At 43.6% G+C, this 72,089-nt stretch overlaps 3 protein-coding genes and 1 long non-coding RNA gene across 4 annotated transcripts; all 4 read right to left on the reverse strand.

Moving 5' to 3' along the window:
- Window positions 12,425-13,773, reverse strand: LOC8059047 (sarcoplasmic reticulum histidine-rich calcium-binding protein). Its single transcript, XM_002453585.2, has one exon. The coding sequence runs from the start codon at window positions 13,713-13,715 to the stop codon at window positions 12,729-12,731; it is 987 nt and encodes a 328-aa protein (XP_002453630.1). The 5' UTR covers window positions 13,716-13,773; the 3' UTR covers window positions 12,425-12,728.
- On the reverse strand, window positions 30,272-36,786 carry LOC8059048. The gene is made up of 2 exons (XM_002453586.2): window positions 35,898-36,786; window positions 30,272-31,193 (listed from the first exon to the last, which is right to left on the reverse strand). Exons 1-2 carry the CDS (start codon window positions 36,675-36,677, stop codon window positions 30,531-30,533), a joined length of 1,443 nt encoding a protein of 480 aa, XP_002453631.2. The 5' UTR covers window positions 36,678-36,786; the 3' UTR covers window positions 30,272-30,530.
- LOC8059049 lies at window positions 45,881-47,360 on the reverse strand. Its single transcript, XM_002453587.2, has 3 exons — window positions 46,821-47,360; window positions 46,466-46,711; window positions 45,881-46,356 (listed from the first exon to the last, which is right to left on the reverse strand). The coding sequence occupies exons 1-3, from the start codon at window positions 47,214-47,216 to the stop codon at window positions 46,060-46,062; spliced, it is 939 nt and encodes a 312-aa protein (XP_002453632.1). The 5' UTR covers window positions 47,217-47,360; the 3' UTR covers window positions 45,881-46,059.
- LOC110434424 lies at window positions 53,326-53,810 on the reverse strand. Its single transcript, XR_002451921.1, has 2 exons — window positions 53,715-53,810; window positions 53,326-53,626 (listed from the first exon to the last, which is right to left on the reverse strand). It is a non-coding gene; the product is annotated as an uncharacterized LOC110434424 (long non-coding RNA).

The following is a 72,089-nucleotide window of genomic DNA, read 5'->3' on the forward strand; positions in this document are numbered from 1 at the left end:
CTTGTCACTAACCTTTCCAGGATTGGAGCAAGAAGATCGGATGAACGACAAGCAAGTACAAGGTATGTCCAACCAATCATCATGCAACACTGAATTAAATTCATCCAAACTTGAATTTTACAAAATTCAAGCTTGGGGGAGTACCTTACATAAAAACATCCTTTGCCATATTGCTATGTTGGTTGTCCCTACTTTTGAGACATGCTCAATTTATTAAACGCTAATCATTCTATTTTCATCTCCACTTGAGTAGATCTCTATAATGTTGTCATGCTACCTTTGTCTATTCACAAGTAAGTGTTGGTTTGGAAGTACTCGACATACTTCCATTGGCATTTAAATTAAGCGTGGTGCTTAGGTTAAATAGCCTTCCTTAATCTGATTAGACATGGAGTCTAGTTTGGTTACTGAACTAAAAACTGCTTGTGTAGACATTGGTATATTTTGTTGGACTAACCCCTGCAGGAAAACTTTCAATATCAACCTGGGAAGTCCTGAGATAAACTCACATTGGAGACAAAGAGAGAGACACATGAAGTTTAACAATTTACACAAGGAAGACATAGCTCATAAGAGATGACCCATGGAGGGTGCCACAAACACGATGCACAACCGCTAAGAAAGGAAAGCTTCCATAAGGTGATACTGTACCATCACTCTTCAAGTAAGGTAACATCTTAAGGTACGTGACTATCACTTTTATAAGCTTCTTCTTGGTTCTGGCGTTCACATAAAGAGACAAACATGTATGATTTATAACTCCAAATTAACCAACCCAACTGATTCAACCTCCATGATCCCACACTCCTCATCATATGAGCTAAAATGTCGCACATTCAATCTTTGGGAAGATATAAAGAAAAAGACATATATATATAGATAGATTATCTTTCCATAAGGTTGAGCAATCTGATCTGACAAATGTTTTAAATGCTACACTCATGAAATTATCACCCATCAACTTTGTCTTGCTCCCTATACTTAAGGTTAGAGAAGAATAAATACACTTTTGGTTCTGTTGGTGTTTTCCACCAACAGGGCCCATGCACTTGATCTCTGCCTTGTCTCTATGAGCAGGTACACTTCGAGCAAAACATGGAGGAGTTTTACAACTTCCGGACTCCACCAAGTGAAGGACCTGGATCTACGAGCATAAACACACTGAGCAGGATGCTGCCAATGCCGCACTTCAAACTGCTGGGCAAATGAAGAACATGGGTGACACCGTATCAAGAGGTGCAGACGTCAAGGTCCACACCTGAACCAAATGACGCACCTGAAGAATGAACACGGTGAGAAGTCTTATTCATAAGACTTAAAACATTGAACCCTTGCCGAAAGGTAAAATCGGTAGTTATCCATATTTATCCTTTATGCATTTTCTTTTCCCTTAAATTATTTACTTTCCTTAAATGGCTTGTTAGTTAATCATGCTATCTTGAAAAGAAATTAAAAATGTTAAAAACAGTAAGCCCCATGTGAGTATGCTCATAGCATAAAACCCATAAGTGCATTCACTATGGTGGCGTAAAAATAAAATAAATATATTCCTGTCCTATAAAGATGAAAATATAAAAATAAATTTATGATCCTACCAAAGAGAGTAATATTTATTGAGGAGGCTCAACATGATAAAGGCTAGATATTTATGCTAACACTTAACTAGTTCCACAAAGCTTTGTTGTCTATTTGAGCTCCACATAATTCAAGGATTAAAGAAGACTAGCAGACGGAGGACATTCTAATCGCTGTCAGGGTGCTGCCGACATTCAAAGACACCTCCGCCACCTGCTAGCTACATCAGAAGAAATTACATCAAAATCCAGCTTGGGGGAGAGCACCCTCATTTATCCAGCTAAGTGTTTCTACTCGCGTTTATACTTTACTCAAATAATAAAAAGATGCATAATCATAAAAACCCAAATAAAGATTTTGTGCTTATATATATATCTTTGCTTAGTTTTCTAAATAAATAAATAAATAAATAAATAAATAAATAAAGTTTGCTATGAACCCTCATGATAAGCTCTCACATGGAAATGATGAATAGTTGCTCTGCCATGACTAGTTCTCAAAATTGAAATCTCTCTCAAGTTTAGGCATGACTGTTATGAATTAAGATTTGCTCTAAACCTGAACTTGTGGGAAGAGTACTTGATCTAAAGTCTAAGTCGTTAACGGATATGATATGGGAAGGTTGAGCTGCTGTTTATCTGTTCCTAGAGATGCTAGAATTCTGGAGAATTTTATCTTTGATAATCTTTAAAATAACACATGATGAGTTCCTGTATGATGAGAGTTTAAATTCCTACCACAGCCATATATACATGCTTGCTAGACTTTGAGCCACACATTTACTTTTTACTGCTTATGAGCATTGAGTGTGGTCAAGCTGTGTAGACCCTTAGGAGCTTGTCATGTGGTTAAATCAAGATTCACTTGCACGTTCACTCATACATGCTACTTCTACTCCAGAAGTACGCATCCACATACATCCACTCATTTCCATCTCCAGATTCACCCAAAATTATTCTACTCCTAATCCGGGAGAGAATAGCCAAAAACATTTTCCTGTCCCTGTTATTCCCTGTAAAATAAATGCTCCAGTTATTTTGATTACTACCACTTGCTACATTATTCCAGGAGGGTGAGTGCTCTAAAAAAAGAGAAGAAAAAGGAAAAATACGAGGAAATAAAAAGGGGCAAATGCCCAGAACCTCGAAGAAAAGAAAAAGGGAGACGAGAGATAAAAATAGACAAGTGTCCGACAATAGAATTAGGGGTACAAGATACCCACCTAAGAAAAAAGAAAAAATATATAGAGAGAGCATCTCATTCTCCTCAAAAAGCTTCAAAGTGCAAGCAAGGTATGGATCCCCTAAAAAGAGCAAAAGTAGAATTAGACATTCACCATTGTTATCACCATCATCACCATACACCATTCACTCGCCACACATGCACATCTTGATTTGACTTATTGACTTGTTTCTCTGGATCCATGGTTTAACTATGCAATAAATGTCTTGTAAGTATGTATACTCTATCTCCCACCTATGACCTCCAGATATCAAAACCATATTAGAATAGGGTGAGAAAGAAGGCAATGTCACTATGCCTCATACCAAAAATACCACATACTTTGAGAGAAGGCATATACCATCACTGCCTTGATAAGGATCCAGAAATACCACAAAAGAGAGATCTGAGAGAGTCATACAAAGGAATCTCTGAGTTTTATTTGAAAATCTGCAAAAACTCCAGAGCTATAGCTGATCAAGAATAAGAGACATGGCACTTGACTAGACTGTTCGATCTTTTAACTCCTCAAGACACAAGTGACGGTTACAAGCCCCATGGTGAAAGGTAAAATGAGTAAGTTTTAAGTTTTTAACAGTTTACTCTAACTCAGAGATGAGACCTCATTTGAAAGCATATGTACCGTCAACTTTGAAAGGCATTACAACAGCTTCTAATCCATCACTAAGTCTATCCTTGCTCAGGGACGAGCAAAAAGTAAGCTTGGGGGAGTTTGTTGATGGTCCTCAAGTATCAAATTTAATCATCAAATAAATAAAGAAAAGGATCCAAATGCAACCAACACCCAGACTTAGGGTTTTATGTGACAGAATTCCACGAGTTTTGGTGTTTGTCTATTTCTGTAGGGGATTATCAGGAAATATGGAGGAAAGGCCCACACGTCGGGTTTACATAGAGATATTAACGTGTGCGCCAATTTTCTATCATCTAGAAGAGTCCAGAAGCCACGGGAACGAACGGAAGGCCGAGCGGGCCCGGGGACAGGGCGCCCGCCCTCCCCCCTAGGGCGCCCGCCCTACTCTGGTAGCGAATCAGGCTCTGCCTCGCGGATTATGCTCCACCGGCCTAAAGGATTAAGGAAAACCGTGCGATTAAGGTCGATTTGATCCGACAGCCCACGTTCATTTGGAAGGGCTATATAAGTAGGCCCCCTGGCCCCTAGAGAAGACACCTCTGCATCCCCTATTCATTATTCATAGACAGAGCAAAAGCTAGCATTTGGAGATGAGAGCTCTCTTCTCTTCTCTAAACTAGAGTAGATCTAGATAGTAGCGAGATGGAGAGCGAGGGAGGATTGGAGGAGAGGCTGGCCTATCGGTTCTTTCTCTAGTTGTACTTCGCCATGATCAAGCTCTAATCAAGCTTGCTCATGGGATGACTCTGGTAATCTACTTCTTATTTCATTATGCAGTTACTATCTATGTATGTTCTAGTTCACAACTCTTTTGAGTACTCTTGACGGTCCTTAAGTATCAAATTTAATTAACAAATAAACAAAGAAAAGGATTCAAATGAAATAAACATCTAGACTTAGGGTTTTATCTGACAGAATTCCACGAGTTTTGGTGTTTGTCTATTTCTGCAGGGGGTTATCAGGAAATACGGAAGAAAGGCCCACACGTCGGGATTACATAGAGATATTAACGTGCCACGCAATTATCTTACATCTAGAAGACTCCAGAAGCCACGGGAAGGAAGCGGAGGCCGAACGGGGCCAGGCACTGGGCGCCCGCCTAGTTGACCTGGGCGCCCGCCCCCTGTTGGACTCCAATCAGGACACTCTTTCGGGAAAGATCTCCACCGACCTAAAGGATCAAGGATAACCGTTCAATCAATATCGGTTTGATCCAACGGCCCATATTCACTTTAAGGGACTATAAAACCAGATCCCCTGGCCCTTGGAGGAGAGAGCCTCTCAACCCTAATTCATTATTCTCAAGGGAGAAGAAGCCTCTGATCAAGCCTAGAGCCACCACATCAATTAGACATCTAGATTAGCATAGCTACATAGGATTAGAACTAGAAGGAGTCAATCTTCGATTGGTTTCTGGATCTGTCAAGAGGATTCTTGGTAATTCTCTAATTGTGCTTCTAATTGTTCTTCTAATCATCTTTGTTCTTCAATATTATGAATATGACTTTGTTCTACTTCAATATATTGCTTATGACTTTGCTCTACTTGCTTATATTCAAGATTATATTGTTCTTAGTTTATCATAGTTATATACTTGGCTTAGTTAGATTGGATCTATATACATGTTTAGGATCGTATAGCGTTTATCCATCGCATCCATGGGTAAATGATAGATATTGTGTAGGCGTGGTGCTTATACCGTATTTATCTGCGATTGTACCCAATATGCCAGATCGCGGGGTAGTTCGTGATAGTGACAACTTCATTGATTCTTATATAGTCTCCCTCTCGTGTATTGGGTTGGCAGAGCAACATTATTACAGGGGAATGATTGCTATGTTTCTCATTTACTTTGCTAATATCACTATGCATGGGCGTAGTCTTGTCTCACAATGATTGCTAAGTATGCTTGCACTAACTATGATAATGCTAGACTATATAGTTGAGAATAACTTAGGAAATATTCTTGTAGTTCATTCTAATTCCATGCTAATGACTTTCTAGAGTATCTAATTGAGGTGCTTATCATATTTATTATGTGGCTAAGTTATGCTGATCAGATTAATTATCTTTGTCACTATTCATTACTTCATATATCTTTGATGTGACACTTACCCCTGTATGAAAGAATTAGATACAATGTTCTCAATTATACATGCAATGATAGATACTCAATCTCATATTCTATTCCATAATCAATATTGATGACCGCTAATTCCTTCCCAGTGGTAAAAATATAAATAACGATACCTGGAATACTTCCCGGTTAAAATGCTACATCGGTATTAATCTGTGCACTTGCAGATCCCATTCATTATTTATTTAGAAGAGCAATTGCATATTTCAATACCGCGTCTCTCATGTCATGCTGGGGATGACAACTTGGCTTAAGTGGTATGAGGGATAGGTTTGGCATTTTTGGCACCGTTACTAGAATTAGAAAACTAAGTCTACTTTTGGTATTGATGTTAAGCATACCCAATAAGTGCTTTAATCTATAGGACGCTATAGGTGAGAGTTGTAGTATAGGTGTAAGTGTGGTGCTTAGACCTAGATTACTTGTGGATATCCCCTGTTAGTCGGATCGTGTGGTAGGCCGCGTAGGTGACAGCTACGTGGTCCTTCGTAGTCCACTTCTCGTTAGCAAGACTGGTAGGAGTCCTCGACCTTAGGTATAAGCATCCTCTATGTCACACCCATATTTTAAGAACAAAATAGGATGCATAAAAGACTCATATGTGCCCCAGAAACAGTCGCACACATAAGTAGACAAATCTCAAATGTACCATTGCAGTGTTTATTACATAGCTCAATATAATATATCACATAGTCTCATACAAAAATGATAGCATAAAGTAAACAACGCTATCGACGGAAGCTCCACACAGGGACACTGTTGACTGGTTGACTCCAAACCTAATACTCATAGCGATAGTCCTCATTCCAATCATCATCATTAGGATAACCTGGGGTGTTGGGAAATTGCAAGAGTGAGCACATATCGTACTCAACAAGTATAACCAGGGGTTCATGAGATTCAAATAGCTAACACAGGTTTGACTGCATTTAGCTTTTAATTGTGTATAGCATATTCATAATTAAATAGCAAATGTCAAGGTAGCATAAATAATCCATTAATCACATGATCAAGTGTAAGCATAATTAATTCTTAGCACAAACGATAATCAAATGAACATAACAACTTAATAAACTCATTGTCGTCGCAGCAAGAACCCCCAAGGCCGCTCATAACCGTGAGCACGGCTAGTATACCAGTTTTACACTCTGTAGAGGTTGTACATCTTTACCCATGAGTCATGATTTACCCTTTCGCCCGAGGTAGCTAATCTCTTAACCCCCTTCCTAGGGAGGTCGGCAGGGATCACTATGAAGCATTTCAAAAGTTCGTCTAACATGTTAGGGCCGCAAGGTTTCCTTTGCGCGCAGATATAGATACCCCCTTCCGAATGGCACAATGACGCGCAGCCTATACACATAGGGACAGGGGCTCACACAATACCCAAAACGGTTCAGCCCCTCCGCCCTTTCGGGTAACCTCTAACAAGCTAGAAAAGGGATTCATACTGAGCTAAAGCCAGAGCCATTATAGCCCTCATGGTTGCACTGTTGTCCCGATGATCACTTACACACAAGATCTCATATAGTTATTTGTCAACTTTTAATCGTTCATTGCATAGCTATTAATCATCTTACAATATCATGGATTGTATCAAGCACTAGCACAACTATACCAAATGCATATCAAGTAGGTAGCAAGGAATCCAGGTAACAATCATCTACGATTTTGCTAAGGTCGACAAGGTGATAGCATGCATATGATATATATGTGTAGTTATAAGTGAATAGGTAACAAGGATGATCCCAAGTTATACTTGTCTTGGTCAAAGCTCTCCTGAGCCTGCTGGTCTTCAAAAGCTTGGTCTTGATCACCAACGTACGGCTTACCGTCTATTCCCAAACATCAATCAACAACACGCAATCCAATAGAGACATTCATACACAAAGCAAACAAGATATAATTAGAACATTACACCAAACAGAGGTAAAACAAATATAAAAGTTTATCAAAATATTCTACGCAACGCTACGATCACACAAACGTAAAGTTCACGAAAATCGGAATTAAAACGTAGAAGATATGAATTTTCTAAGATTTCCTGTAGAGAAATAATTAATTAAATGCTACTGCAGAATTAAAAGGTTTCAAAACAGTAAACTAATACTTCTAACATGTAGAGCTCGTGAATACGAATCTAACAAAATTTGAATGGACAAAAACGGAGTTAAAATAAATATTTTATAAGCAATTTAAGTTCAGTGGCAATTCTGTAATTATTGGAAAGCGCATTTTAGATTCAGCCGACCATAAATACGTTTACTGGAATGGAAAACATAAACTTAAAAATGCGTAAAGGATGGCGGGTTGAATAGCTAAATCTCCAGAGTCTCTTTAACAATTTTCCCTGGCGAAGAGGTATGTTTTAATCTCGGCCGTAGATGATCAATCGGACGGCTCCCGATCCACCAGGGAGGGCCAGCCGGCGTCCTCTGCCCCGACGCGGTGGCGCGCCATGGGCGCCACCCAGAGCTCACCGGAGCTCTTCGGTTTCCCGTTTCCGACCACCGAAAGCGAAGCCAAGGCCATGGGCGCGTGGAGAAGGAGAAGGCGAGCTCACCCAAGGCGTTCTTGTGGCCAGAGATGGCTCAGAGAGGAGCGGCTGTGCGCAGCGACGGATATCTTCCTCGACGAGACTCAAACCGTGCGTCGGCTGGCGTCTAGGGCTTGGTTTCCGCGGCGAGGGGGGGAAAACAACACGCGGGGCGATGCTGGGGGTTAAATAGGGGTCGGTTTTTCACGTTTGGCAAGGAATCGCGAATCCCGGCATCGAATCCGTTTCAGCGTGGGGTTTCCGGCTGAGTCCCGTTCGAAGACGACCGGAGGTAGAAGGAAGGCGCGTGCTGACAAGTGGGGCCCGATTGTCGGTCAAAGAAGGAGAGGGAGAGAAAGGCGCGCCTGCTGCTGCTGGGCCGATCCGCGCTCTGGGCCGCAGTGGGGAGGAGGGGATGCTGGGCTGCGGGGGCTGGTTTCCAGGGGCTCCTCCCCTTTTCTTTTTAATTTTTTTCTTTTTCAAATCTTTTTCCAAAAGAGCTTTTGAGCAAGAACAATTAAAACAAAAACAGAACAACAGCACAAAAACAATTATTCTCCAGCATGAATGCACAATCAAGTTTACTAAACTTATGATAAATTTTATTTTCTACAAAAATTATTTATTCACTAAATTAAATGCTCATAAAAATACTTAAATAAATCAAATTAAATCCTATTATTTGAAAATCAAATTTTGGGTGTTACACTCTGTGTTGTTTTATACTTATGGTACGCCACAGACAGACATACCTCTTTGAAGTAGAGAAACCCTAGTTATCCTCTCTATTCTCCTATTATCGCCCATATATTAGATTGTTCTACTCTATATTCCCCCATTATCATTTTACCTTTAATATTGTTCTTATTCAATTCTATCACATTTCCTATTTACACCCACCTGTCTGTCTTGGTTAAGTTAGAGCGTAGTTGGTTCTCCCGTTTCCCTGTGGATACGATAAAACCTTTAACCGGGTAAAAGCTACAACGGTATCCGTGTGCTTGCGGATTTATCTGTGTGCATATAAATACCATAGTACACTCTAGCGCCATGCTGGGGATGACAACCTAGTATTCAAGTGGTGTTAGCAAGTGTCAACATCCATCGCATGCAGTCCCTGCCGAAGATCCAAAACATCCCGGCCAAGCAGTTTAGCAGCTTCCTAGCCTTGTGCTGCTGGCAACTATGGAAGCGGCGAAATGCTCTCATCTTCGGCAATGAAAACCTTCCACTTCGCCAAGTGCTACACGCCTGTGCCTTGGAAGCAGCTGCTTGGCGCCCTCGATTCAGGTCTTGTTTAGTTTGAGAAAAATTTTGGATTTTGCTACTGTAGCACTTTCGTTTGTTTGTGGCAAATATTATCCAATTATAGACTAACTAGGATCAAAAGATTCGTCTCGCGATTTACAGATAAACTGCGTAATTAGTTTTTGTTTTCGTCTATATTTAATGCTTCATGCATGTGACGCAAGATTCGATATGACGGGAAATCTTGAAAAATTTTGGGAACTAAACAATGCCTCAAGAAAAAAGAAAAGGAGATCAACACTGCCTGGTGTGCCTACCTCCAATCAATACTAAACCAGATTCCCTAGTCCAGTCTGTAAATACTTTGTAAAGTTTTTCTTTCTTTTTTATAACGTAATTCCACTCTCTGTAATACTTGTGACCATGGGTCACCTTTCAATAAAGGAAGGTGGGACCCCCAGTTGAATGCTCAAAAAAAAACATTTCAAAAGACTAAAACCCTGGTGGAAACCATCTGAGCTTGGTGTTGTATTATGTTTCTTCTGAAAATAGCCTCCTTGACCTCTTATTTAGAGAGACTGAGTTTTAGCAATTCATTTTCTTGTTCTGAACACTAGTACAGAAGTGCTCAAAGCCAGTGGTGGAACATAATTTTTACAGGCGGTTTTAATTAAAGAACGCCTGTAGAAAGAAATGGGCTTACCCGACTACAAAACCGCCTGTGAAAATAAATTTTTACAGGCGGTTTTCCTAACAAAACCACCTGTAGAAATCATGTATTTCTACAGGCGGATTTCTTAAGAAACCGCATGTAGAAATAATTTGAACTTGTATTTTTTGAGCTTTTCAAATGATCTGGTTTGAGAAAACTGTCAAAATGAAAGTTGTAGATCTTGAAAAGTTATAAAACTTTGTAGTTGATAATTTTTTCATTTGAAACCATCTTGTCATCGAAAACTATGTTCAAATTTTGTAAATGACCTCGGATGAAGGAACTATCAATATAACAGTTGTAGATCTTAAAAAGTTGTAAAACTTTGTAGTTGACGACTTTTTCATTTGAATCTATTTAGGGCCTCAAATAATCAATTTATGATTGGTTTATGATAGTATGTGGGGAACTAAACTCTAATACAAACACAATTGAGTGATAGGTGGAGTGGTAGAGGAGTGTACGCACGAGGGTGAGGTCTCAGGTTTGAATCCCACCGATCGCGTAGCACGCGATTTTACACGAAAAAAAATGCGCGACTTGCGACTTTTCAAGATTTCATATTTTTTAGAAAAAGATTTCATATTAAAATGCGCGACTTACGTAGCACGGAGACGGGCGGGCGAATAGCCGGTGGGCCTTCCCTGTATTAAAATCTTTTTTCCTATTTTTAAAAATTGATTTCATATTTTTTAGAAAAAGATTTCTACAGGCAATTGGCATAACTGAACCGCCTATAGAAATGCATTTCCACAAGCGGTTCTCAGGTACCCGCCTGTGGAAAAATTTATTTCCACAGACCACCAAACACAGGCGATTCGCTAAACCGCCTGTCAAAAGGATTACGAACCACCTGGTACCTTTGTGTACTAGTGGAAACCCGAGGAATATCTCTACCATGGTTTCATCCATGAAACCGAGGAGGCATCTAGAGAACTTTTTTTTTTGGAATATCTAGTGATATACTTTTTAAGCTCTGTATCACCACAAATTACTCTTTCCTCTTGTTCCAGCTCGACAATTTGAGTCTTTCTATGTTTTGTCACTAGCTACTAACTGAAAGTACCTTGTATTGTATCACCTTCTAGTATAGATTTCTAACATTTTTTGCCCGATGACCATCTTTTTCAAATACTCAACGAGAAAGTTTACTCGGCGTACGTCACAGAATCATAGACTAATCAGATAGGTTAATTTGCATAAGCTGCCAAGCTACGGTGGAGGGTTAGTTGTTTTGTCGAGCTCAAATTGCGCATGCAGTGACGTACGGGGATGCACTGATGATCGATCTTGCATGGGGCGTCAAACCACCACGCATGTGAAGATGGAGTGCCTGGTGATACGTTCCATATATACTAGTCAACAATGATGTGGCAAAATATATGTAAATAAATAAACGGAAAACAGAAGTCCTCGATCAGCGGCACATGTCGTGATCGGTGGAGCTGTTGCACGGCACCGACTTGTTGGCCATCGATGACAAGCTATCCCGAATCACGCGCACGATCTTAATTAATACTCCACTTCGGAAACACTCTTTGAAAACGCATCCAAGAAAAGCTTGCTCCGAATTGAAAAGGAAAAGGATTGGAGGAAGAAGGCGCGGGCATTCACTCACAAAAAAATTATATGAATTATCTTGTATATCAGTTATTATCCTTTTAATTGTTTGTCAAAGATTATTGCCTGAAATTAAGACACCTGAAATATAACTCTCTTGGTTCATTAGGGCACTCACAATGCAAGACTCTATCACAGAGTCCAAGACAAGTAATTACATATTATTTATGGTATTTTGCTGATGTGGCAGCATATTTATTGAAGAAAGATGTAGAAAAAATAAGACTCCAAGTCTTATTTAGACTCTAAGTCCACATTGTTCGAGGTAATAAATAACTTTAGACTCTACGATAGAGTCTGCATTGTGAGTGCCCTTATCTGGTCTGCTGGTGGTATGCTAGGGCTAGGCAATTTAGGCAGGAAAAAAATTCTATGCGACACCGTCTACTTGTTTTTCAGCCCCATCGTCTCTGCTTACTTTTCGGCGGTTGGTTTTCATAGAGAACTGCAGATTGAGGGAACAGGAGGGACTTATTACATGGTGTCTTATGCGCGATGGTGTCGCATAGAATTTTATTTCTAAATTATATACGACACCATGGCACGGTGCTCGCATAAGACGTTGTCTACTTGGTTGACACGTGTTTCTAATCCCATCAGTCAAGACGATTATCGGTCCATCTGCTTGCTTTTCGGAAGTTGGTTTTCATGGAGAATGGAGCTCGAGCGAACAGGAGTGCCATGAATGTCTAAGCATCAGAGTTGACAGGAGATGGGTTTTCAAACTCGCAGCAATAAATAACTAAAATCACTGCGTATTATTGAATATCACGATCTCCGAAAAAAAAACAGAAAGGTATATGCGTGCATAGAATCACATGAAACACACCGTACCATGTCGAGCACACAATCATGTACTACGTACTGTCGTACAAGTGCATGCGTAAGACGATCGACCACACCGTGGATAGAAGAAACACACTATAACACACAGCAAGATGCGGGATGGTAATCAGAAGCGAGCAGCAGCCATATGACCGTGAGTGGACTACGGATCGGATCGCTCGAACGATCGAGACGTACAGCTCTAGAACCGATTCATGAGGGCCTTGATCCAAGCCAGCACACCACTCTCCTCTTCTCCATCTGCCTGCTTCTCGGCGTCCTCGGCATGGCGGTGGCTGTGGTCGCGGTGGCCGTGGCCGTGGCCGTGGCCGTGACCGTGGCCGAACCTCCTTCTCCTCATGATCGCCTTCCTGAACCGCCGGACCATCTCTTCCACCTGTTCATCTTCATCCTCGTCGTCGTTGTCCCCGCCGTGCTCAGCGTGACGGAGCCGCTTCCTCACCATATTCTTCTCCTCGTCGTCCTCTTCGTCGTGGTGGTGGAAGTGGAACCGCTTCATGCTCATGCCCTCTGGGGCAGCCTCGTCCGGGCCCTCCTCCTCGTCGTGGTGGTGGTGGTGGAGACGGTGGCGGCGCATGCCGTGGTGGAAGTGGAAGTGGAACCACCTCCGCAGCATCTCCTTCTTCCACGCCCTGACCGCCGCTGCGTGCTCGCCGTCCTCCTCGTGCCCGTCGGCGTCGGCGAACGACGGCTCCTTGCTGGCCACCAGCTCCCCGTCTCCGTCACTGTCTGGGAGAGAACGATCCGGGTCCGGCTCGGCCACGGGCTTCACCTCCTCCGCCTCCCTGACCTCCTCTGCCATGGGGAACCTGAGCGGCGCGTCACGGTAGACGCCGTGGTGGCGCTTCCACCAGAGGTGGTGGTGGAGGCTGCAGGGGCGGTGGCGGTGGTGCCGGTGGGACGGCAGGCGGAGGAATTCTAACCCATGCTGCTGCTGCTCCGCCGGGAGGACCTCCTCCTCGGTGGCGCTGGCGCCCGCCTCGGCGGGGAGGGTGGGGTTGGATAGCCCATTCTCGTCGCTGACGGCCACGGCGCCGGCGGCGGTTGATTCGGGCTCGGCGGCGTGGTCTGCTGCGACGACTGCGACGGTCCGGCAGTGCGCGACGGCAAGGAGGGAGAGGACGAGGAGGAGGAGGAGCGCGGCGGTGGCTGACGCTGGGCGCGCCATGGTTGCGTGCTCGGGAGGGGAACGCGGTGACTGCGACGCAATTGCCAGGGCGGGGGTCAGCTTCTGCATTTGTAGGCAAGTTGCGGGACCCACTGTGCATGTGGTGGTGGTGAGAGGCGACCAAGCCGCTTAGCTGAAAGTCAAACGGGTTATTGGAGGCTACAGTAAATTATGAATAATGGCCGCTTGGATTATTATTTTATCTACTCCAACGAATATTGGGTTCGTCTACAAAGAGGAAACACAAATTTCAAATAGTGTTATACAGGGAAAACAAATAATTTTGATGGCAATCAAGGAACCATAATATTTTCTAGTGGCATGGAGGGAAGTTTCTCATGTTAAAGTTGTGAAAAATATTTGTAATCACATAAACATAAAAAAATTAAGGATATATTTTTAGAAAAAAATGATGGTCTAAGACATGCATTAAAAACTGTGCAGAGTCAAATATAACATGTATTTTTTATTAATCCAAAGTGCTTGAGGTTTTTTGAAAATATGTTATTATGTTAAGGTTCTAGCTATTTGGTACTTCTTTTAGCAGCTTCAACTCTAACTCTAAGGACCTATTTGTTAGGACTTCTCTCTGGCTCTGGCTCCGGCTCTAGCTCTAGCTCTTCCAAAGAAGCCCTGGCAAACGTTTTTCTAAAGAATTTATTTTTAAGTAAAAAAATATAGGAGTCAGAGCTGTTTTAGCAAAGCCACAAATTATAGTTTTTTTAAAACGGCTCTGACTCTTTTAAAGGAGCCTATGGTGAGGAGTCATGCTAAATACCCCTAAATAATACTAATGCAAGAAATGATTTCGCAATAGCTTTTGTCTCCAAGAAATTAGGCTTTGTTTACTTCCATCCCAAAACCCAAAATTTTTCAAGATTCCCCATCACATCAAATTTTTAGACGTATATATGGAGTATTAAATATAGACGAAAATAAAAACTAATTGCACAGTTTGGTCGAAATTTACGAAACGAATCTTTTGAGCCTAGTTAGTCAATAGTTGGACAATAATTTTCACAAACAAACGAAAATGCTACAGTGTCACGAAATTTTTTTATCAAGAACTAAACACGGCCTTAATGACCCCGCAGTCAACGAGAACCGGTTGTACCCACGGACCACCGTAGAAAATGAGCGGCCCTCCATTTACCCATCGACAACGGGTGTTAACCGTAATCAGAAACAAACACGGCATACATCAAGCAACATGGTTGGCAGAGACGTCATTTTCACCCGTCTTCATGCACGAATTGCTAGCCAGCGTCTAATTTCCAGTTTGATCTACCGACAGAAGCCGCTTTATTTATTTATTTATTTATTTATTTATTTATTTATTTATTTATTTATTGTTTATACTACCCCGTCTAAATTTACATGTCCGGTAGTTCAATTTGCGTATGCAGTGACGTCACCATGGATTGATCTTTGTACCCCAAGCCAATGAACTGGTAGCCGAGCAATATTCAAATGCGAACATCGAGTTTCGTGATTCGTGTGAGTTGGCAACAGATTTGAATAGGCTGATGAGAGCGAACAGCAAAGCTAATAGTGCAGGTTCAATTTACATTTACAGCCTATTTATAAGCCTACCCGTATGACTCATTTGTTTCGCTTAAAAAATGTTTTAGTCCTTGTGCATAAGAGCAAAGTTAATACAACTTTCTGTTTATACATTTACAGCTCATTCATAGAATTGTTCTCTCACAAAGTTTCCTGTTCTTTTGCATCAGTTGAATGTAAAAATCCACCTCTCATCTTCTCCTCTATCTTCAACTTAGCATTCAACTCACTAACAACCTTTTGTTATACTTGTTTTAAGAGCTTGCTTTTCTTTTTCTTTTCTCTCCTCACTCCGCCTCTACATAAAGACCACCTACATTCATTTACTATACTTGTTCTCATACATGTTTGGATATCAAAAACAAACATCTAAATTTTAGTCCCTAATATGAAGAGTAAAATTTAGTTCAACTCTAACTAATTGTTAATTTACTACTTATCAAATATGCTAAATTAGCATAAAGCTGACGCAAAACAACAAAAGAGGTAAATACACTCCCGCCTATCACTTATATCTTCTCTCTTCCATGTGCAAAGAGTAGTGTAGTCTATTTGAGTATGGCTCACCCAAAATTTAGTTGGTATCTAAGGGTTTGTTTGGATTGATGACTACAGCTAATTGTTAACTATAGATAAAAACTAGTCCAATTAAAATTAGCTAACCAGAAATTACATGGTGTTGTTTGCCTCCATAGCTAATTGTGCCCTTTCTTTTTATCACTTCTCATCTCTCACCCACACCTCTCGGTCTCTCTCCCTAAATCCAACCACTTGGCTTCTCCTAGATCTCCCCTCTTAGTCAGCCTACATGCCCCACAATGGACGACATGCAGCGCCAATCCCACGTCGCTCGGCAATTACCTTCCTAGCTAGAGTGTCACACCCGGATATAAAAGAGCATTCGGGTGCCAAATCACATGTGCGCCAGGATCTCTAATTCACACACATGGATCAACATCATCAATGGTACAAAACACAGTGTTCAAACGTATTACATAAATGGGAATAAAAGTATCATTATTACAAGCCAAATGTATATCAAAGTGCGAATGGGAAGCCTAAGCTAAATTGTTCCAAAAAGAAAGGGGAAACTAGACGCCGACGTAGCAGGACCACCTTGCCACAGGAAGGTCGACGACAGAACCACACGAGCCTAACAACCAGGCGACTCAAGGTAATCCTCAGAGAAAACACAATTATACTCCTGATCGTCCGAGCAACCTTTAATGATTATAGCAAGGGTGAGCTCATGTCGAACTCAGCAAGCACAGACGGAAAGTAATGACATGCAAGGCTTAAAACAAGGTAAAGCTGACTTGGTTTGACTGCGGTAGCATTTTAGTTGATCACTTTTGATTAGCACCATTATTAGAACAACCTACTACTAATTAATTATGAGTAGCATAAACCCAACCCTTCATTAGTGTAAGTAATACTTAACATCTTTTAAAAGACTATCCTAATAGTTACAGTAGTCTAGGGATTAACCCCAAAAAAACTAACACAGGATAGCAATCCTACCAACACGGAATAGCCATTCCGCCAAAACACGAGGTAGCAACCTCACCAAGTTCCATCTCCAACAAACCAGTGAATCCAATTTGCTCATCATGTGAGAGTCTGGGCCGCTCGTGACCGTGAGCACGGCTGATATATCAGTTTTACACTCTGCAGAGGTGTGCACGTTCACTCCAAGTCGTGATTCCCATTTGCCCGTGGTCATGACTCCCCAAAACACAACCAAGGTGAGCAGGCAGGGTCTCACTACGAGACCTTTCACAGGGTCCAACTAATAGGATGCCACTCGCAAGTTTTTGTCGAGGCGCTCGACAGTCGATACCCATAGCCATGGCGTACCGAGCAGCCGACAACTTAATATTCATTACCCAAGTTACTTCCTCACGCCTACCCGGAAAGTAACACCCTACTAGTGGAGGTCCTGCTAATTAGTCAAGCTAGAGCCATATGGCTTGGAGCTGCACTGTATGTCCCAGGGGGCCGCTCCATGACTAAGTCCTTACGGAGAGCAGAGACGGGTACGCCCGGCAACCGGATCACCAACAGTACCCACTCCCCCTGTCACCACCATCATCACGATGCTCGTAAGCATCCAACATCGCCATCACCGCAGTGACCAAAGGTTCAGCACAGATTAAGCATCAAGTTGAGTAGAGAGTATTACTTGTTTAGGCATGTGTATAAGATGAGTAGAGCAGCTAAGCAAACCTAGCACAACCTAGTCTACCCATATACGTAACCCCAGGTGAACAAGGAATAGTAAGTAAAGCTAGTCAGGTCCTTAGGGTTTGCATTCATTGAACACATGCATATAAAGTAAATGACATTAATGAGTAGGTTCAAAATGATCAAACGGTGTCTGCACTTGCCTTGATCGTAGTCGGGTTGCTCGAACTCAGTGGGATCCTGATCCTCTTCCTTCACGAGCGTCTCGTTGGCTATACGCGACAATCATCACACAAACAAAGCAATACATGCAAGCAAACAAGCTTAATCAGAAACAGTACACCAAAGCATTAAAAAGCACAAATCAACTGCGCTACTGTATTCTACTCGTCGATACGAAACTATAGCGACCGGAATCACCTAAATCGGAGCTAAGACGCAAAAGTTATGGCTAAAACAAGTTGGATGGCAAAACTGTAGATAAACTGAACTATTTTTGTAATTAAACTAATTAAAACTGAATTTAAAACGAGATTTGGATTAAAACTATAAATACTAACGGCTGTAGGGGTTAAACTGTAAAACCAGGGGCATGAATCTAATTATTTTTAAACTGTATAGGACTGCGGGTTGGTTTTAAATAAAGGCAGGGGCCTTTTTACAAAAAGGTCAGGGGCGCGCGGGTGGCTGAGCTGGGCTGGCCACGTGGCGCAGCGCGGTTGGCCGGTCCACCGTGGGGCTGTGGACCGGGCGGGGTGCGGCTGGTCCGCCGGTCCACCGTGGACCGGGGCCGGGGGCGAAGGGCGTGGCCGCGGCGGCGCTCCATGGCCGCGGCCGGGAGCTCATCAGGGCGGCGATACGCTGCGCGAGAAAGCGTGCCGTGGGCACGGATGGGCTGCGCGCGTTGCAGCGGGGCCGGTGCGTGCGACTGCAGCGGCTGGGCGTGGCCGGAGTGCGCGGGCCACGCGGCGGCGCGATGCGGCGGCGGCGGCGGCTAACTCCGGCAAGCGCGGACACAGAGAAAGAGAAGCGGAGAGGACACACCGAGGACGCCTACGCGTTCGCAGCGACCGTGCGAACTCAAAAGGGGTCTCACCTTGACACGAACGGCGGCGGAGCAAGGCGGTTCGCGGCGGCAGCGGGTCTCAGCGACTCGGCGGCGGCGCTGCGTGCTTCGGATTGGGTTTTGGCGGCTCGGGACTATGCTAGGGTTTTGGGGGGTCGCGGACGGGTGCGGCGGCCTTTAAAAAGGCAGGGACTGACCGGGGATCCTCGATCCGCGCGCGGCACGGAAGTCGGAGCCGGCCCACGCGGAGAGAGGGGAGGCGCGGGGCGCTGGGCCGAGGGGAAAGGGAGGCCGGCCCAAAGAGAGAGAAAAAGCTTTTCTTTTTATTTAAAAAAACATATCTTCCTATTTTTTTCTTGGCTCCAAAACTAGAACAAGCACAAGCAAATAAATATAATCAAGCAAAAATTATGCAGCAGCATGAATGCATACAAACATGTTTCTATCTTATATTTCATTTTATTTATTTTTGTAAATTATTTAATAATTTCCAAAAATTCAAACTAAGACAAAATTAAATCAAATTCAAACTAAATTTGAAATTCAAATTTTGGAGTGTTATAAACCTACCCCCCTTAAAAGAATCTCGTCCTCGAGATTAGGATGAACCAGAGAATAACTGAGGGTATTTTGATATCAGATCATCTTCTCTTTCTCAGGTTGCCTCTTCCTCAGAATGATGTTTCCATTGTACTTTACACATCCTGATAGTTTTACTCCTCGTAATTCTCTCTGCTGTTTCCAGAACTTTGATAGGACTCTCTTCATAGGTTAGATCATCCTGTAAATCCAGTTCTTCTAGTGGCAACTGTTCCTCAGGCACTCTCAAGCATTTCTTGAATTGGGAGACATGGAAAACATTGTGCACATTGGACAGACTAGCAGGCAACTCAAGTTGATAAGCCACTTCTCCTCTCCTTTCCAAAATCTTGAAAGGACCAACATATCTAGGAGCTAGCTTTCCCTTGACATTGAACCTCTTTAGACCTCTCATCGAAGATACTTTCACGTATACATAATCACCTACCTAAAACACAAGTTCCCTTCGTCTCACATCTGCATAGCTTTTCTGTCTACACTGAGCTGCTTTCAGAGTCTGTCGGATGAACTGAACTTTCTCTTCGGCTATTCTCAATGAATCAGGGCTGAACACTTGTCTTTCACCAGTCTGATTCCAGAACAACAGAGTCCTACACTTTCTTCCATATAAGGCCTCGAAAGGAGTCATCTTAAGACTGGTCTGATAACTGTTGTTATAGGAGAACTCAGCATATGGCAAACTAGTATCCCAACTATCTCCATACTGCAAAGCACAAGACCTAAGCATATCCTCCACTATTTGGTTGACCCTCTCTGTCTGACCATCAGACTGAGGGTGATAAGCTGTACTGAATCTGAGTTCTGTTCCCATAGCATCATGTAGCTTCTCCCAAAACTTCGAAGTAAACTGTGTACCTCTATCAGACACAATCCCCTTAGGAACCCCATGCAGACATACAATCTGTTCCATATACTTTTCTGCTAACTGCCCTCCATGGTAGGTAGTCTTGACCGGTATGAAATGAGCTACCTTGGTCAACCGACCAACTACAACCCATATAGAGTCATAACCTCGTTGGGACTTAGGCAATCCCACTATGAGGTCCATGCTGATCTCATCCCACTTCCACTCAGGTATCTTCAATGGTTGTAACAATCCTGCTGGCCTTTGATGTTCCGCTTTCACTCTCTGACAAGTGTCACACAATGCCACATATTCACCAATATCCTTCTTCATACCAGGCCACCAATAGTTTTGCTTCAAGTCCTGGTACATCTTAGTACCTCCTAGATGAATAGAGTAAGCAGACTCATGGCACTCCTTCAGTATCACATCCTTGATTCTCTGAATATCAGGCACACACAATCGGTCCTTGTGCCAAACAATTCCTTCCTGATCAACTCTGAATCTAGGTGCTCTACCTTCCTCTAGCAGCTTAAGAATCTTTTTTATCTCTTCATCCTCTTTCTGACCCTTTCTGATCTCTTGCTCAAGAGTTGGCTCTATATCCATAGAAGTACCCTGGGTGTTGGCAACAAATCCCAAGTTGAGATATTCAAATTCTATCAATAGTTCCATTGGTAACTCCATGGCTTCCAACATATTCACTTGACTCTTTCTACTCAGAGCATCAGCAATTACATTAGCTTTGCCAGGGTGGTAATGGATCTCCAGTTCATAATCCCTGATCAATTCTAACCATCTTCTCTGCCTCAAGTTCAAGTCATTCTGAGAGAAGATGTATTTCAAACTCTTGTGATCCGTGTAGATGTCACACTTATGACCCATAATGTAGTGTCTCCAGATCTTCAGTGAATGGACCACAGCTGCTAACTCAAGATCATGGGTCGGATAATTCACCTCATGTTTCTTCACCTGTCTAGATGCATAGGCAATCACCTTTCCCTCTTGCATCAATACACATCCCAAACCTTTCTTGGAAGCATCACAATAGATAGAAAAACTTTTAGTCACATCGAGCAAAGTCAGAATTGGTGCAGTAGTCAACCTCTTCTTCAACTTCTCAAAACTAGCCTGACACTGTTCATTCCACTTGAATGGCTTACCCTTTTCTAACAGAGCAGTCATTGGCTTAGCAATACTAGAGAATCCTTCGATGAATCTCCGGTAATAACCAGCCATTCCAAGAAAACTTCTGATTTCTCCAACAGTCTGAGGTGGACTCCACTTAAGAACGTCTGCCACATTCTTCGGACTAACAGCAACTCCACCATTTGAAATGACATGACCTAGAAAAGACACTTCCTTCAACCAGAAGTCACACTTACTCAACCTGGCATAGAGCTGATGTTCCCTCAACTTCTGCAAAATAAGTCTCAGGTGTTCCTCGTGTTCTTCCTCAGTCTTGGAGTAGATCAAGATATCATCAATAAAGACTACCATAAACTTATCCAAATACTCCATAAAAACTTTATTCATTAGATACATAAAGTAAGCTGGAGCATTAGTTAACCCAAAAGACATAACTGTATACTCATAAAGTCCATATCTGGTGGTGAAGGCAGTCTTTGGAATATCACTAGGTTTAATCCTCAACTAGTGATAGCCTGATCTCAGATCTATCTCGGAAAACACACAAGCTCCTTTCAACTGATCAAACAAGTCCTCTATTCTAGGCAAAGGGTATTTGTTCTTAATTGTGACCTCATTCAAAGATCTATAGTCAACACACATCCTCTGTGTCCCATCCTTCTTTTCTACAAAGATAACTGGAGCTCCCCAAGGTGAGGAACTAGGACGGATGTACCCCTTAGACTGTAACTCCCTTAGTTGTTTCTTAAGTTTTTCTAACTCATTAACAGCCATTCTAAAAGGTCTCTTAGATATGGGTGCAGTACGAGGCAATAAATCAATAACAAATTCAATCTCACGGTCACGTGGCATACCTGGCAAATCCTCTGGAAACACATCAGGAAACTCTTTCACAACTCGGATATCCTCTACTGACCCACTGCTCACATGGTAAACTGTTCCTTCACTGCTAGGTGACATAGAAACTCTGACCTCAATTATGTCCCCACTAGGTGCTGTTAGAGCAACTGACTTCTCAGCACACTGAATAGTACCCTTAAACTTGGCCAACCATCTCATTCCCAAAATCATATCTAAACCTTCTGAACCCAACACGATAGGATTGACAGGAAAATCTACCCCCCTTATTTTAATGCTCATTCCCGGACACAAAGTATTAGTATGCATCTTAACCCTGGTGATTTAACTATCACGGTGTTTTGCATGGTACAGGTGGCTATATTATGTTTCTCAACAAACTGTACACTTATGAAAGTATGTGATGCTCCAGTATCAAACAAAACAGTAGCTGGGCAAGAGTTGACAAGGAACGTACCAACTACCACATCTGGAGCCTCCTCAGCAGTTTCCAGCTTCACATGATTCACCCTTCCATTGTTGTTGTTCTTCTGCCTCTGGGGGCAAGCATTCGCGTAGTGTCCTAGTTGACCACACTTGAAGCAGGTATTTTCAGTGGGGGTGGGGTTGGCATTGGGCTTCACTGGGACAGTGTTGGAGTTCTAGCGAGAGCCTGACGGTGCTAGGGCATTCTGACGAGGCGCCTGACTAGCAGGGCGATGCACCTGATTGTTGTTGTAGCGCTGACTCGTCTGCTGACTCTGGTTGTTGTACCTGACATTCTGCTACTGTCCTTGGTTACCAGACTGATATGCAGGGCGAGACTGAGGGCCCTGCTAGTTGTTGTAGCGGGGACAGCTAGCACCAGTCTGCTGCTGAGAGGAATTATACTTCCTCTTCTTGTCTTCCATCTTGTGGCGCTTGCTCTCAAGCACCAATGCACTGTCCACCATCTCCTAGAAGCTAGCATACTTGACATTTGACATCATGTAGGACAGGCCATCATTCAGACCTTCCAGGAAGTGTTCTTGCTTGTCTTCATCGTTCTCCACCTCATTCGGGCAATACCGCGACAACTGAGTGAACTTGTCGCGATACTCGCAAACAGTCACGGAGCCCTGTTTCAGAGACAGAAACTCCTTCTTCTTCAGCTTCACCAATCCGGCAGGGACATGATGAGTCTTGAAGGCGACCTTGAACTAATCCCAAGTGATAGTATCTGGGTCCTGATGCGCGAAGCAGTACAAATCCCACCAGTCCTGTGCGGCTCCTTGAAGCTGTCCAGAGCCATACAGAACCTGCTCCCTGTCGTTGCACTGAGAAATGACTAGCTGTTTCTCCACAGCTTTAAGCCAGTCCTCAGCTTGCATAGGGTCAGCTGAGTGAGAGAAGAACGGTGGGCGTCCCTTCATGAACTCCCCACGCTTGTCCCTAGGTGGGGCAAACGCGTTGTTACCTCCTTCGTGCTGGTTCTAATTTTGGTGCTAATTTTGATTCTGGTTCTGCTGCATGTTGTTCATAATATGGGTCATTCCTTGCATCAGCTGAGTTTGCATAGTCAGCAACTGCTCTATGGTCATGGGCTGATTCATAGGAGGAGGGTTGGCACTAGTCCCGCTGTGACCATTGTTGTTGTGGTTGTTGGATTGACCATTGTTTCCTCCATTGGTATTGCTCCTAGTGTTGACAGGCATCTGATGTATGGAAATAATATAATAAAAATCAGGTGTAGATCATATGTGTAAATCTGATCTGTGATGTAAACAGCAAAGTTACACTCTTTTCCTCAGAGTGTGAACCAGCTGATAGTAACTTCCCTTTTTCAAGTGATATAGCACAGTACTCATAACAAATGGAATATATAGATAATGAACTGATCATGATAAAGTAAGACTCACAAGATAAAGCGATATGAAATATGATAAAGTACAAATAAAGGAGATCGAAGATAACCCAAACTAACTATCTCTTATTAACTTAAACTAAATCTTGTTCTTGATGCGTTGTGGACATAACCCACAACTCATCGCACTCATTACAAAGAACCAAATCACACCATTAACACAATAATAAATCAAGTTCTCACACAAACCAAGCAAAGCACTCTAAGCAAACCACTAAACACTAGACTCGCATAACTAAGATCGTGCTAACGTTCTAAGCGTGGCACTATTTATTACTAAGCTGGGGATAACTCCTATTCTAAGGTAGTACGAGCGCTGGCATCTCCATAGGCTAGGTCTTCACGGGGCGGAGAGAAAGCAGGCCACTGAGGTGAAGACGGTGTCACTCCAGTGATCTGAGCTTCCAGCTGTGCTATCCTCTTCCTGGCATCATCCAACTCCTTCCGCACTTGCTTCAGCTCCACTAGAGAACTGTTGAGCTCGGTGTTGGTGACCGCCATCAGCTTGACAGTCCTATGCATGCGGGAGTTCTACTCATCAGTGGTAGAAGCAATAGTCATCACCAACTCTCCACGGCGACGGCGAGGGTAGTAGCGACGTGCGTCCTGGCTGATGTCCTCGAAAAAGTGATCACGGTATGCGTAGAAAGCCTGACGAGCAGCATCATTGATGCCCGCCATCTGAGTAGACCTCTCTGCCATAGCTTCATGTATAGACATGATCCTCAGTGCTCTCAGCGTCAGGTTAGGCCTGCCGACGTGTGCCCAGACCTTCCAGAACGCCGGGTACTCCGGATGACTCCAGTGCTCGCTACGGTACTCCACTGCGGACATGCCATGTCCTAGCTGCTGATCGGGGAGGCGCTTCAACTCACTGTGGAAGAAACATTCTCCACCATCCCGGGTGCAGACTGTCATGATCCACCCATCATCAGCAACGAAGAGTCCATCTTGACCTCCAGGTCCTCCAGGTCCACCAGGTCCTCCAGGGGCATCCTCATCATTATCATCGTCATCGTCATCACCGAAGGGGTCGTCTCCTCCAGCGACCCAGCAAGGCGCCCTTCCATGCACCACCAGAGCTTGGGGTGGTTGTTGTCCTTCATAAGGTTCCGCGTCTTGGAGGTTAGCACCGTCATCAAGATGCTAGTTAGGCTGGAACTCGATGTTATCAATGCGACCAGTCAATGGGAATTCCATCATCAATGGTACAAAACACAGTGTTCAAACGTATTACATAAATGGGAATAAAAGTATCATTATTACAAGCCAAATGTATATCAAAGTGCGAATGGGAAGCCTAAGCTAAATTGTTCCAAAAAGAAAGGGGAAACTAGACGTCGATGTAACAGGACCACCTTGCAACAGGAAGGTCGACATCAGAACCACACAAGCCTAACAACCAGGCGACTCAGGGTAATCCTCAGGGAAAACACAATTGTACTCCTGATCGTCCGAGCAACTTTAATGATTATAGCGAGGGTGAGCTCATGTCGAACTCAGTAAGCACAGACGGAAAGTAATGACATGCAAGGCTTAAAACAAGGTAAAGCTGACTTGGTTTGACTGCGGTAGAATTTTAGTTGATCACTTTTGATTAGGACCATTATTAGAACAACCTACTACTAATCATGAGTAGCATAAACCCAACCCTTAATTAGTGTAAGTAATACTTAACATCTTTTAAAAGACTATCCTAATAGTTACAGTAGTCTAGGGATTAACCCCAAAAAAACTAACACAGGAAAGCAATCCTGCCAACACGGAATAGCTATTCCGCCAAAACACGAGGTAGCAACCTCGCCAAGTTCCATCTCCAAGAAACCAGTGAATCCAATTTGCTCATCATGTGAGAGTCTGGGCCACTCGTGACCGTGAGCACGGCTGATATATCAGTTTTACACTCTGCAGAGGTGTGCATGTTCACTCCAAGTCGTGATTCCCATTTGCCCGGGGTCATGACTCCCCAAAACACAACCAAGGTGAGCAGGCAGGGTCTCACTACGAGACCTTTCATAGGGTCCAACTAATAGGATGCCACTCGCAAGTTTTTGCTGGGGCGCTCGACAGTCGATACCCATAGCCATGGCGTACCGAGCAGCCGACAACTTAATATTCATTACCCAAGTTACTTCCTCACGCCTACCCGGAAAGTAACACCCTACTAGTGGAGGTCCTGCTAATTAGTCAAGCCAGAGCCATATGACTTGGAGCTGCACTGTATGTCCCAGGGGGCCGCTCCATGACTAAGTCCTTACGGAGAGCAGAGACGGGTACGCCCGGCAACCGGACCACCAACAGTACCCACTCCCCCTGTCACCACCATCATCACGATGCTCGTAAGCATCCAACATCGCCATCACCGCAGTGACCAAAGGTTCAGCACAGATTAAGCATCAAGTTGAGTAGAGAGTATTACTTGTTTAGGCATGTGTATAAGATGAGTAGAGCAGCTAAGCAAACCTAGCACAACCTAGTCTACCCATATACATAACCCCAGGTGAACAAGGAATAGTAAGTAAAGCTAGTCAGGTCCTTAGGGTTTGCATTCATTGAACACATGCATATAAAGTAAATGACATTAATGAGTAGGTTCAAAATGATCAAACGGTGTCTGCACTTGCCTTGATCGTAGTCGGGTTGCTCGAACTCAGTGGGATCCTGATCCTCTTCCTTCACGAGCGTCTCGTTGGCTATACGCGACAATCATCACACAAACAAAGCAATACATGCAAGCAAACAAGCTTAATCAGAAACAGTACACCAAAGCATTCAAAAGCAGAAAGCAACTGCGCTACTGTATTCTACTCGTCGATACGAAACTATAGCGACCAGAATCACCTAAATCGGAGCTAAGACGCAAAAGTTATGGCTAAAACAAGTTGGATGGCAAAACTGTAGATAAACTGAACTATTTTTCGTAATTAAACTAATTAAAACTGAATTTAAAATAAGATTTGGATTAAAACTATAAATACTAACTGCTACAGGGATTAAACTGTAAAACCAGGGGCATAAATCTAATTATTTTTAAACTGTATAGGACTGCGGGTTGGTTTTAAATAAAGGCAGGGGCCTTTTTGCAAAAAGGCCAGGGGCGCGCGGGTAGCCGAGCTGGGCTGGCCACGTGGCGCAGCGCGGTTGGCCGGTCCACCGCGGGGCTGTGGACCGGGCGGGGTGCGGCTGGTCCGCCGGTCCACCGTGGACCGGGGCCGGGGGCGGAGGGCGTGGCCGCGGCGGCGCTCCATGGCCGCGGCCGGGGGCTCGTCGGGGCGGCGATACGCGGCGCGGGAAAGCGTGCCGAGGGCACGGGTGGGCTGCGCGTGGTGCAGCGGGGCCGGTGCGCGCGACGGCAGCGGCTGGGCGTGGCCGGAGTGCGCGGGCCACGCGGCGGCGCGATGCGGCGGCAGCAACTAACTCCGGCGAGCGCGGACACGGAGAAAGAGAAGGGGAGAGGACGCGCCGAGGACGCCTACGCGTTCGCAGCGACCGTGCGAACTCAAAAGGGGTCTCACCTTGACACGAACGGCGGCGGAGCGAGGCGGTTCGCGGCGGCAGCGGGTCTCGGCGACTCGGCGGCGGCGCTGCGTGCTTCGGATGGGGTTTTGGCGACTCGGGACTGTGCTAGGGTTTTGGGGGGGTCGCGGACGGGTGCGACGGCCTTTAAAAACGCGGGGACGGACCGGGGATCCTCGATCCACGCGCGGCGCGGAAGTCGGAGCCGGCCGTTGCGCCGAATCTGTTTCGGCCGGAGGTAGGGGCGACCCTGACGGGTGTGGCCCACCCGTCAGCGGGTGGCGGCGGGAAGAGGCAGGGGGCGCGCGCTGGGGCGCTGCTGCACTGCGGCTGCTGGGCTGGCGCGCGGGATGGGCCGCAAAGCTGCGGCTCGGGCTAGGGTCGCGAGGTGGGCCGCGGTGGCTGGCCCACGCAGGGAGAAGGGAGGCGCGGGGCGCTAGGCCAAGGGGAAGGGGAGGCCGGCCCAGAGAGAGAGAAAAAGCTTTCCTTTTTATTTAAAAAAACAGATCTTCCTATTTCTTTCTTGGCTCCAAAACTAGAACAAGCACAAGCAAATAAATATAATCAAGCAAAAATTATGCAGCAGCACGAATGCATACAAACATGTTTCTATCTTATATTTCATTTTATTTATTTTTGTAAATTATTTAATAATTTCCAAAAATTCAAACTAAGACAAAATTAAATTAAATTCAAACTAAATTTGAAATTCAAATTTTGGAGTGTTATATACTCCCTCTGTCCCTGAAAGAATCAATTCCTAGGATCCGTGCCAGTCAAACTTTTTAAAGTTTGACTAACTTTATAGAAAAGAGTAACAACATCTATAATATAAAATACACATTATATGAAAATATATTTTATGATGAATCTAATAATACTAATTTGATACTATAAATCTTAGCATTTTTTTCTAGAAATTTAGTCAAAGTTTAAAAGTTTGACTTAGCACAACTCTAGAAATTGATTCTTTCAGGACGGAGGGATTAGAGCGAGGTTGCTCCTTCCATCCTCTCAGACGTCTCGTCCGACACTTGTAACTCCACCTCACGCTCGCAAGATGCAGCAAAGGCCAATGATGGCACGTAACTCGAGCCAGTAGATGTCACGAGTGGCGCAAAGCCTAGGGTAGTGGATCCGATGATAAAATGTATGGCTTGGGAGGACCTCACGACGAGGTACCTACTATGGCAGTCATCCAAGCCAAAGCTCATCCTAGGGCAGTGGAATTTGAATTGAGGAGGGTGAGGATCCGACGATGGGTCCCCTCTCAAACATAGTGAAGAAGGCATCATTTGGTGTTTCGCTGAGAAGAGTGGCACAATTGTTATTTTTTTGACATAATATTAGTTTTAATCTTACTAATGATGTATCTATTTAAACTACTTAAAATTCATCTCTATATCAATGATAAATCTAATTATATTTGATTTAAAATTTATATACAAATATAAATTTAATTTTATTGTTGTTTTGATTTAGTTTGAGTGTTATTTATTTATTGTTACAAATTATATTAAAATATGAGCATAAATTATGTTATATGTACTTTAATCTATTTATCTATTGATAAATACTTTTATGTATTATCGAAACAGTTTTTCAGTCATAGATTTTAAATTTCATATATTTAATAATTAAACTTTTTTGATAAATTTGTTATTTTCAATGAGATATCTTTGATAAATGTTTATATGCTCATATTTTGATCCCTATTTTTATAACCATATATTGCTCTTCCAAAACTTTCAATGAAAAATATAGATATCCGATATCAATTAAATCTAATCAAGTATGGAATCGGAGCTATCATATTCGTAGAATGTATATTCAAATTCCGCAACAAAAGTATCGATATCCAATTAACAAGTATTCGAATACTATCCGTATTCGATCCGTTTCCAACTCTATATGTGCATTGGCCTGTTTTTCCTGGCCAAATTCCTGAACACGGTGCTGCTAAAGCGCGCCAGCAGATGGCTCCTTTACCTTCACCCGCCGTGGTTTTTTTAGAAGATTGACCGGCCCTGGTTGGCGACAGCCCACGCGCTCACTGTCCCACTGGTCGGAATCTGAACTTCCAACCACCCTTGCAGGCTCGATTTCTGTGGTTGTTTGGGCCATCTTTGGGCTTAATTGAACTGTTATCTGCGTGCTCTCATAGTTGGGCTTAATTGAAGCTTTGCTCTAAAAAACAACTGTTTCTCTCTGGCTGAACAGTTTTGCGGTATATTGTACAACACTTCTTTTGGGTGATTACCACAAGAAGCATATGTCTTATTATAAATTTGTGCATAATTAATCGCTACATTGAAACCATGCTTTTTATTAATTTGTGCATAACTAATGGTATAGAACACCATATACTGCTACTATGTATATGACAATGACTTTGCTCGGAATTCTTTGGTGAACTATGAAAATGAGCATTATACTTCATGCATCAATTACCACATCTTAGTTATGGAGTACAAACAAAATTTATCCTTTTAGGGCACTAATTTTTTTTCCAAAGACTTCAATATTCATTGAGGAATTTTGTCAAACATATACTCATTAGGAATATATTCACCTTAGACTTCTTAATACTTTATACATGTTCTAATTTCCATATGTTGTGATTTCTATTCTTAAGAACAATATGGATTTCATAATCCACTTATTAAATGTATATTCACATTAATATAATCTATTATATTTGTCCAAGATGTAGCAAAGAAATGTTCTTTAAAAAAAGATGTAGGAAAACAATTGATTATTTTCATTGGGAGATTTAACCTCAATTGCTTTCAGCAATAGATCAAGCTATTTTTTGCCCAAAAGAGATCATGTTGTGTGTTTTCAGCAATTAATAGGTCAAGCTAGTAATGGGGAAAGGATTAGACAATCCTGCATGACAGCAACGATGAGCTTTTCTTTGTTTTCACTCTTTCCGGTCCTCTGTACACTTTTCTTTATCTTTACAAAAAGAGAATTCAAAAGAAAAAAAATTTGCACACGCAGCTATCTGCACATGAATGAATGAATGTATTTGAGGTTCCTCACAAAACAATCACGTTCCCATCCCATCCTTAAAAAATTGTAGGCCTCGGTTCAATTTCAATGCCAGCCGCCCCCTCCCGTTGTCGATCGTCGTCGTCGATGGTCGCTGGTTTAGCCAAAACCCATGACCTTGGGCGCGAATCTCAAGAACCTGGTGAGCGAGTTGGGCAGGAACTTCCTGGCGAAAAGGAAGCAGAGGGTGGTGGTCCTGCCGTTGTACGTGCACGTGCTGCCGGCGCCGCCCCTGAGCCACCGGAGGAAGTCGACGGTGACCTCCATCCTCGTGAACCTCGCCGGGTGCGGGCCGCCGTGGGACCAGTCGACCCACGTCAGGCTCCGGTTGGCCCCCGCCGCCGACGACGACGTGCGCCGGATGATGTTGAGGAGCGTCGGCAGGTAATGCTCGTCGGCGTAGCAGCTGCGGCGGCAGAAGCGGCGGAAGAGCGGGAAGTAGACGCGGTCGGCGACGACGTCGGCGGCGAGCGGGCGGTCGAGGTCGAACCACTGGGAGCCCTTGCGCCACTGCCAGGGGGACACGACGGGGCTCATCCGGCGGCTGTAGCGGCCGCGGCCCGTGGCGCCCGGCTGGTCGTACGACTCGAGGTACACCTTGGTGGAGTTGACGAGGTACGAGTGCACCGTCGGGAGGTCGAACAGCGGCACGTGCGACTCCGATAGGAGCACGAAGCGCGCGTTGGAGTGGTCGTCCAGGAGGGCGTGCGCTAGAAGACGACGCTCCGCCTCCACCATGCTGACCTCGCCCCATTTCACCTCCTGCATTGTTATACAAGAAAGCAAGCATAATGAACGTGTGCTAATTAGGACAACTAGCTAATAATATTCCCTCCATGTGTTCATGCGATGTGCATTTTGTTTCGTAGTAGTACTAACTAGGACAAGAGTCTTGTGACAAAAAAGATACTATACTGTTGCCTATAATGGCATTTTATAATGGAGAGACTTAGGAGATGTTTGGTTGCTAGCCATAATCTAGCATAACTAACTTTGGGTAAGTGTGGCAAGCCACAAAAAGTGTGGCTAGCAAATTGGTTGCCACACTTTGCCATGCCTAAAAGAATCTTGCCACACTTTTTAACTCTATGACATGTGGAGCCTAAAAGAATCATGCCTAAACTTATTTGTCAACCAAACACTTGCCAACTTAGTCAAACTTGCCTAAGGTAAAGTGTGGCAAACTAGTGCCACATACAAACTCAACGAGTTCAGCCTAGAAATTGACATTGTATCCGAAGCACAATTTTTATAAACTAGTCTCCCTCGCTCCTAAGATGAATGCAATTTTCATTTCTCGATGAATTACTAAGGTTCGATCAAAAAAACACACGGAAGGACATATATCTAGTACCTATAAAGTCACGGCGAAAATATAATATTTCAACTAAATTCCCAAACAAACTTACTCATATCATTTCCAAATAGCCAGCTTAACCTAAATTTAATATAACTCGGAGAAGCAAGCTAAGCAAAAGCATAATATCTTATTATGGAGCCGGTAATTTGTCGTATTAGGATATATATAGGCACCATCGTCATCGATCATGCATGGATGAGTACATTTTAACCAACGAGGCATGTGTGATGTTGACATGGGTGGTTCATTATTCATGTGCCACGTGCCCATATGTAGTATTACGTACAGCGTAGGAGCATGGAAGTCTCACAACCTGCGACTCATGTAAAATTACGTACACCCTCCACACAGATAATTAAGATATCAATGCCGGGTCACACAATTCATAATACGAGCCGACAGCAACAAACCTTTCCAGACATTCAGTCAGTATATATACTAGAAAAAAAAAAGGCGCACATGGCATGGCACATCCTAATCGATCATCCATGCCAATATGCCAGCCATAAATCAAATCATCCATGGCGGACGGCGGTCCGTATTATGAGCCAGCAGCGACAAATTAAAGTGCCCACATTGCCTATTTGGGCTTTTCAGCCAAATGTCAGTTATTTAGTAGTATTTTTTTACAATAAATCAGTCAACAATACTTTTTGTCATGTCTTTATCAGCCAACGGCATGGATACGCCGGAACTGACTGTCCATGCCAGCTGCTAGCTTTTAATATCAAATTGCCAATGAGCAGAGGTGCATGTCTCCATCCATGCATGAGTATCATGCATTGCCGGCCACATATTATGAACTACTCCATCTATCAGTGAATAAATAAATTTCTTAAAATTTTAAAATTTTAACCAAAATTTTAGAAAAAAAGTTAAGATTTATAATATCAAATTAGTACCATTAGATTGATTATAGAATATATTTTCATAAGATGCTTATTTTATGTTATAGATGTTATTATTATTTTTTATAAAGTTAGTCAAACTTAAAAAGTTTGACTACCACAGATTCTAGGAATTGATTTATTTAGGGATGTAATGGGTATGTCTTACTCGCCGACGTGCACGCCAAAGGCTCATTTGCCAGAACATTATGGGATTTTTTGGCTCCCTCTCACAGTAGTTGAAGAAGGGTACCAGTGAAGAGAACAATGCGTCACTAGTTGATTTGAGGAGCAAGAGGGGAAACAAATAGGCTTATTTGAGTGTTGCCGTGAACAATGACCTCCTAAATAGGTCCAAATATTTTTTGTGGTAGCTTTTATTATTAACCAACGTTGATGATAACCTACTGAACATCGATTCTGGGAAATATTGGCTTTATTGCACCTACGTCGTCTTGCAAGAGTGGGGATCAATTTAGCTAAGAGCATTTCCACAAAATATCTTATCACTTCTCTCATAAAACCAGCTGTGAGAGATCTTTCAATTGCAACTTTTGCATATTGAGGTACCATGGCCAAGGTTTTTAATTTCGTTATCGCAAAAATTTCGGCCACCACCGAAATTACCGAATTTCGCGAAATTCGGCCGAAATTTCGCCGAAATTTTTTTAGAGACTAGCACATGAAGTATGCTTTTATTTTTAAAAAAATTAGATCTAAACAAGTATCAATATGATTTATGATTACACATCTATTGAATAGAAGAATATGCAATATAAACAATAAAAAATATGAGTCTAAAGTTATATAGCACATGTATTAGTATATAATAAAATTTCGGATTTTTCTTTCGGCCACCACCGAAATTACCGAAATTCGCGAAATTTCGGAGAAATTTCGCCGAAATTTTGAACCCTGACCATGGCTCCATAGGTTGCCAAAAACATCTTCTTTATTTCTGCCCTAACAAGTAGGGCCGTATCATGTAATTTTCTTCTCCAACCATTGTCTCGGCCTTTCATCTCATTGGTGCCCCTCCATCTATCCTCTCTCATATGCACACGGACGGTTGACAGGTGGCAAGCAAGAGGTGTAGGGCTAGACAAAAACCTTGTTGAAGTGGTTTCGTGGTTCGTTTAAAAATGCTCCAACTTAACTCATTTTTCTTTAGAATGAATGAGTTGATTTTGAGTAGCTTTTGACTTTGATTTGTCTCGTTAGGCTTAGCTTAAAGCTCAGTTTGAAGTGGAGTCTCAAAAATTTAGAGGAGCTAATCCTCGTTACCTCTCTCTCTCTCTCTCTCTCTCACACACACACACACACACACAAGAGAAAAGGCAGGTGGTGTAGCGCGTCAGTGTCAAGCGACACGGTGAGCAGCCGATGGTCGGCACGGCTCGTGGCAACTAGATGACATGACTGTTGTGACCGTAGTGGAGTGGGACCCAGCAGATAGGAGACCTCTCTATCTCTCATATCTTTAGGGGAGAGTAGATAGAATTTGAGATATCTCTAAAAATGTTATTGGAAAATGAGATCATATAGGAGATCTGCTGCAGATATTCCATCTCCTATTCAAGGGATATTGAAGAGTATAGGAGATCTGGTGAAGATATGCTTTAAGATACAATTATTTATTGGTTAGATATAGAGCTAGCTATAATATCCCTAGTATTTAATATCAGTATAATAAGAAATAACCACCTCTATTAATCTCTCCTTGATATTTATAGGAGTGAAATCATGCCTAGAACGTCAGGATTTTAAAGACGGTTCGAGGTCCACCTTGCAAAACTCATAGTACGAATTTCTAAGCAGTAGGGATGAATTAGCTACTAATAGTTCATAGCTAATATTAGCTAGCTAACTAACAATTGGTTTTGTCTAACTAGTAAGATACTCCATCAACTCTAAATTATAAGACATTTTAGCTTTTCTAGCTTACAAGCACTTAGATATATGCTATATCTGAACACATAGTAAAAATAATATAGGTAGAACGACTTATAATTTAGAACGGGATGAGTAGTTGTTATTTGGCATTAAGCAAATAATAATTAGTTAGCTAAACTATTAGCTAGAGCCATTTAGATCAAATAATTAAGCTAATTATTAGCAGCTAACTATTAGCTCAATACATACAAACAGGCCCTATTAACTGCTATGTGGCTTGTAGAACACATTTGTGTACGCTAGCTATTTTTCTGCTGCCATGCATATCATGCATTATTTCGATGCCGCCACTAGGTGGTATATCACCGTGACCACGCAAATGCACCTCCCCAAGCAAGCTGCATCGATGTCAAGTGCATGCACAAGGCACCCACAGCCGCGTCACAAGCAAAGGTGATTCTAGAGAAGCTTCGACTTTTGTTTGCTTCAGAGGTTCAGAGAGGACCAATATTATACAAGTAACAAGAAAATTCTACCATCTCGAGTTCTAGACGATGAAAACAAAGGCATCCGTCTCGATGTCATCGCCCCCGCGCCCTGTGGAATTCCGTGCTTTTGCATGTGGAAACAAAAATTCCTCCTCGTCGATCGCGCCAGGAGCTAATAGAGCCGCCATGCATTTGACAATTGGCTGGAGCTCAGGACCCTATATGCCTTTGCTGTCATGGCGTCATGTGTCAATTTTCTAAATAAATCATGACGTACACCTAATCTCCAGTGAGGATGCATGCTACTTTCCGTATGGATGCGGATTCCGGATTGCTCCGTCTATCAACAATGGTGTGGGGCCTGGCCTGGCGAGTTGAATTCCAACGGTTTAAGCATTCATCATCATTTGCAATGCAAATAAATACTAACGCCTTCTTTAGTTACACCCAAAAACCAATTTTTTTCGAAATTTCTCGTCACATCAAATTTTGCGGCGCATTGTATTTAAATAAAATAAATAAGAAAATCATTTATAATTTATGAAATTAATCTTTTAAACCTAGTTAGTCCATGGTTAAACAATAATTATAAGATACAAACAAAAATGCTACAATACCTAAAAACTTTTCGCCCATGAAACTTATCAAGGCCTATAATTGAACGTGGATGAATGCTTTCCGTGTGAGATGAAATGGTATTTCGAAATTCATTAATACAGTACTAACAAGAATCAAGACAGGGAAATTTCTGCGAATTGCGGGGAGTAGTGAATGGATTCTATACTGAATTGTACTGTAGTAAAGACAGTAGTGTAGTGTAACAGGAAATGCAGCGCACCTTGCTTGGGATTCTCCGGCGGTAGAAGGCGGAGGTCTCCGGCGGCTCGGACCCGTTGAACGCCGGGTCGGAGTGCACGTAGACGTTGTAGAGTCCCCGGTGCCCCTCAAAGAATTTCTCCCACAGCGGCGCCATGGGCAGGTCCCAGCGCGTGAGGAACAGGAACGCCACCCTGGGGACCGTCCCGGCCGGCACCTCCCTCGGCGCCGCCGCCGCCCGGGCCATCAGCTCCTCATCGTCGTCGTCGTCGTCACCGAAGATGCTGCCACTACCATTGCCGCCGGAGGCAGTAGTAGTAGTAGTAAGCCGAGGCGGTGCCTGTCCGTTCTCGCCGCGAATACCAGGCGGCGGCGGCGGGGGGGCAGTAGCGCTAGTAATGCCCGCCGGCGCCGGAGGAACCGGCGGTGGTGGCATGCCCGCGGCCGGCAGCGGCGGGGCGTCGGACGTCCGAGACCGGCGGATCATCGCTGGCGGGACCACCGCGCCTGCTTGTTTGGGCTGCGAACGCGCTGCCGCCGGCGGCGGCCGTCGATCCTGCTGGACGGCGTTCCGGGTGGCGGGGGACGGTGGTAAGAAGAGGCCGGCGAGCGCTCCTCCTCGTCCCCGGAGCGCGGCGGAGGCGGCGGACGAGGAAGAGGTCATGAGGAACGCGGTGGCGACGACGCCGAGCGTGAAGCCGAGCGCGGCGCAGAGCAGGAGCTTGGTCCTGAGAGGGGCCGCCATGGGCAACACATGCTGCTGCTGCTGCTGATGCTGCTTAAGGTTCTTGGTCGTCGTCATCACAACTAGCAGTAGTCACTAGTTTCGCCGCGGTTCCTGTGCTGCCTGGGAGGAAGGGACTGGAGAGCCGAGAAGGGCAACCGGTGCCGGCGGCAACTGGGGGGTTCGGCGACCACGGGGGTATATGTATCCAGTACCACTAGTAGTACACGCGCATGTAACGAACGTAATACCACCACACCCGTCAAATAGTAATCAATTTTAGAGTATTAATTATTCGTAATAACAATAAAGAAATGATGGGAATATCATGAGGGGGAACACGCAGTAGGCAGAGGCGGAGGCAGGCAGGGCAGGGCACCTTGCCTTGGCCCTTGTTTACTTTTTCCTAAAAAATTTCAAGATTTCTCGTCATATCTTACAACACATACATGAAGTATTAAATATAGACAAAAAAACAAAAACTAATAACACAGTTTACCTATAATATGCGAGTCGAATTTTTTGAGCGTAGTTAGTCCATAATTAGACAATAATTACTAAATACAAACAAAAGTGCTACAGTATTCAAAATCTAAAAATTGTGCCAACTGAACAAGGCCGACACCATGAAATCTAAAAACATTTCAAGATTCCACGTCACATTGAAGCTTACATCGCATACATGAAACATTAAATATAGATAAAAAAATAACTATTTGTAAAGTTTACCTGTAATATACAAAACGAATCTTATCAATCTTATTAGTTTATGATTGGACAACATTTATTAAATACAAATAAAAGTATTACAGTGTTAAAATCTATATTTTTTTAATCTATAGGGCCTTGGGCTGACGTTGGATGTGAAAGCAGAAGCTTCCGAGGGCAGGTGTGGGGTCCACTATGACCTGGTCGCATGGCAGATCGGCACGGCATATACAGGCCTTGTTTAGTTCCCACCGAAATTAAAAAAAATTCAAGCCTACCGCACATGCATGAAGCATTAAATATAGATAAAACAAAAACTAATTATACAGTTTGTCCGTAAATCACGAGACGAATCTTTTAACCTTAGTTAGTCTATGATTGTACAATATTTGGCACTAACAAATGAAAATGCTACAGTAGCGAAATTTAAAAATTTTTCACATTCAAACGGCCATAATCCGTTGGATCGGAATCATCGCTACGTCTCCGTCCTCCGTCCTTTGCCGGTCGTCGGCGGTCGCGGTCTCCGGAAGCCGCGCTTTGCCAGGCCAGGACGGAGGACCCCGACGTTGAAATTTTCCTGGGTCGCACTGCCCATGCCATGCCGGTGGCTGCTGGTCAAAACATCCGTGCGCCCGTGCCTTCCTGTGCACTTGCTCCTTGCGTGGCACACCACACGTTCGGAACGAGGCTCTCCTTCTGTACTAGTCCCGTCTATCCCCATAGGATTAGGTCTTGTTCGCTTGAGTTTACCGGTGAACACGATCTTGCATTCCAATAATGCTTGCCTTTGCGCTAGTCCAAGTATCTCGCGCGCACAGCAGCTTTCCTTTCCCCGTTGCGGGCACGAGCGCAAAAGCGGCCGCCGAGGGTGGAGGAACCAGAACCTGGAGGATACAGAGGCGCCGGCAGCGGCAAGTAATATTCGACGACCACGCTGCACGAAAAGGCCCTGCTGCTTCGCCTCGCCTAGTCGCTACGCCTTCCCGCCCGTTTGCAGCAAACAACTTTTGGCTATCGAAGATGCATGCATGACATGACATGAGGCAGCCACAGGCAAAAGACAGACGACGGATGGATGGATGCCAGTCCCACACTTGCTTCCACCTGTTGATTCGAGACCAGCCGTTTAGGGGAAGGTCGCTATGCTTTTGCCCACCTAGCTTTTTTTTGTTGGATCGTATCCCAAACAAAAACGGACACCTAGCTAGTAGTCGTTAACTTCTGACAAATGGCGAGTACATTAAACAATTTGGCGAGAGGAGTCTGTTGGGGGGAAGGAGGGGTCGTGTTGGGTCTATGTGGCCGTCCAACTTTGCCAGCTAGAGCGTTGCCAAGTGACAGCATATGAGGCCATATACTGCATGGCACTACTGGAGCAAACACACAGGGCTTCGATTGGGTCTCATAATTAGTAATTAAGCACTGAGTCAAATTTAGCCTAAGCGCAATTACTGCTAAGCACTAAGTAGCTAGCTGGTTATCTTACCATAATTTACAGCCTATTGCATGCCTCCTCTCAACTCGTAGGTTAAGCTCCATCACTTTTCATAGTTGGATGACTTTTGAACAACACATAATTTTTTTTTGCCTGCTTGGTTGAAGGTCTGGTAGGCAAATGCTTGCCAAGCAACACATCCTGGTCTCAAGCATTGAAAAATGAAAACTTGAGAGATGCATTGTATGGCCAAAACAAGTTTTTTTCAGCCACCAAATCAAACAGGCTCTTCATATGTAACTCAACATCTAGCTGCGTACACGTGTCTCATCTTTTAGGGCCTTTTTTTTGTCAATTCACTTGGTTCTCTCCTTTGCCTTTTTTTTTTGGTGTAGGCGAGAGGAGTCGAAGGAGGCCACGCGTAGGTCGAGGGAGATGGTGCACGCATAAGGATGGAAATGACCCTCTACGGTTCTTCTCTAGTGTAAGTTAATGAACTAAATAGACAATTTATTCTTTTATTCTTTTATTTAATTTATTTAGTTACACTTATGCACATATGGAGAGATGGAATATACGGCATATAGTTAAAGTTTGCCTTCACACAGGTAAGTGTGGGCTTGCTGCGTGCTTGGGAAATTAATCGGTCAGCTAAGACGGCAATTGCGGCTGCCTGCCTGTTCAATCAGATCATCTACCAGCTGAACTGTATTTTGGGGGACTTGCAACCCTTCTGGTTGTCCACCCCACACTCGTCAGCTGGGCCCGATCCAGTCCAAATTGACCCAACACAAGCCCAGCCAATTCCAGCCCACAGGAGTGCTCTGTTCCCGCTGGCCTCGTGGCGAGGCTCTGGTACCCTGGTTGCTGGACCTGGACTGGGTTAGCACCTTTTTTTTTGACGTTTCTAAAAAAAAAACTTTTGACTTTTGAGAGGTACTGTCGGGCATTCTACTGGCTGAAAACAACGAGTGTGACCTAACATCTATTATCAAAATAAAAAAAAGATAATAACAAATATCAATATATTACAAAGACAATATATAAAAAATTAATTAAATAAAATAGGGGCTAGATATAGAATTTATATCATGCAATGATCTCTATATGACGTCTCGATCTGGGTCCAGCTGATCAAACTTTTCTAACTCACAATTGTGGACTCAATGTGACGTGCTTTTCTCCCAAAGGAAGTAAAAGGCCACGTTTATTGAGCCTGTGACTAATTTACTAATTTAAACTAATCCAATATTATTATATATACTTAGAATATTTAGTAAAATTTAGGGCTCATAAACTTTAGGAGCCCAGTTCCGTCGTACAGCTCGCATGGACCGAGGACGCCCCTGCTACTCTTATGCCTCTCATCTCATCCCATACTCTATCTCCCGGTCTAGTAGATTTGTACATTCTCCATTTGTTTAATCTATATGTGCTAAACTACTTATTAATTAGTATAGACATAGCTTCTAATTTAGATCCGATTTTTATGACTCTCTCTTCAATAACTACCTTGTCACGTTAGTAAAATAATTAAGTGATGGTTACTATATAGGCCAGTCTCAATAGAGGATTCATCTCATGCTCTCTCTCAATGGGTAATTTTATTACACAGATTCATATGGTTATTTAGCCTTTCGTGGATCCCACTGGTGGCTGGCGCGGCTGGCTGACGTGGATCCCACCATGATCCATAGCTGGTTAGGGGCACCCCGCCGTGGATCATGGTGGGGTATGCCCGCGCCCATTTAAACCAGCTGAGAGCCCAGTCCGGCTCATTTCTCTCCCTCTCTCACCCCGAGGGTCTCTCTTTCTCTCCCTCTCTCACACCCGAGCGCCGCTCTTCTCTAGTGTCCCTCCTCGTCATCCTTCACCCCCATTGCTCCTCCCCAGCGCCCCTCTCCGCTGCGGCCGGCCATTGCCGGTCCTTGTCCCGGCCACCCCTTATTTGAAGAAGGTAAATTTCTTATTTACTTTACGTTTCTATAGTTTAATTTAGTTATAGTATGTTTGGTAAATTTCTTATTACGTTAGTTTGTTTAGTTATAGTTTGTTTAGTTATATGATTTGTGTTGAATTATTAGCGTGTCTTAGATGGAGGACTCGTATCGTGAGTCGATTTGGCGAAAAAAGGGTCATCCTAGAGAGTTGTACCCCGACGTGTCTTGCAAGGATGCCCCCGTGCCTCCCGAGGAACCTATTCCTAACTGTGATTGTGGACATCCGGCACACGTGAGCCAGTCAAGACATCCGAATACTGCGGCACGTTGCTTCTACACATGTTATAGTTGTAGCATAAGTCACTGTGCCCTCTGTTTTTCTTATTGGTTTTTGATGTTTTATTCCCAATGAGACAATTGAAACTCTTTTGTAGCCCTACTTCTGGTGCTTTTTCTTTCAATGGATCGACGGGCCGGACAAGTTTGACCCAAGAATTCTGTTTTTCTACCCCGGCGTTGATCATTGCAAACGTGAGTTGTTTACTCATTGGGTTCCGCCCCCCTAACCCTCCTCCTATGACGGAGGAAGAGAAGGTCGTAGCCTCTGCACGGCGGCTCGAGGATCCTCCAAAGTGTCATTGCAGAGAACAAGCCATGATAAATCCACGGAATGAACAAGAGTTCATTTGTCCTCTGCGGCGTGAAGTAAGTTTTGAGTCAACCTTCAAATGTCAGTTCGTATATGTGTGTTCTAATGTGTTGTTTTTGTAGGATCGTGATTTTCCAAAGTGCCGTTTCGCGGAGTGGGTCTATGGTCCAAAGAGCCATTGGCCAGAGCCTGAGAAGGAGGAGGAGGTGCCAGAGTGGAAGAAGAAGAGGAGGTCTATTGCGCCTCCCGTGATGTGCAAATGTGGTGTTGAAGCTAGCTATAGCCTAGTCCCTTCAGGTCTTGGTATTGGCCACTTCTGTGGCCACATGATCGACTATGATGAGGTTTGCTAGGACTGTGGACATTTAGTACTACTGTATTCATATATTTGTTTTTGTATGCTAACTTTGTATTTATATATTTCCCGTAACAGAGCACTCAGAAATGCAAATGGGAATCATCTGATGATTTGTTTAAGTTCAAGGATGAGTATAAGACAAGAGTAGCAGTTCGCAAGATGAGAGGTTATCCTGCAAACTACGTCACTGATTTCATGAAGGCCCATAAGAAGAAAATGCTTGCATGGGCCCAGGAGTTGCGTGTTCATAACCCTACGAGTATTGCATGGAAGAAGTGGTCTGAGGAGAGGGAAAAGGAGGTAGAGGAGTACCAAGCAAGGAAGGCTGAAGAGGATGTAAGGAAGGTTGTGGAGCAGACTGAGAGAGCTGAGATGCAAGGCTTGAACGATACTATTGCCTCATTATGTGCAAGTAGTCATTCCGTTTTGGAAAGTCAAACTTTTTGTTTCACTTTAATGAACATCGTGCTAATTCTTGAATTTTGTACTTACAAAGATTGGATGCATCGGGAACTGGCAAGCAGATGTGGGTCGTGCTAAGTACACGGAGAATAGGATATTACAGCGGGACGCTGGAGTTGGTGGCACCGCTAGCCATCCGATTGTGGTCGAAGAGGAGGCCGAGCCAGAGGAAGACGACAACAATGGGAGGATAGGCGACATATCTGCAAACCCGTGTCACAAACCGCCATATGCGACATGCTGACATCCATATAATTTGGAACACCGGTAAAGGGCAAGCTAGCCTCCCTCAGCTGTGTAAGCTCTGCCGATGTATAAGAGGGTGGTGCAACGTAAGGTTTCGCCTCCCTAACCCGGCCCCATCCTTCATATTCCTCTCCATCACCTGGATACCCTATGGCTAAAGTGCCCTGAGTCTGCATGGCATGAAGTACCTCAAGCGGCACTCCTGAGGGCATGCCACGAACCGGTGCACGCATGGCAGGTGAACCTCCTTCCTCATTTTCTGATTCGTCAGAATCAGAGCAAACATCATCACCAATCATTTCATCCTCTGCCGCCTCATTCTCCTCCTGTTCAAACTCGTCTACATCAAAATCATTGCTTATATGACCAACTGGAGGAGATAAACCCGCTCCTGCGTCCAATTACCATCCAAGTCCATACTTTCCATACTTTGTTGGACCTGCACACCACAATCTCCTTGAGCACCACCATCGTTGAAGGACGGCTCCTCATTCTCAACATTCTCCAACACCAACTCAGTCATACCGACATTCAAACCTTGGATGACCCTATTGTATCGGGACCACTCAGCTTGGTTGCACAAGTCCATCATCACATAGTGTGCCCTATTCTTTCCAACATCAAACCTACCCTTTAGTGTGAAAGCATCGCCAAACTTCAAAATCAAACGGTCACATAGATCGCTCAAACTAGGGGGGCATCAAACCATTCCAATTCTTCATACATATCCTCAAACTGACAGTCCTCTCTCCTAACACTTCCTCCGTAAAAAACTCTTACACCGTAATCCATCTACAAAACGATTTAAGTACAATCCTCATCAACTAACCAATATGGTAGTACTAAATACTAAATAACTAACTAACTAAGTACAGTAATAACTAACTAAATTCTTAACTAATTCTAATAAAACCAACTAACTTACTAACTACTTACTACATAACAAACCCTAAACCCTAAATAATTAACTCTAATAATACTAACTAAAAACAAGTTTAACTAACAAAAATAATTAACAAAAATGATTAACAAAAAATAACTAACAAAATATACCTTAGTCCGCCGGAAGAGAAGGTAGAGGGCCAGCAAGGCCGCTGGAGGGAGGGGCCGGGCGGCCACCAAGGCCCGCGGCCACCCCCACCAAGAACGGCGGCCGGCGGGGGCGGGCCGCGACGCGCGCGGCGGTGCGGGCGCGGGGCGCGGTGGCTGGGCGCAGGAGCGCGGCGGGCGCGCGCGGGGCAGGGCGCGGCGGCGGTGCGGGGCTGAGAGGCTGATGGGCGCAACGGGGCGTGCGATAAAGGACACAAAGGGGCGGGCCGGGCCGTTTTGTCAGGGTATACCCCGCCATGATGCGCGGCGGGGTACCCCTAACCCGCCATGATGGGTGGCGGGGACCCTTTGCCATGTGGTCATTGCCACGTCATCAGCCACCCCGCCACCATGCCACGTGTGCAGGTGCAACCCGCCACCATGCATGGCGGAGTACTATGCATTTGCCCCGCCATGCATGGTGGTAGGTCCAAACGGTCTAGATTTGGAAATAATTTCCAAACAGGGTCAAATTCAAAATTTGTTTCAAATTTGGGCTAAAAATAAAAAAAATTCTGCGTAGCGGGGTACTCTTTGCCACGTGTCAACCATGTCAGCAGCCGTCTGGCGTCCAACGCCACGTGGTGGCCCCACCGTGCCGCCATGCATGGCGGGGTGTAGTGTGTTTGCACCGCCATGCATGGTGGCGGGACCAAACGGGTTAGTTATAAATTTTTTTAAACCGGTCTAATTTTAAAATTTGTTTCAAATTTGGAGTAAAAATAAAAAAAATCTACCGACGCGATGGTGTCCAGCTTGAGAATGCTCACAATGTTGGGGCCCTTGGAGGAGAAGGCCACAGCAACGTCACAGTGTCATGTGATGAAGTCTGGTCCCATCGTTGTCGCTCGCGGCCGCGTCAACGGAGCAGCGCGTGACGGCTCATGGTTGCATCGATGGAGTGGTGCGCGACGGAGCTTCCGTAGTGGCGATGCAGGCGACTGCGACGGAGCCCGCGGCCGGCAGAGCCGCAGAGCAACGCTCGTTCGGCGGAACTCGCGCGGCGGCCGGCGGCTCGCGTGGGTGCTCGCGGTCGCATCGGTGGTTGCCGTGCCCCACGGAGCTCCTATGGCGGCTCGCGTTGGCGCTCATGGTTGCATCGGTGGAGTTGCGCGCAATCGACGAAACGAAACTACGTGCTCGCGTGGGCACTCGCGGTCATGTCATGTCCCATCTGAAGTCCAGAGGATGAAGAAGCCATGGATGAAACGAACAAGCCTCTCAACGGTTTCCAACGTTTCGGAAAGAGTGCTCAAACGTTTCATGTGGTTTTGGAAAGAGTGCTCAAACGTTTCGTGGGGGCGAAAGGTTTACTTAGGCCTTGTTTAGTTCGCAAAAATTTTCAAGATTCTCTGTCACATCGAATCTTTAATCGAATGCATGAAGCTTTAAATATAGACGAAAATAAAAACTAATTGCACAGTTTATCTGTAATTTGTGAGATGGATCTTTTGAACCTAGTTACTCCATAATTGGACAATGTTTGTCAAATAAAAACGAAAGTGCTACAGTAGCCAAAAACCCAAAATTTTGCCAACTAAACAAGGCCTTATCTCTCCTCCCCATTTTACGGAAAAAAGCTTATTTCTACTAATATGACGTCCTATTTAATATGTATAATATCTCTCATAAAATTCTATTGAAACTGTCTCTAATTAATCATCCGATTTGATTACTCGGCAGCCATCAACAAATCGACTCGGTCAGTGGCGAAGCTAGAAATTTTATGGAGCCTGGACTAGACAAAACATCGTACTAATAGTAAGGTCACCACAACGTAGAAATCATATGGTTTTTAACTAAGTAAAGATAATGTGACATTATGATCAAAAGAGAAAGATGACGACGACTATTTTTGTTTTTTAGTATTTGTTAGTGTATAAACAAAGCTATATAATTATATAATACACAAGCAAAATTAGACAACAAAATAGTTTTAAATTTTAAACAAAAATAATCACTAAGTCCTAGGCGGAGACTGCTCCTTACCTCATCTTTAAACTTCCTCATCAATGTATGTTGCTTTTCTTTTTGAGTTTTATTTAGAAACATCTTGATGAGATGTTGCTTTTCTTTTTGAGTTTTATTTAGAAACATCTTTTCTTTTGAGCAGAGTCTATACATAGCTTTCTTTTTGTTTGAAGGAAGTGGTGTTTGCAGCAGCCAGGAGAGGAGCCCGGCCACTGGCCCAGGGTGGCCGGGCCTTGGCTACGCCCATGGACTCGGTACGCCTTATTTGTTTGAGCTTAGCAGCCGAATCTGCAAGCCACTCAAGCCAAATCTGCGAGCCATTCAACTGTGTTTTTCTCTAACAATATTCTAAAATCTAATTAACAATAGCTTTTTCTTTTCTCAAAACTACTTATTCACATCTGGTGATTGCGAAGCAGAGACAGCAATTATTCGCTTATTACCGACATGTCACCGCACCCCTGCAGTAGTAAAGTTTATTCAACCAGACCCAGGCGTCAGGCGTGAACGTAATCGATGATAAAAAAGCAGAGTACACTTCAACGTGAAATCCTGAGCATCTACACAAGGCGGCCTGCCATTGCTGTTCTGTTCCTCTCCTAGCTGGCGCTGCTGACGAGCGCGTCCTTGTAGGACCCGGGCGGCGGCGTCATCGCCCCTGCCGCAGGGCCAGGCCTAGTCCGTCCGCCGCCGCCGCCGCCGCCGTGGCCATGCTCCAGGATGAGGGGCACCTTGCCCTCCCTCTCCAGTGCCAGCCGCTCCTGCGCGCCGCCGCGCAGCTTCTCCAGTCCCCTCCCGCCCATCTGCTGCGTCTTGAACACCTTCAGCAGGTTCAGCACGCCGCCGGCCAGGAACAAGAGGCTCCCGAACACGCAGAACCACACCCAGCTCCTCCCCTGCATGCACGCCGAACATCGGCCCAGAGCAGAGTTCTCTACTGTTAATTTAGGAGTAGAATTAAATTATCAAATTTGACAGTTCAATTATTCCTGAATGAATCATTACCAGTAGCACGAAGGCGGAGTGGCGGCTGCGGCGGTCGTGCCGGTTGACGACGCCGGCGACGAGGAAGAGGGTGCTCCCCAGCAGCAGCGGGATCTGCACGCTCTTCTGCAGGAGCTGGACGTGCCCGCTCGCTCGCTCGTAGACCTGGCAGATGTTGTGCACGGACCCCAGGCACCACAGCGCCGGCCCGGCTATGAGCAGGTTCAGGCCGTGCACTGCTAGACTGTGCCGGTACCCTCTCTCCATCTGTGTATTGCATCTTATGATTCCAAATAAGCAAACCATACAATCTGCTTCATCACGTAAATTTTTTGTTTTTTGAATGGATTTGGTACAGACGACAGACTGCGCTGACCTGAATCTCAAAGAAGATGACAGCGACGAGCATGAGCAGTGTGCCGACGATCTGCACGGCGGGGACGGCGAGCTCGACGAGCGCGAGCTGCGCGTCGAGGCCAGCCACCGTCCCGAGCCGGTAATCGACGCCGGCGACGTGCGCCAGGAGGTCGTGCGCGTTGACGGCCAGCACGCCGGCGAGCCCGATCGCGGTCACCACGAGCCCCGGCCTGCCGGACCACCCGCGCCCCCACGGCGGGAGCTGCGCCAGGAACCCGGCGACCAGGAGCACCGCCGCCAAGATGTACACCCCGGCGTTGATGTACTCCCACCGGTTGCGCGACGCCGTGCCGGACCCCGCGCCGGCGCCCAGGCTGTATGTGCGGCACTCGCGCGCCGTCGCCAGCTTCACCATGGCTAGCCTCACTGAAATGGAGTGCAGGTGAGTCTCGGGGACGGACGGCGAGGGATAGAAGAAAGGAGAACGAAGGCGCTGGGTGGTCACTGGTCAGGGAACCGTAAGCAAGCGCTGGGTCGAGGTGGCGGGCATGGCGGATACGTGGCAGCATGCATGCAGCGCCAGGTGAAGAGACACGAATGACTTTTTGATTCCTCGTGCTCGTGTTGCTGAATAGAATATCACGTGAATTCTTCTATGGACTTCGAGAAAGGTGAACAGCAGGATGACACGACGAGCGTACGTGATGACTGATGAGGCCACCTCCGCTTGGCCGCTGGGCGCTGGCTGCAGCTGCTTTTCATTGCCCAACTGGCCAACTTTAATTCTGCAACTTCCAAATAGAAGTTTTCAGTTAGGATTTGTTTAGTTTTTTTAAAAAATTAATATTCTTTATATGTATAAAATGTTAAATAATAATTAATTATATAATTTATCTGTAATTTACTAGACGAATCTTTTAAGTCTAATTAATTTATAGTAGATAATAATTACCAAATATAAACCAAAGTGTTATATTAGTTAAACTCAAAAATTTTCACGAAGTAAACAAGGCCTTAGTTTACAAATTTTTTTAGATTTAGCTATTGTAGCATTTTTGTTTTATTTGATAATTAGTGTCCAATCATAGATTAATTAGGCTCAAAAGATTCGTCTTGTAAATTACATATAAAATATACAATTAGTTTTTTTATCTATATTTAATATTTTATGCATGTGTTCAAAGATTTAATGTGATGAGACGAAAAGAATTTTTTTAGACTAAACAGGCCTTAAGTTTTGAACCTCACCACGAAAGGAAACCCTCACGGAAAGAATGAAAGTCTCGTTTCTAGAGAAATTAAATAATTTTATTTCAAGCTTAATAAGGACAGTTCTAATATTAGAGATTACATATAATTTCTATGTTTATTATTTATATAGACATTATATAAAAATATGGTCAGAAAGATTTTTTAATTACATGTCTTATCTTCGTAATCTGGCCTTGTTTAGTTTCTTTCAAAATCTAAGAAAATTTTAAAATTCTCTGTCACATCAAATCTTGCGCACATGCATGGAACATTAAATATAAATAAAAATAAAAATTAATTATACAGTTTGCCTGTAAATCGTGAGACGAATTTTTTAAGCCTAGTTAGTCCATGGTTGGACAATAATTGTCAAATACAAACGAAAATACGAAAGTATCCCAAAAAATTTTCACCCACTCAACTATAAAAGGCCTCTACCTATCACATTTTTCATGTTTTGATTATTGTATAAACACAATTTTCTTATCTAAAAAACTTTTTCCTTCTCTTTCTTTTTTAATGACACATTATCTTTTCTTAGTTGACACCCTAATTAATAAACGTAGAAACCATATAGTTTCTTTGCTTTGGAAGTGCCCTGATATATATATAAAATTTACTACTACTTAAAATATGTAATACATAAATATATTTTGATAATAAACAAATTAGGAGATGTAAATTAATATATCGATACTATTTTTTTATAAATATGGTCATATTAGGATTACTAGATTTCTCAAGAAGCAAGGTTTTATATATTCTTTTTATGATAAAGGAAATATTTTTTTATTTAAAAGATCAATAAAATTGTTCTTAAAAATTACAGTTTGACGCTAGTATAACTTTAGTGGTTTTTGATCTAAGAGATGACAATCGTCAAGAGTAACAAGTCTTGAAGTGTCAACTCAAGAAAACCCAACCAAAAACATGGTAGCAGTTAAGGCTGACACTCAAATCTTACTTCATGGCTTACGTGGATCTCAAAATGCTTTCTATAAATACCGGTAACAATGAGGTGCAAGAGCAACTCCATATGACCCTTATTAACTTAACTAAGATATAGCTTCTCGTGCATCCATGTGCTCTTGCTTCAATTCTCTCAGGTTGAATACAATGAAACTCAACCCCCCTCTCCCCACCCCTAATATAATAGCACGACCAACAGTACAATGAATGTCTCCACGCACATAGCCTACATTCGTTCAATAGTGTACTAAGTCTTCATAATTATCCTTTACACTGTTAGATGATATGAATATCTGTTAGTCTAGGTTCATTGTAACTAGACTCATGCATGCGTGTATCGTAGATGGGAGATGATCCTTGATTGTAGGACTCTTCCTTTATTATTGCTGTAACCAAACTTATGTACAAGCCACCGTCGAGGGGCTTTTCCTCATGCCTATATAACACGCAACCGTGGACCTAAGAAGGTACCACGTTCCACCTATTCTAACATGGTAATCAGAGCATCTATCCTAGTGGAAAGATATGGCGCTCGCATCCTCCTCCACTGCCGCCGCCCTTGCCGCGTTTTCTCCCCTCGGCATCTTCCCGGTCACGGAGAAGCTGACCAGGAATAATCATCCTATGTGGAAGCTCCAAGTCCTCTCCAGCCTTCATGGTGCTGAGATGGAAAAGTTCATCGACCCGGCGGAGAAGCCGCCGGAGAAGTTCATTCCCCCCAAGCCCAAGGCGGACGATGAGAAGCCGGCGGCCGATGCAGCACCCATCCTGAACCCTAAGTTCAAGAAGTGGGTGGCCCAAGATCAGCAAGTCCTCTCCTACCTCCTTGGATCCCTCTCTCGCGAGATCGGATCTCAGATCACTGCGGCGGAGGCATGGACTGCAATCCAGGCGCTTCATGCATCACAATCAAGAGCCCAAATCATAAGTACAAGGATGGCTCTTACTACTGCGTCCAAGGGCGCATCCTCCATCAGCGAATTCTTCACGAAGATGAAGGTCCTCGGAGACGAGATGGCATCTACCAATCGTAAGCTCGAAGATGAGAAACTCATCTCCTACATCTTACCGGGCTAGATCGGGAGTATGATCTAGCAGTGATGGCTGTGGCGACGCGGGTTGAGCCGATCACCGTGAATGAGCTCTATGCGCAGCTTGTCTCCTTTGAGAAGCGCATGGAGGCAAGGGGCAGAGGACAACAGTCCTCTATGAACATAGCCTCCAAGGAAGGCTGTGGTGGTGGCAACTACAACAACAACGTGCGTGGCGGCGGGCATGGAGGCCGCCATGGTGGCCACAGTTAGAAAGGAGGACATAGCGGCAGGCGATTTGAACATATCCTTTTGGGTCAACAAGGTGTGTCAGTACTTGCATGCTCAAACTACTACTCACTAGGGCGCCGTCAAGTGGATCCTGAGGTATGTTAGTGGAACAAGGACCCATGGGCTTAAGATTAGGAGATCATAGTCCATGATGATAAGTGCGTTTTTAGATATTGATTAGGCCGGTTGCCTTGATGATAGGCGGTCTACAGGAGGTTTCACTGTGTTTCTTGGTAGCAATCTTGTGTCTTGGATCGCCAGGAAACAGGCAATGGTGTCAAGGTCTAGCGCGGAAGCTGAGTACAAAGCTTTGGCAAATGCTACAATAGAGATGATGTGGGTTCAAAAACTTCTAACCGAACTCAAGGTAACACATCCAATGGCTGCTAGGTTGTGGTGTGATAATTTGGGGGCAAAGTACTTGTCAGCCAATCCTGTGTTCCATGCTAGAACAAAACATATAGAGATAGATTTCCATTTCATCAGAGAACGAGTGGCAGAGAAAATTCTAGACATCCGGTTCATCAACTCCGGTGATCAGTTGGCAGATGGGTTCATAAGGCCATCACCGCTGTGAAGCTTCAACTGTTTAGGACCAATCTCAACCTTGTAAGTGGCTGAGATTGTGGAGGAGTGTTAGATGATATGAATATCTATTAGTCTAGGTTCATTGTAACTAGACTCATGTATGCGTATATTGTAGATAGGAGGTGATCCTTGATTGTAAGACTTCCTTTATTATTGTTGTAACCATACTTATGTACAAGCCACCGCCAAGGGGCTTTTCCTCGTGCCTATATAACACGCAACCGTGGATATGAGAAGGTACCACGTTTCATCTATTCTCACATACACCATATGCCAATCATCATTAGTTCTTAGGGCCAAGACACTTGTGACCATTCTCATTGAGACTAACTCAAATGCAATCATCGCTGCAAACACATATGTTAGTCACAATATTTATATTCATCAATCACGAAAACCCCCAAAATTCACTATATTGGGGCCTAAATGTGTTCGAACTCAATATTTTTGGAGATTAATGACAACACAAGTCTAAAAAATAATTAAAAAATTTAAAATTTTTAATCTATTTATTTGAGTTTATCTATCGAATCTACTAGTTATTGAGCAACCATGATTTTTCTGCCAAACAAACAAAAGATAATCTAATCACAAGCATGGAAAGCAGAGCAGCCTTCCTGCAGGCGGCTAGGGGCCAAGGCGCCTAGCAGTTGGCTTGATGGCCAATCCTCCGATGCCATGGTCGCCAGCTCGCCACCCTCGCCAAATCGGCCGATTCAACAAAGTGTCAAACAAAGTGTCGTTTGGGCAAAAAAAAAAAGAAAAAACAAAGTGTCGTTGGCTCGCTGCGTCGGGGAAAGGGAACGGTGGGCTACGGAGTCGCGGTTATGGACAGGAATATCTAATGAAAGCTTGTAAGCTATGGCAGCCCAAAATCATAGCCCAAAAAGCCAAGGCCCATGTAACTGTTCGCTGAGTTGACTCGTGCTTGACTGCTCATCTTCTTTCTCACGCCTAGCGCTCATTGTGAACTTGCATCTATCGGCCATGGCTACGGGCTTGCATCAGGGAGCAATTCGGGGTGGGGATCCGTGGCAATGTCAAGGTATGGCGAGCGTCCTGATGGAAAGGATATGAGTGAACGATCAAACATGCTCGGTAACTTAATCACTTGTTTCACTTATGATTTACAAGGAAGCCCCTGAAACAAGCGTTAGTGACAAAAGGTATATTAGAATTCCACTTAGACAAGCTTTCTGCCTAATGTCATTTTACGCTACTAAGCATCCCAACCGTTTACCGAATAGGCTTTGCATTCATGTATTTGCATAAAAGTCTAAAAACACCTATCCAACAGTTTGACAATTAGGTTTTGCAATTTTGTTAACTTGGCAAATAGACGGGAATGACTCACATATATGCCAAGCCCCTCCGCGCTTGGCATCGCGTCCCTCGCGTGAAATCCGTCACCCCGGCGCGTGGTTGCGCGACTACTCCCTCTTCTCGCCGTCAATTTTTTTTACCAAGTGATTAATGCCAAATCATTGGAGATTGTCTCTTTTCATGTTTGCCATATTTATTTAGAATTTGATAAACTCCCTCATTTACCAAACAAACTATGCAAAACAGTTGGGATGCTAGCAGTGTGCCCTACGTGATTTAGCATTTTGTTTTGCCGCAATAGCGTCCATAGCAGTGATAGCCTGGTATAGCTAAAATATCCTAGAGGCAGGCTCTTCGAGCTACGGTAGCCCACTATTTTAAACACTGATCTTATATTTCTTATGCTAGGGCTAGTTTGCCTACAAATAATCATATATTTCAAACAAGTGCCAAAACAATCAACTCATAGAAGTAGGCCTTGTTTAGTTCACCTCAAAAATCAAAAAGTTTTAAGATTCTCCATCACATCGAATCTTGCGGCACATGCATGAAGTATTAAATATAGATGAAAACAAAAACTAATTACACAGTTTGTCTGTAAATCACGAGACGAATCTTTTGATCTTAGTTAGTCTATGATTGGATAATATTTGCCACAAACAAACGAAAGTGTTACAGTAGCGAAATCCAAAAAGTTTTCGTATCTAAACATGACCGTAGTAAAAAATTAGAGCCTTGAGCAACATACTCCCACGGTTCCAAAATAAACTATAATTGTAGAAATTTAAGTGCCAAAACCATATTTCAACAGTACTTTTTAGTGAACCAACGATGTTTTACTCTCACAGTATTTTAGCATAAGCATCGGTATAAATTAAATTTCAGTGAAACGAACAGGTTGGATTTTGTTTGAGGCAGCCATGTTCTTTTTTTTAAATAAATTTCAAGCACTACTTCGATTTGTGCCATGATTACAAGTAAGAAAAAAAAACTTGCGAGATGTCAGTTCTAGGGGTAGCAGCGTCATTTTACTACCAGCCTTGGTTTGCTCCCCCCATCCTAGAATGACAGTTTATTTCAAATGGAGTATTTTTATTTCTCTTATACATGGTACATCATCTCAAAATGCACTATCAGCAGAGGCTGACTTAAGTATTTCACTCACAATCTACCTCACAAAGGCAACAGGTGGGAGTTTCGCAAGCGCCGCCCACATGAGTGACATTCGGAAGCCTGAAATATTTATCATGGCATGATCCCCAACATTTAGTATCATCACATTTTCCCTGGCTGGCTATGAAGTTTCTGCCACAATATGGTGTAGCACTTGCAGCAGCCGGGTACTCTGCGACGCCTCGAACCTCTGCCCCCGCTACATAAATAGGGCAATAGCAATATAGTTTAGTCTGTAAGCAAAAGTGAGTACAAATTGTAATAATGTACTGAAGCAAGAAACGAACTTGAGCACAATGTGAGGAGGAGAATGTAATAAAGAGCAAAAGATGCCGCTCTGGTTGCCATAATGTTGTTTGCTATCTTCAGCTCTACTGTGATTTTGGTTTGCAAATGAGCTTTGTTTTGGGGGTATAAATAGGATCTAGCTAGTTGGTGAATTTTAAAGTAATGGTTGTATATTTAAGCAATTACTAATGCATGCCATCTATTATGCTTTACAATTAAGAGTTTCTTATATCTGTAGTCTTGTAATAGCAGATTTATCAAGGAAAAGTATATATAATTAATTCATGTCTTATCTCAAGAAATTAGCTAAGGTGATGCATAACCTCATGATGTTAAATTGGTAGTAGTAGTAGTACTCACTCTGCCCACAGATAATAAACAACAGCTAGTTAAGTACCCACTATTATTAAGAGTTTCTTAAAATCTGTGCTGCTAGTTAAAAGTTCCTTAAAACGTGTATTACTCATTAGTACAAAAACTATTACTACTGACGGTATAATCTGATCTTTATTCATGTTAATTTTTTTATCATCACTAAATTGATTTTTTATGAGCGGTCTAGGAAACAAATTCTAAACACTCGATGCAAAAAATGCAGAAAGAAAAGTTGAACTTTTCCATTGAACTTGAAAATAGCCCACTAGCACAGTACAAGGGCTATTTTGAGTGGAGGCTTAGCATTAGTTCATCATTAGAGCCTTGGATTTTTTGTTACTCTTGGTGGTTAACGCCACCAAGATGGCTCAGTGATTGAAGGATCATTGAGGGCATTGTTGGTGATTGGTGGGTGCCTCTAGTCTCGGTTGATTTGTAAGGGGCTCTAATGCTTGTATGTGTATGAGATCACGAAGAGCAACTCTGGTGGGCTTAAGGCTAGTTCTCTTTGTTGAGTTGATTCTTGCGACACCCGAGTTGAGGGTCAAGCTTATTGAGAGTGAAAGGATCTAAACAACGCCTAGAGGGGGGCTGGTGAATAGGCGTCTCTAAAAATTTCTACATAAAACTCAAGATCACTTATCAGCAACTATCGGAAGTACAGACAGTTTGGGTCAGAACTTCCGACGTGTTAGAAGTTCCGACGCAAACTGTCGGCAGTTCCGACACCTATGGGAAATGAACTACAAGTGCTCAAATGAACTTTGTGAGATCCACAACTTACAACACCACTTAGTAGTGGTTAGATGAGGATGTTGAAAGCCTTCCTTGACACTAAGAGCTCTCTAAATCGTAGATCAAAATCAAACCCTAAGAGTGAGGATGAGAGAGAGAGAGAGACAAGAAAACACAAGTTATAACAAATTGAATCACAATAACAACAACCACGCGAGACACAAGGATTTATCTTGAGATTTGCCAACCCCACAAAGGAGCTCCTACGTCCTCGTTGTAGAGGTGAACACTTAGGTCGGAGTCTCTTTCAACTCCTTGCCTCTCTCTCTAAGCAACCACAAAGGTCACAAGAGATTTCCACTATCAACAAAGGGTAATACAAACTTTTCCAAGGATCTTCCACAAGATGGAAGCTCTTGGACGACGCCTAGCCAACTAGGGTTCCAAAAACCCAAGAGTAATAGACACAAAACCCGCTGGCTTGACGAAGAAATCAATTGCTCAAGAGTCTCAAGTGTTCCTCTCGCTGAATCCACTCTTCAATCACTCTAATCCTTAAGGGAATCAAAGTTGGGAGCAAAGGGGAGAGGAGAGGGGAGCCTTGAATGCTTGGGAGCTATTTTGGCTAAAGATTGGTCACAATAAATGACTAGGTAATAGTTAGAAAGAGGGAGAGAGCTATTTAAACTTAGGGGAAAGTTGACTGCTCAAATCTACGTCAGATGTCTTGACGCAAATCTCAGGACTTCCGACATTCAATGAAAACACAGTTCAAGTGAAAGTCGGAGTCTGCGCGAAATGCCTACGTCGGATCTCTCGACATACATCGGGACTTCTGATGCATCAGCACTGCTAACACGTGCCAGAACTGCTAGCTTGAATGCAAGGGCAAAGCAGGCCAGGGGCTTGATGTGAGAACTTCCGATATTTGTCAGGACTTCCGGCTCGTGCACGCGCAAGACCCAGCATCGGGAGTTCCGACTGACGTCATGACTTCCAACGACCACTGTCCCCGCACAACACGTGAGGAGTTCCGACTCACGTCGGGACTTCCGACACCAGAAGTCACAGAATTTAATTCTACAAGCCCATAAAGTTCTAGAGTGTCTTTATTTTTGATTTAGTTAAAAAACTTGAGCACTCTATCTTCCCCAAACCAACAACCTTTGTATCCCTCTTAATAGTACGATATACCTAAACCCAAAGTGAAAAAGAATAAACTTTGAAGCTCCACTTTGAGTCTGACACCTTTATCAACTCCACAAATTGGGGAATAACATTTCATCTTTTGTCAAATCTTTGAATGTTTCATAGGACTAATAGCTGTAATAAATCTCATTTAAAATATATTAGTCCCTAATTTGGGTGTCATTAATACACCAAAACCCACATAGGAGGAAAATGCACTTTCAATCTCCCCCTTTTTGGTAATTGATGACAACCAACTTAGGCTTTGATAAGAATAAGATAGTTTAAAACTTTTGGACTGCAAAATTTACAGTGAACTCCCCCTTGATGTATGCATGAATTTGAATTTCAGTAGTGATTATAATCACAAAGATGACATACATCAAAGCAAGCTCCCCTTAAATTTTGTAGTCCGTGGGGTGCAACAAGTGTGGAACAAGTATATATACGTGAAAGAAAATGCATTATGACATGATATATCCACACAACATTGAGAAGAGAATATGATGGCCAAAAACTCAAGATAGAACTTAAAGCAACTGTTAATCCTAAATTTTGGCGAGTTAGAAAACTGCTCGTGGGCCTGCTTCGTAGAAGGAGGGACAACCGGATGAGTGGATCGACTAAATAAGAGGTGTGATGAAAATAGTCGATCAGAAGGGTGTCGGATCAAGGCAAGACGAAGAAGACGTGTCAGGTTCAATCGTAAAAGGAAAGTTAGAGTCTGAATTGCCTTTTTGGGATAATCGTGTTAAGACATGAGACTAGGTCTCTGGACTATAAATATTAGAAACCCGATCCTTGTAAGGAGAGACAATCATAATACAAACTCTTTTTGGCTTTGGCCACCAAACTTAGGAGTAGGAGTAATAGTAGATCTCGATGAGACCTTCAACAAATCGAGTTGTATCGGTTGATTTCGACCTTTGGTTTTCTTGTAAATATTGTCATGGTTGATGTAGTTTGTCATGGTTGCATCATTCGAACTCATGTCAAACTCGATTGTGAACTAGTTATCGATTTGAATTGTATTTGTAAGGCTGCATTGTTTCAATCTATTATGAATATCGATTCAAGTTAGTTATCGGCTCTATTGAATTAGAAATTTAATAGATTCATTAAATTATCAATATTGTTCAAAGATTAATGTTTTATTTATTGCAACAATATTCTGCCCAATCAAGATTCGAGGTTAGTTTGAGATTCAAATCTAAAATGCTTATTATAAATCCCTAAGTAAACAATGATTACAAAGTAAAATTAAGATAACTAACATGTTGAGCTTGGTTGTTACATGTTATTCATTCGGGATATGTATTTTGTTATGATTAATTTGGCAACAATAATCAAATCTATTTATAACGAAGTAGATAGATCCTGTTCGTGCTTTATGGACCCTGTATCGGCTAAATAGTCAATCCAACTAAGCTTAAACGAATAGCGCGCATGCATGAACCTGTTTGTACATTAAATAAGCTAGTAATCTATGTTGAATTTATTGAAGCCCGTTGGCCTTTAGACTAGGTGAATATAGAGCCAATGCAATTATGAAAGTAATTTATTAAGACCGTAGGCCTTTAGACTAGTTTTAATAAGTTATCATTTATTTAATGGATAAAAGGATAATGCACGCAAACTATCTCTTACTCACATGTAGCGTATTGGCTAATTAGCCGATCTGGTTATCTTTACCCATAAGATGTGATTGTTCGATGAGAATTTAAATATTTGATAATAATTATCATTTTGCATTATCATCAGGAGTTGACTTTCTAGTTAATTTCCTTCATTCAATGGCTTTTTAAGGCCATACATCTCAAAACTGTCTGGCAACAACTGGTATGTTCCATAATTTGACTTTGGTACTTCTACCTTGTTAATTTCAAGTCAAATTGACTGGCACGCCTTTTGAAATCAAATCATCAAGCTCATGCGTTTATGGCTTAGGAGGTCTAAGACTTTGACTCCTGCACTCCCTCTAAGAGCCCCCGGGATTGTTGGTGTGAGAGATCAATTTTTGCACCAACAACAACACATGGCCATCCAAAATAAACAATCACCAGTCACATGTAGAGACAAACATAAACTAATAAGATAGATAGATAATCATCACTTGTCCTACAATCATCCATCACACATAATATATAGTTGTCCATTACAAAGTGCCACCACACGACATAGTTAATATAAGCTAAAAGGTTTTAAGGTCTCGAAGAACATCTAGCATTACATGAGAGATCAAAGCCTAACACTCCCCCTTTGTCAACAAGTGCCAAAAGGGGTAGGCCACATAGGAGAATCAACTACTCAAGATCAAAGTCCTCATCATTGCCATCATCATCGTCGTCATCATCATCATCATCATCACCCTCATTGTACTCCTCATCCACAAGGGCAGCCACATCCTTGCCATGAGGACGGGAAGTAGCCTCATATGCAAAAGCACAACAAGCCTCATCATAAAGCTCCAGAGGATCACGAGGAGGCACAAAAGCTAGAGGAGGAGAGGATACAATACCAGTCTGCTGCTCGAGGCGATAAAGACGCTCCTGAATATCATGTTCTCACTGAGCACTAGCACAACATTGTCCAAATATGTAGGTCATGTGAAACTTGAACTTGCTAGGCTTCTTGCTCTTGCCAGATGAGGAAGTGAGAGGCTATGAGCTGGTGGAGCAAGAAACAGCTCGGGTTGAAGGAGCAGCGCAACAAGAACAAGAGGAGGGAGGACCACCTCTGCAAGAAGAAGCGGCATCATGTTCCTTCAATGCCCTAGTAGCTGCAACAAAAACTCAATTCACCAGTTTCAAGACCTTGTGATTGGACCTAGTAGAAGGAAATCGAATGCCCAAAACCTGCTTAATCACATGCATAATGTAAGGAGCATAGGGGCGATTCCAGACCGAATCCTCAGAAGCATCATGAATTTTGTTCCAAATGTACTGGCTGATTGAAAACTTCCAAAAATCATCCCCAAAATGATCTAGAACCTTCTGAGAGTCACCCGAAGAAAATTAGAGTACCCTTCCTTGGGGTAAAAGATCTAGCATCGGATGTTGTTCAATACAGAGTAATAGGGCTTCAAGTAAACTGTCTGTCCATCAGCAGGAAAGCCCTCAAGATACATGAACTGGTACTCAGTCATAGTGTCATCCTCATAATTAGTGATCTCAGTGGCACGATGATCATGACCATTGAAGCCAAGTAAGTGAGCAAAGGTGACAAAATCTACCTTGTAGTGACATCCCTCAGTGGTCCAGTGAATAACATCAGTGTCACTAGTGTGATTCTCATGATGGTAGGAGGCATAAAATTGCATGATGACCTCATTGTTCCAATTTCTGTGAAACTCTATCAAGCCAGAGAGTCCCATGTTGCACAAATCATCCACCATCTACCAAAGTTCTTGCTCCTTGAAGGTTGTAGAGAGAGAATACTTAATGATGTACTTCATCTGAATAACAAGAGGCTTCCCTTTCTTGAGAGACTTGTGGTAGAAAATAAATTCATAATAGTAGAAGTGGAAATAGTGCCAGAACCGATACTCAAGGCGGAGATCCCTCTCATCTTCAGCATAGAGATTGCGACTCTGGAAAGAATGGATGTCCCGGACATTATGGTAGAAGTCCATGGGACGAGGAGGAGCCCAGCCACCAGGGTTGGGAGCAATCTCTAGAGGGCGCATAATAGGAGCTAGAGCATCAAAAGGGACAAGACCTTCAAGCAGACACTCTGGGCCATCGTAAGGAGACCCCTACATGGGAACGACAATAGTGCGACCAGCATGCTCAAGAGCCTCTTCTTCTTCAGTAACAACTACATCACCACCAGTGGGGTAAGGAGCCCGATGCGAGGATGAAGGATGAGCCACCGGCAGAGGATTCGTGCCCTGCCTAGAAGCACAAGCAGCAACATGTTGAGAACCGCCGCATCAGCACGAGGGAGAGTGGCTTTGGTGTAGGGTGTAGCGGCTCGGTCCTGGTTCATCTTGGACCGCTTCTCAACATGACGAGATGGACTCCCACGAGTCATCACTGCAAAATAAGATAGACACAGCTAAGGCGCAACGCAGCGAGCGAGAAAGACACTGAGCAACATGGAGTGAATGTACGAGATAGAGTGTGTGACTTCAGTGTCAGAAGTCCTGGCAGGAGCCAGAAGTCCCGACAGTCAGGACTTCCAATGGCTGTTGGGATCCCCAACGCAGGAGGTCACAAATCTGTCCAGCACATCACAAAGAAAAAGTACATCTCACAATGAATAGGGGGAGAAAGCTAGGTAAGAGATACCTCAGTGATAGAGAGACCTCGAAGAGATTGGGTAGATCCATGAGCACATGACCTTAAAGAGCATCCTAGGCGCGAGTAGATCCACCACTGTGATGTGCAGACCATGGGCCTAGGAGGCACGTGAGCGAAGGGAGTTGTTGACACCATTTTTGGACACGTGCACAGGGACCAGTAGAGTACAAGATCGGCAGGTGGAGCAATGGTAACTAGACTGCAGAAGAGTTGCCGATGAGAAAGGTTGCCGATGAGGGGACGATTGAAGTATGACTAAGTCCTGGAGTGGTGGCGCGTTCCTAACCGATGACCAGTATCAATGTTTGCCGATGGCGATAGCAGGAAGATTGCCGATGGCTCTGCGGGAGTTGCCGATTGACCCATGGCGGTGTCCTGGTCGGTTACAAGGGGATAGTTTTATGTTTTCCTTAGTTGTTTAAATTCGTTTTGTAAACGGATTCTGTTTGATTTAGAATTCGAGTCCTAGTCGTGTCTGATTGTAGCTCTTTGAGCAGGGTATAAATGTAGACCCTAGGGCCTTGTAATGAGAATCTATCAATCAATCAAACACAAGTTTTTACTCATATTCCAGCATCTACTTTTTCGACGACTTCGTCATATTTTTCCTTTTTATTATGAGTTCTTAGGAGTTCGTCGACTTAAGCTCGGTGTATTCTCGAGTTCCGCGTGAGTACCTCTTGGCCGTGACATCCGGGCGCATCGCTGTTGTCGGGACCAAAGTATTCGAGTTATCACCTTTGCCGATAGTAAGGTCAAATCGGCTGGCACGCCTTAACGTTTGAATCGGGTATTAGCCCTTCATGTTTGCAGATCAGCTTTTGCATCAACACATCTTTTGCCACGCCTGGTGGGACATTGATTCAAGATCAAGACCGACATGTCGACTACTGAGTTCGATCAGGAGAACGTCATCCCTGTGACGGAAGCCAATCTCAAAGATGAGCAGAAGCAAGCTATTGCAAAAGCCATGGAGGACTACAAGCAGCAATGTTTGAGATCCTTCAGCATCAACAGGAGTGGTGAGGTGATCCAGAAAGAAGCAATGCCGGCACCTCGGTAGGTTAGCTTTGACGCTAATCCTGGTAAACATCAAGACATGGTTGATGGTGCTGTTAACCGTGCCTTGATCAATCAAGCAGGTGTGCTGTCTAATACGGTTTTCAATGCCATGGTTAGAACCTTCAAAGAAGGACAATTGCCACCAAATTATGTGGGCCCTTCTCATCATCAGCCAGGATCACCGGTGGTCACAGCTCCATCGGCTGCAACAGTCGCTGTGGGCACAGAAACTACTGTTCCTCCAAGCACGCTAGGAGTCACTAATGCGCAATCTACGCCGATGACGACCAATCCATCGACTTCAGATGGGCAGATCAAGCTTGCTACAGATCTATTGGCATCGGCGATGTCAGGATCGGTCCCTCCTCCTAACTGGTGGGGTTATGGTATGCCCCCAGAGCTGACATTGAAGACACCTAGTATATCCCAGACGGCTAAGGTGAGAGGCAAGGCTCCTATGGCATCGGCACCTCCAAGTATGCCGATGAATCAGAGTCCCCAGTATACTACAACTACTACTGCAAGACCTTACACTGGGAATTCTCAAGCTCCAACGTTCCAGATGCCTAACGCATCGGCAGATTCAATGCCGATGCAATAGAGGTTTATGACTCAGTCAGGGTATGTCAATTCAATGATGATGCCCAATTATCAGACATCGGCAGTGTCTATGCTGATGAATGCTAATAGTGGATGGCCTGAGCAGCAAGTCTTTCCACAAATGCCCCAACAGAATCATCAAGCTACAGGGTTTCAACAAGGCCAGATCTACCCTGGATTCTAGAATCAGGGGTTGGTCAACCAGCCGATGAATCTCGGTGGTCAGTGTTGACGGTCCTTAAGTACTAAAATTAACAATCAAATAAACATGAAAAAGGATCAATATGAAACAAACATCTAGAATTAGGGTTTTATCTGACAGAATTCCACGAGCTTTGGTGTTTATCTATTTCTGCAAGGGGTTATCAGAGAATATGGAGAGAAGGCCCACATGTCATGTTTACAACAAGATAATTACGTGCCGCGCAATTTTCTTCAATCTAGAAGAGTCCAGAAGCCACGGGAACGAACGAGAAGAGGATCGGGCTCGGGGGCAGGGCGCCCGCCCACCCCCCTTGGGCGCCCGCCCTGGCCAGGAGTTAGATCAGGACTCTGCTTCGGGGCTAAACTCCACCGACCTAAAGGATCAATCTAAACCACACAATCAATGTCGGTTTGATCCGACGGCTCAAATTCACTTGAAGGGACTATAAAACCAAGGCCTCTCCCCCCTGGAGGAGAGAGGAGAAGAGAAGAAATCATTATTCAGAGGTAGCCATCAAAGTTAGGGTTTAGAGCTTCTCTCCCATAGAGAATTAGAATTAGCTACTCCCTAATCCTTCAAGTTTAGAGGTTTGATTAGATAGCAATTAGAGAAGTAGAGCACTACGCTCTGGATTCGGATGTTCGGTAATAAAGATTGGTATTATTCATATCTTTCTCTAATTCTTTGTTCTAATTGCATTATGTCTCTAATTATTATGTTCTTAGTTTGTTCTAGTTCTATATTTGATATAGTTATGATTGATAATGAGTTTATGTATAAGTTTGCAAAGCGCTTAGCTCTTGACGCGAGGGAGTTAGGTGATAGATCACATATGAGCGTGGTGCTTAGATGTTATTTATCTGCAAATGTATCCTATTGGACGGGTCGTGTGGTAGTTCGCGATAGTGACAGCTTCGTTGATTCTTATATAGTCCACCCTCCGTTGATAGGACAGGCAGAACCAGTATTGTGGAGTAAGTCGTGCGATGCTCTGATTTACTTTATCAATGTTCCTTATACATGAATGAAGAGTCTTTTATGCTATATATGATCTTGTAGATAACTAGAGTAGATTATGACTTAGTAGTTAGTAGATAACTTAGAATCCATTCTCTAGCTAATCTGACATCACCTACATATTTGAGGAGTAGTCTATTTTCTAATCGCTGTGTTCTTTATCCCTTGAACTTATAATTCATCATCATTATCTTTATGGTTTACCCCCTGCCAAAGTAAGTGACTATGTGACGAGTTTCTCATTAGTAATCATGTTCTTGCAAGTTTATCTCTAGTCTATGCCTTGATATATTTTGTCCTTATTTTAATTTCATCCCTTTTGTTCTCTTAAGCAAAATTATAAATAACGTTACCTGGAATACTTATCCTGGTGAAATGCTACAATGAGGTGTTTTATCTGTGCGCTTGCGGATAGAATAGATTATTTTCTAGAGAGCCTTTACATTTATAAATACCTTTGTACACTCTGGCACCATGCTGGGAATGACAACCTAGTATCTAAGTGGTGTTAGCTAGTGTCAACAAGCATTTATGGCGCCGTTGCCGGGGAACAAAAGGGTAACACATAGGAACGGTAAGGAAAGCCAGTAAATCAGTCAAGGTTATTCATATAAAATTTTAGACTAGACTATAGAGAAATAATTGCATAAAACAGCTACTAAGTGAGAAATCATAACAAGGCACCTCTGCTTTGGCAGGTTCACCCTGTTGTTTTTCTATGTTTATATTTTTATACAGGGTATATCAGGATTGACTTTGGGTACATTCAACTCTTCATCATCAGAACCAAAGCAATCAAGAAAAGAAGAAGGTAGCTACCAATTGCTGAAGCTATGGCACAAAAGACCTTGCAAGAATTCTCTGCTCCAAGTCTTGAGAACATTCCAACTGGTCCAAGATTTGCAGTAGAAGAAGGAATACCCAAGTTTGAGCTCAAGTCAAGCCTCATCAATTTGGTACAAGCTACACAATTTAGTGGAAAGGCACATGAAGATGCTAGTGCACACTTGCAGAATTTCTTAGAGATTGGAAGCACAATCCACATCAACGGAGTTGACAAAGACGTCATACTACTTCGCCTTTTTCCATTCTCACTAGAAGGAAAAGCGAGGAAGTGGTTCTACACTCATCAAGATAACATCAACAACTGGACGAACTTGTCAGATACCTTTCTATCAAAGTTTTTCCCTATAGGCAAAACAACTGCCTTAAGAGGAAATATTGTCGGTTTTCAACAGCAGAAGACATAAGCCATTTCAGAAGCATGGGATTAACAGTTTGGTGGTTAACAGATCGGTGGTTAGTAGATTGGTGGCCAGATGATTAACCCAATGTTCCATGCAGATCGCGCACCACATAGACACATGGAAGCATATCAACATGTCCCAGATCCGCAACCGCCTCATCGGCAAGATGCCGATCCTTATTGGGCCGATAAGATTGCTGAAGTAATGAGAGACCAGTTTGAGATAAAACCCAAAGTCAACACTTATTCTTATCGGACACCGTATCCTCCTGCATATGATTTAATCCCACTTCCAAATCGGTACAAGGTACCAAATTTCACCAAGTTTTCTGGACAGGATGATACATCAACCATGGAGCATGTCAACAGGTTCATCATCTAATGTGGAGAAGCTGCTAACAGGGACAAGTTAAGGGTTCGCTTGTTCTCATCATCATTATCTGGATCGGCTTTCACTTGGTTTATATCATTACCTCCCAACTCAGTGATTACTTGGGCCGATCTAGAGAAGCAATTCCACAAATACTTCTTTTTTGGAGTCCATGAGAAGAAGATCACCGATTTGGTTAAATTGAAGCCACGCAATGATGAATCGGTTGAGAGCTTTGTGCAGAGAATACGAGAGGTCAAGAATAAATGTTGTAGTCTGGTTTTGGACGATCGACAGCTAGCCGATTTGGCTTTCTAGGGTTTGTTGCCACACATCAGAGACAAGTATGCATCTCAAGAGTTCGAAAGCTTAAGTCATTTGGTGCAGAGAATTTCTGATCAAGATATCATGTCTTTTGAGCCCAAGAGAGCATGGAACAGAAATGTATCATTTGTGGATGAAGCAGCAAGCTTGGACTCTGATGAGGAACCAGTCATCGGCTTAGCAGAATGGGTAAAGAATAAGAAGCCGATGTTTTGCCCTTTTGGGCATAAAGAGCCAGAGAAGTTCGCGTTTGACATCACTAAAGCCGATAGGATATTTGACTTTCTACTTCAGGAAGGGCAAATCAAGTTGTCACCCAATCATGTAATCCCATCGGCTGAAGAGTTGAAGAAGATGAAGTACTGCAAGTGGCACAATGCAACTTCTCACAGCACCAATGAGTGCAAAGTTTTTAGGCAATAGCTGCAATCGACTATTGAATCCGGGAGAATCAAATTTGATAGTTCCAAAGCCCAGAAGCCGATGAAGATTGATCAACACCCTTTTCCGACAAACATGTTGGATGCTAAGGGGAAAACCAAGTTGTTGACATCGGAAGCAGCTGAAAGAAATGCATCAGTGGACCCTCAGCATCAAATTACTGCCGCCGATGCTAAAGGAAAAGGTTTAATCCAAGAAGGAAATAGCTCAGGAAGGCCTCCCTGATCTGGTATTGTGATAACTCATAGAAGGCCTCGGGAGACTTGGCAGCAACGTGAGGATCGATATCGATGCCAACAAGAAGACTATCATCGGGAAGAAGAAAGACACCGACAAGAGTGGAATCGGCACAAAGATCATTGGAATTGCCCGTTCTTCATCCATTGCTGGGAATAGAATATTAAATTGCCTACTGTTAGAGATTGCCCTGAATGTAATGGTTATGATCGGTATGACAGATCCGATCGGCGCTATCACGATGATAATCGGCGACTTAATGGGCCGATTAGGGGGAGAACGTCAGTTCATGATCGGCTGGGGGGCAGACTCAGTGTACATGACAGGCTTGGTGATCGTGTTGGATATTTTTCCAGGAATCAGGAAGAGCTTGAAGAAATGGTTAATGCACGAGTTCCCGATGAGTTCATATTTTGTAGGGACGCCAATACACATCAGATGGAGTCAAGGGAATATCGTCGTCCATCGGCAAGGCAGTCGCCGCTTCCCCCAAGGTGTCCAGAGGGGTTGACTAAAACACAGAAGAGGAGATTCTAACGCGAAAGACGAGAAGAGTTGAGCAAGGGTGAGAACTCTGGCCAATCTGGGGATCAGCAACAATCAGATCCTAAGGGGGAAGGACCATCAGCAGATGTTAATATGGTATTTATGTTGCCGATGGAATTCCTGGCGCCATCTAGTGATGACGAGGAGTTGGAGTTTTTCGACCAGATAGCTCAGTTGGCTCTGGATCCGATGACAGCCATCTTTGAAAAGCCTGCCGACAATGAAAGGCAGCATCTTAAGGCTCTATTTGTCAAAGGGAGAGTTGATGGTCAAGCGATGACCAAGATATTGATTGATGGTGGGGCTGCTATCAACATCATGCCATATGCAGTCTATCGGAAGCTTGGAGAAGGAGATCAAGATTTGACCAAGACCGATATGATGCTAAAAGACTTCGAAGGAAACATGTCTCCAGTTAAGGGGGCAATATGCGTTGAGTTGACCATCGGCAGCAAAACCTTGCCGACAACTTTCTTCGTGATCAGCGGAAAAAGAGCTTATAATTTGCTGCTAGGGAGAGATTGGATTCATGCCAATTGTTGCATTCCATCAACCATGCACCAATGCTTGGTTCAGTGGGTAGGTGACAAGATTGAGATCGTCCTAGGAGATTCTTCCTATGTTATTGCATCGGCAGAGGTAGATACCTATGAGAGAACTAGATGTATCTCAGGAGAAGTTTGAGAGAAAGAATTCCTCAAAGTTGCCGATTATGAAATTCCACCGATCCAAGCAGTCGGTTCTGATGAGGAGTTTTAATGGATAGGTTCACCGATGATGGAAAATTAGGCCAGGGATTCACATCGACCGATGATTTGATAGAGGTAGACATAGGTAGTGGTGATAAACCTAGACCTACTTTTATTAGTGCTAAGTTAAATTCTGAGTGTAAACAGCAGTTGACCAATTTGTTAAAGGAATATAAAGATTGCTTTGCTTGGGATTATACTGAGATGCCTGGTTTAGACCGATCAATTGTTGAACATCGGTTGCCTATCAAGTCTGGAATTTGGCCACATCAACAGCCTGCTCGCCGATGTAATTTTAATATTCTTCCTGACATCAAGGCCAAAATAACTAAACTTATCGAGGCTAAATTTATTCGGCAGTGTTGGTATGCCGAGTGGATTTCTAATGTTGTTCCCGTCTACAAGAAAAATGGGAAGCTCCGGGTTTGCATTGATTTCAGGAATCTCAATAAAGCTACACCGATGAATGGCTACCCAATGCCGGTTGCCGATCTGCTGGTTGATGCTGCGGCTGGGCACCAGATCATTAGCTTTATGGATGGCAATGCAGGATACAATCAAATATTCATGGCTGAAGAGGATATTCCAAAGACTGCATTTAGATGTCCTAGTCATGTTGGGCTGTTTGAATGTATAGTCATGACCTTCGGCTTGAAAAATGCTGGTGCTACTTATCAAAGGGCCATGAATTTTATCTTTCATGAGTTCATCGGCAAGCTGGTGGAAATTTATATTGATGATGTGGTGGTCAAGTCTGGGGATTTTGCGAGGAATCTTGCCGATTTGCGAAAGGTGTTGGAGTGTATAAGGAAGTATGGTTTAAAGATGAATCCCAACAAGTGTGCATTTGGTGTATCGGCAGGGCAATTCCTTGGTTTCATGGTGCATCAAAGAGGGATTGAGATTAGCAGAAGATCCATTGATGCTATCAACAAAATAGTTGCTCCTACCAACAAAACTGAGCTCCAGTCCTTGATCGGCAAGGTAAATTTTATCAGAAGGTTTATATCTAATTTGTCTAGTAAAATTCGTGCTTTTAGTCCTTTGCTCAAATTGAAAGCCGATCAAGAGTTTATATGGGGGGAAGAGCAACAGTTGGCCTTAGATGAAATCAAGATTTATTTGGTAAATCCTCCAGTTCTGATTCCACCTCAGCAAGGAAAGCCCTTCAGATTGTATTTATCTACCGATAGGATGGTCATCGGTTCGGCTTTGATTCAAGAATTTGAAGGGAAGGAGCGTGTAATTTACTATTTAAGTAGAAGGTTGATTGATGCTGAGACTAGGTATTCGGCTATTGAGAAACTATGCTTATGTTTGTACTTCTCCTGTATTAAGTTAAGACATTATTTGCTATCGGCCGAATGCACTGTTATTTGCAAAGATGATGTGGTTCGGTACATGCTATCTATGCTGATCATGAGTGGCAGAATCGGTAAGTGGATTTTGGCGCTGTCAGAATTCGATCTGCGTTACGAATCGGCTAAAGCGGTTAAAGGACAGATTATGGCCGATTTTGTGACTCAACATTATGGTGCAGTGGAGACTTTGGAAATTGTACCTTGGACGCTCTTCTTTGATGGATCCACATGTGACCAGGGGGCAGGAATCGGCATAGTGCTAATTTCCCCTCAGGGAAGGAAATATGAGTTCTCCTTGCCGATTGTTGCCACATCAACAAATAATCAAGCCGAATATCAAGCTTTGATAAAGGGGTTGGAATTATTAAGAGAAGTTCATGCTGATGCTGTTGAAGTCTTCGGGGATTCTATGCTGGTAATAAATCAATTGGCTGGAAGCTATGAATGCCGAAGCGAGGTTTTGATAGCTTATTATGAAAAAAGTATGCAACTGTTAAAGGAATTCAAGGATTTCCGATTAGAGCATGTTCCTCGATTGCATAATGAAGAGACCAATCGGTTCGCTCAGGATGCCTCGGGATATCAGCCCCTGTTAAACGCAGTATCAGCAATCAGTGCCGATGATTGGAGGAAAGAAATCATCGATTATTTAAAGGATCCGTCCAAAAAAGTTGAAAGACTCATTCGGTTTCAGGCTACCAAGTATGTGCTCCTTGAAGGTGAATTATATTTTCGAACTATTGATGGGATTCTTCTCAGGTGCTTAGGTGATGATGAGGCTAAGAATTTGATGGGAAAAATCCATGAAGGAGTATGTGGAGCACATCAGTTGGCTTTTAAGATGAAGTGGATGATTAGGAGGAATGAGTATTATTGGTTGACCATACTTGAAGATTGCTTTAAATATTTCAAGGGATGTCAAGGATGTCAGAAATTGGCAATGTTCAAAGAGCACCCGCATCGGCCATGAATCTTATCATCAAACCTTGGCCGTTCCGAGGATGGGCTATTGATTTGATCGGCCAGATTTATCCGCCATCCAGCAAAGGACATAAATTCATATTGGTTGCCACCGATTATTTTACTAAGTGGCTTGAAGCTATTCCTTTGAAGAAAGTTACATCGGCCAATATGATTGATTTCGTGAAAGAACATATTATTTACCGATTTGGAATTCCTCAAACAATTACTACCGATCAGGGTACTATGTTTACATCAGGGGAGTTTGATGAGTTTGCAATCGGTATGGGAATTAAAGTATTAAATTCTTCTCTTTATTATGCCCAAGCTAATGGGCAGGCCGAGGTATCTAATAAAGGAATTATCAAGCTTATTAAATGGAAGATTGAAGAAAATCCTAGGAGGTGGCATACATTGTTAAATGAAGCTTTATGGTCATATCGGATGGCTTGTTATGGGTCGACCAAAGTTTCACCTTATCAGTTGGTGTATGGACATGATGCAGTGTTGCCTTGGGAAATTAAGACTGGGCCTAGGCGATTATCTTTTCAAGATCAATTGGCTGCCGATGATTATGCTACTTTGATGACAGACGAGTTGGATGATCTAGCAGGGCATCGGCTAAGAGCTTTGATGAGTATAGAAGAGAATAAGAAAAGAGTTGCCAGATGGTATGATAAGAACGTAAAACCTAAGGAGTTTTCCGATGGAGACTTAGTATGGACACTAATCTTACCGATCGGGACTAAAAGTTCAGAATTTGGGAAGTGGTCTCCCAATTGGGAGGGTCCCTATCGGGTAAATCGATCTGCTCCTGGCAATGCTTATATCTTAGAAACTCTCAAAGGAGTTGAATTTCCCAGAGCATTGAACGACAAGTATTTAAAGAGATATTACCCCAGCATATGGCTTGATGCATAAGAGTTTAAAGTGCCGATAACATTCCTATCGGCTGGATCAAAATATGTCTGAAGCCAAACTCGATGTTTTAAGAGGTGCCGATAACAGTCCTATCGGCTAGACCAAAATATCAGAAGGGTTGGGAAGAAGAGAGCGAGTGTGTCGCCGATGAAGAGTTCACATGTTCAACAGCGCCTGGATCGTCGATACGGCGCGCAGACGGATCTGGTTGGCTTCTTCTATTTCCTTCACGTCATCATCGGCAGAACCTTCCACTGGTTTCAGCTTCTTCTTCATCAGCAGTGCTTTGCGGGCTTGGATATTTTGCTCTTGTTCAAGGAGCTTGATCGTTTCAGGCAGCTGGCTTTCTTCTTGTTGGGCTTGAGACAAGGCTTCTTCTACCAGTTTGAGTTCTGCCAACAGGGCTTCCCTTCTCGCTGATAGATCAGAAATCTTTTGTTTCAATACATCTTCTGAGGATGTCAGAATGCCGATACTCTTGTGCTTCTCATTGGTAAGAAGCCTTACTTTCATCATTTCCTCGGAGAGCTGAGCGTGAGGAGCTCTATCGGCAAGACGCTGGGCAGCCTTTTGATACTGCAGCTGACGGCTTTCTAGGTGTGTAGCTTAGAAAAGAATTTCTTCGGCATCGGCAGGGATTTGGCCTCTGAGAGTCTTGAACAAGGCCTTAGCCAGATCGGAGTCATCGACCAATTGGGCTGTGTCTTGATGAAGGAGGGCCGATAATTCTTCTAACTTTGCCCTGATTTCTGCCGATGTGATTCCAACTGCTCGAGAAGAACTTGCCTCCTCGCCTTCATCCTCAGAGATGTCGATGGCGAAGGAGAACAAGCTGTCAGGAGAGTCCTGTTCCTGAAAAGGAAAATAAAATAAGTTATTCTATGATCAAGCATTGATAAATAATATAGATAGAGATTGGGTAACTTACTTGCTTCAGGGCCATCTCTCGCCTCTGACTGGATGACGCCGATGGAACCACGGGCTAATCGGCTGAGATTGCCGATGAAACTATGTCATCTAAAAGATTGACAGGAGTGATTAATAAAGTGGAAAAACAGGTTCATCGGTAGTAAATGAAAAATATGTTACCTTGAGGGGGTACAGTACTCGTTTGGACCGAGGAGACTACCGATGCTATGATTAGACTTGCTGGATCGGCGGTCTGCTCGTGTACATCAGCCGATATTTCTTGTGGCTGAGGTTCTTCTGGTTGGGACTCTTCCACTTGAGGTTCTCCTTGTGGCTGAAGAGGAGAAGGAACTTGCTGTGTCTGGGCTTCTAGAGAAGAAGGGGATGATTCTACTAGGATCGGAGATACTGGGGGAGGAGAAGGCGTTGCTATTCTTTGGCGCTTTGCTTGTGATCTGGTACTCTTGGCACCTTTTCTCTTCGGCTGGCTGGACTGGGGGGCATCGGCGCTTGTACTTCTGGTTCTTGCTGATGCACCGGTGTGCTGATACAACGATAAAAATTTGTGAGTGCAAGTGTAACAGATGTAAGAGTGGAATCAGTATGGGTGAAAGAGTTTGGAAGTTTACCTTGAAGGCCTGTGCTAAAGTAGAGGCAGCTACTGATGGAGATGCCTTTGTCCGCTTGGTGGTGACTTTCTTGAGACGTACACCCTGATGCATTATGGCAGCCAATGTGGGAGCATTGTTGCCGATCGAAGAGATTGGACCTGATGGAAAAAGCTCAATCGGCTTGCCACTCCTGCTGACCAATGGTGGTGTGTTATC

Source organism: Sorghum bicolor, chromosome 4, assembly GCF_000003195.3.
Source record: "Sorghum bicolor cultivar BTx623 chromosome 4, Sorghum_bicolor_NCBIv3, whole genome shotgun sequence".
In the NCBI taxonomy this organism is placed as follows: Eukaryota; Viridiplantae; Streptophyta; class Magnoliopsida; order Poales; family Poaceae; genus Sorghum; species Sorghum bicolor.

Bases quoted from the DNA above. Each gene is read 5' to 3' on its own strand.
- LOC8059047 (XM_002453585.2), bottom strand. From the start codon at position 13,715: ATGGCGCGCCCAGCGTCAGCCACCGCCGCGCTCCTCCTCCTCCTCGTC.
- LOC8059048 (XM_002453586.2), bottom strand. From the start codon at position 36,677: ATGACGACGACCAAGAACCTTAAGCAGCATCAGCAGCAGCAGCAGCAT. The intron at 31,194-35,897 runs GTGCGCTGCATT...ATAACAATGCAG, and splicing joins GCCGGAGAATCCCAAGCAAG to GAGGTGAAATGGGGCGAGGT.
- LOC8059049 (XM_002453587.2), bottom strand. From the start codon at position 47,216: ATGGTGAAGCTGGCGACGGCGCGCGAGTGCCGCACATACAGCCTGGGC. The intron at 46,712-46,820 runs GTCAGCGCAGTC...TGCAATACACAG, and splicing joins TCATCTTCTTTGAGATTCAG to ATGGAGAGAGGGTACCGGCA. The intron at 46,357-46,465 runs GTAATGATTCAT...GCGTGCATGCAG, and splicing joins ACTCCGCCTTCGTGCTACTG to GGGAGGAGCTGGGTGTGGTT.